The sequence below is a fragment of the Lactuca virosa genome, chromosome 9 (assembly GCF_052849685.1).
Source record: "Lactuca virosa cultivar CGN04683 chromosome 9, Lactuca_virosa_CGN04683_v6, whole genome shotgun sequence".
In the NCBI taxonomy this organism is placed as follows: domain Eukaryota; kingdom Viridiplantae; phylum Streptophyta; class Magnoliopsida; order Asterales; family Asteraceae; genus Lactuca; species Lactuca virosa.
Window position 1 is genome coordinate 277366339 of NC_136434.1, and position 72089 is coordinate 277438427.

The 72089-nt window shown below is 38.8% G+C and overlaps 3 protein-coding genes across 3 annotated transcripts; 2 read left to right on the plus strand and 1 right to left on the minus strand.

The window, feature by feature from the left end:
• The first annotated feature begins 22298 nt into the window (after positions 1-22298).
• LOC145137339 (phospho-2-dehydro-3-deoxyheptonate aldolase 1, chloroplastic-like) lies at positions 22299-25494 on the plus strand. Its single transcript, XM_079071485.1, has 5 exons — positions 22299-22932; positions 23415-23692; positions 23924-24200; positions 24412-24657; positions 25061-25494. The coding sequence occupies exons 1-5, from the start codon at positions 22357-22359 to the stop codon at positions 25307-25309; spliced, it is 1626 nt and encodes a 541-aa protein (XP_078927611.1). The 5' UTR covers positions 22299-22356; the 3' UTR covers positions 25310-25494.
• An 862-nt stretch (positions 25495-26356) lies between these two features.
• Positions 26357-33565, plus strand: LOC145136765 (putative glycosyltransferase). The gene is made up of 16 exons (XM_079070880.1): positions 26357-26752; positions 27137-27247; positions 27322-27380; positions 27463-27605; positions 27695-27892; positions 27976-28175; positions 28624-28723; positions 29884-30387; positions 30472-30594; positions 30679-30759; positions 30868-31199; positions 31915-32160; positions 32228-32312; positions 32806-32977; positions 33049-33205; positions 33291-33565. Exons 1-16 carry the CDS (start codon positions 26598-26600, stop codon positions 33418-33420), a joined length of 2796 nt encoding a protein of 931 aa, XP_078927006.1. The 5' UTR covers positions 26357-26597; the 3' UTR covers positions 33421-33565.
• Positions 33566-39113: 5548 nt separating this feature from the next.
• On the minus strand, positions 39114-40999 carry LOC145137499 (small ribosomal subunit protein eS6-like). Its single transcript, XM_079071627.1, has 6 exons — positions 40885-40999; positions 40733-40797; positions 40126-40183; positions 39927-40035; positions 39569-39841; positions 39114-39486 (listed from the first exon to the last, which is right to left on the minus strand). The coding sequence occupies exons 1-6, from the start codon at positions 40888-40890 to the stop codon at positions 39248-39250; spliced, it is 750 nt and encodes a 249-aa protein (XP_078927753.1). The 5' UTR covers positions 40891-40999; the 3' UTR covers positions 39114-39247.
• Positions 41000-72089: the final 31090 nt, after the last annotated feature.

A 72089-nucleotide genomic window follows, 5' to 3' on the forward strand; every position in this document is an offset into this window, starting at 1 on the left:
TGTAAAACACCTTATTTAAGTGCTATAAGTCCTAAGGATTGCATCTAAGTGTTGTAGGACATTGCTATTGAGTTTAGGGTTCAAGGGGACCCTTTATTGGAGTTTACGGTTTTGTGACCATAACTCATTGAGTTTACGGTCGTAAACCCATGAGTTTACGGCCGTAAACTCATGGTACTTTTACCATGATGACTTTTGAAGCTTTACAAGTCCTAAGAAGCATTTCTACTTGAAGTATAAGCCTTAGGAAGAGATTAGGGCACCATTTCACTCCTTTGTGGAGTTTATGGTCCTTGGACCATTTGTCTTTGGGTTTACGGCCGTAAACCCAAATTATTTATGATCTTTTGATGTTTTCAAGTACTAAGCACATCAAGGAAGGGGTCTAGGCTATTTTCCAAGGCTTGTAAGGGACTAGGGCACACTTTGGCACCCTTTTTAGGGTTTACGGTCCAAGGTGTTCTTGGACCGTAAACACCTTTGATCCTTTGATTCTTGGTGTTTTCTAGATGTTTAAGAAGTATAACAAGCCCTATAACACACTAGGGTAAGAGTACTTACAAGTAGAAGCTTGAAAAGGTGCTAAAAGTCCAAGAACACTAGTGTGTGTTCTTGGTGTTCTTGGTGAAACTTGAAGATCTACACTTTTGGAATGATTTCACGGATGGAATCATGTTAGATCACTAGATTAAGTAATATATCAACTTATTAGGGCTAGAAACACTTACAAAGTTGAAGATCAAGAAGAAATGTTGGATGATACTTGAGAGAGAATTGAGATTTGGATCTTGAAAATGTGAAAAGTGGTAAAATATGACTAAGTGTCATATTTATACCCCCTTTTAGGGTTTACGGCCGTAAACACCTTTGTTTAGGCCGTAAACTCCAAACTCTTGGAGTTTTGGAATAATATTGTTGCACAATAAACCCTACGGCATCCTCTCTCCTGATATCTCCCGAAGTAATAACTTTAAAACACTCAAACTTATTCCAAAAAGCTTGAAAGTTAGCAGAAACTGTTCTGACTTCTATTGAATTGAATGGTTGTACAAAATAGAAATTTTGGGTTGTCACAGCAGGTGATCATTATCACCTCCCAAGGATTTTTGCCGGAGATCCTAGCAAGGATCTAGGGCTTTCCTTGTAAACCACTTGTGCAATTCTGTTCTAATTTCGTTAATCACTTCACCTACAACACCACAGCCTCTCATGCAATTTGGTTGATATCCATTTAGTCGATTTTTGACCAAAATAGTCACCATATTGAAAGGCACGGGGTTTCCTATGCTTGTGGAACTTTTGTTTGTACACCTTATTCACGGCTTCAATCTTCTCACGAACTTGTTGGTGCAGTTTCATCATGGCCTTCAACTAGTCATTAGCATCCTTGTGAACCAATTCATCCTTTTGCAATGGAATCAAATCCAAAGGCATGTAAGGATTCACACCATACACCACTTCAAAAGGAGAATGGATTGTAGCATAAGTAAGAGAACGATTATAGGCAAATTCAGAATGTGCAAGTTTGATGTCCTAATATTTTTGAGTTTTGCTAACTAACCCCCTCAACAAAGTAACCCAAGTTCTATTAGTCACCTCCGTTTGCCCATCCGTTTGTGGATGATGGGATGTACTAAAAAGTAACTTAGTACCAACTTTCCTCCACAAAATGTTCCAAAGGTAACTTAGAAACTTGGAATCCCTATCAAAAACAATGTTTTAGGGATACCAAGCAAACGAACCACCTCTTTAAAGTACAAATCAGCCATATTAGATGCATCATTGGTTTTATGACATGGCACAAAGTGAACCATTTTTGAAAACCTATCCACCGCCACAATAATGGAATCCTTCCCCCTTTGAGTTCTAGGCAAAGCCATAATGAAATCCATGGACACATCTTCCCAAGGACGAATAGGAACCAACAAAGGAGTGTAGACACCATGCTTGAAAGTTGTTTTCGCCATGTGACATGTAACACACTTTCCCACTATGTTGGTTACATCCCCCAACATCTTCGGCCAAAAGAAATGTTCTTTAAGCACCTCCAAAGTTTTGGTAACGCTAAAATGACCAGCCAAACCACTACCATGAGCTTTACGAATCAGCAACTCCCGTATTGCATGTTTTGGAACACAAAGGCGAACGCGTCTGAATAGAAATCCATCTTGAACCACAAATTCACCATTAGGACCACCTGTACATTTCAGAAACATATCTCCAAAGTCCACATCAGATTAATAATGGTCCTTTAGAGTTTCAAACCCCAACAAACGAACGTCCAAAGTAACCAACAATGAGTAACGACTAGAGAGTGCATCAGCCACCACATTGCTTTTGCCATCCTTGTATTTTCATGAAAAATGAAAGGATTACAAGAACTCCACCCACTTTGCATGTCTTGTGCTCAAATTTTTTTGCCCATTGATGTACTTCAAGGATTCATGATCAGAATGCAAAAGAAAATGATTTCCACGCAAATAATGACTCTAATTATCTAAAGCACAAACAATAGCATAAAACTCCTTATCATAAGTGCAATAATTCAAACAAGCACCACCCAAATTTTCAAAAAAATAAGAATAGGATGTTTGGATTGGATCAAAACAACCCCAATACCAACTCCAATTGCATTACACTCCACTTCAAATGGTTGAGCAAAATCTAGAAGAGCCAAAATAGGAGCATCACACAACAATGTCTTGAGTTTCTCAAATGCGTTTTGAGATTCTTCTCCCCATGCAAATACTCCTTTCTTCAAACAACATGTTATGGGACTTGAAATGGTGCTAAAATCACGAACAAATCTTCTATAGAAAGAAGCAAGACCATGAAATGATCCAACTTTAGAAATATTAGTAGGAATAGGCCATGACTTGATTGCTTCAGTTTTGGATGGGTCCACGGACATGCCATCTCTTGAAACCACAAAACCCAAAAATGCTACTTTTTCCACCAAAAACAAACATTTTTCTTTCTTCTCGTAGAGTTTTTGAGCTCTAAGGGTCTCGAAAACCTATTTTAAGTGCACCAAATGATCCTCCAATCTCTTGCTATATACCAAGATATCATCAAGGTATACCACCACAAACCTACCCAAAAAAGATTTTAGCACTTCATTCATTAGTCGCATGAAAGTACTAGGTGCATTAGTTAGACCAAAAGGCATCACTGTCCATTCATACAATCCATGTTTAGTTTTAAAGGTTGTTTTCCATTCATCCCCTTCATGCATACGAATTTAATGGTAACTACTTCTCAAATCATTTTTTGAGAACATAATGGAACCATGCAACTCGTCCAACAAATCATCCACTCTAGGAATAGGAAATCAGTACGTTATGGTGATGTTATTAACACCCCTACTATTAACACATATCCTCCAAGAACCATCTTTTTTTGGAACCAACAACACCAGAACAGCACAAGGACTTAGGATTTCACGAACATAGCCCATTTTCATGAGTTCATCAATTTGTTTTTACAACTCCTTTGTCACCTCCGGATTACATTTATAGGCAGATTTATTAGGCAAAGGAGCACCCAGAATAAGGTCAATTTGGTGTTTGGTACCACGGATTGGAGGCAAACCCGATGGTAATTCACTTGGAAACACATCTTGAAACTCCAAAAGCAAATCAGCAATAGCGTTTTCTCCATAAACCATCTTCTCCACCTTTGCATGCTCTTTGGCCACAAGCATGTAAATCACATCACCTTGGTTAAGAACTTTCTCCACCTCCCTTTCACTAGAACGCATAGAAAGATTAGTTTTTTTTACTTGTTTAGAATTCATGGACCTTATGGCCATTGGGGACATGGGTTTTAACATAATTTTTTTTATTGTGTTTCAACTCAAGGTGAGAACTTGATACCTCAAAAACTTGGCAAATGTGTAACGACGTAAAATTTCAAAACAATTTTTCATTTTCAAACATAACATATCTCATATAAATCCTCTCAACTCAAGTGTATCAAATGTTATCACGGTAAAACATATCCCAGAATCTCAAATACAAAATCCTCTGTCAGTGCGTACAAATCATGTCGGCGCCTTCCGCGATCCTCGCTAGTACCTGAAACATATATCACATAACACGGTAAGCATAAATGCTTAGTGAGTTCCCCAAAATACCACATACAACACATAAGCCACTCGAGGCTATAACTCGGTAAGAGCCTCCGGTCAATGTGTCTCAGCGGGACCCTCTAGTCCCGTAGCTCGTTGGACCCTCCAGTCCGGTCTAGCTCGTTGGACCCTCCAGTCCGGTCTAAATCGTTGGACCCTCCGGTCCGGTCTATATACACATAGCATACATATATCACAATACACATAAACTCAACATACACATAACACATAAGACCCCCCGGTCTGCACATAGATACCACTCTAGGTAATGTATAGTGAGAAGACTCACCTCGTATGATGACTAGTAAACCCTCGTGCTCGATATCCTCTATCTAGCCTCCGCCTATCAAAATGATAATATCTCTAATCAATACTCTCCTCATGTTCTCATCTCTAAGGAATGGGTAGAAGACCATTCCACCCTTCCATGGCCTCTCTCTTGAATCAGTTTAACTAACCCCCAAGGTCAACTAAAGTCAACTCTAGTCAACGGTCCAACTTTGACCAGACTCGTCGAGTGCACTCGGTTGACTTGGCGAGTCTATGCGCATCTTCTGAATCCTTCTAAGGCCTCACTCGGCTCGTCGAGTTAACCTCCCAACCCGACGGGTTACCACTGGTCACGAATCGCGGGGCAACACGATCCGACTCGTCGAGTTCTCTCATGGACTCGGCGAGTTTCCTCCATGGCAATACTCTTTTGACCTTCTGAGGTCAAATCTGTTTCTCTAACTTATAGATCTGACATTCTAACACCCAAAAGTCACGTAAAGGTCTGAACTTGGTGTCAATGCATGGTGTATTTTGCATTATATACCATAGAAACCCCATTATTTCTTCCTAGCTTCAAAACCCTATGATTACTCGACTAAAGCTTCAAACTTTCTGATTCTCTGGACCTAGGAAGGTCCAGATCTATCACACAACTTGAAAGAGGGTTTTGATGCATTCATGACCCCAAAAATGAAGTGGTTCAAGCCCTAACCCCAAAAATGGAATCAACACAATAGGGAAGAAGAGGGGTTCGATTTGGTACCTCAGAATGAAGCCCCTTGCTTGAATATCTCAGAACAACAACCTCCTCTGGTCCTTCTTGCTGGAACTCTTCTCTTCCTTAGCAAAATCACACCAAATAGCTCAAGATAGCTCTTTCCCTCACTCTACACACTCAAGCTCGCTAGGGTTCTCTCTTTTGGAAAGGTAGCCGCAATTGAAGGCCATAAGTGCCTTTAAATAGGGCTCAGGCCCAAAGATTTAGAGTTTCTGTCCACAGCGCGAACTCGTCGAGTCGACTCACCGACTCGTCGAGTCCATTCATTAATCCGAGTCATTAGTCGCGACCTTACTCGACGAGTTTAGTCGTCAAGTCGTCGAGTCCCTCTTCTTAACTCAAGAATAAATACTTAAATTATGATACCTGGAAATCCGGATGTTACAATTCTCCCCCACTAGAATCAGACTTCGCCCTCGAAGTCTTGCTCTGCAAACAACTCTGGATGCTGCTCTCGCATCTCCGACTCCGGCTCCCAAGTCAGCTCGGACCCTCTCCGATGCTGCCACTGGAGCTGAACCAGGGGCACCTCCTTGTTCCTCAGAACCTTGATCTTCTGATCCAAGATCGCAATCGGCCTCTCAATGTAATTCAGGCTCGCATCCACCTGAATATCCTCTAGCGGTACTACTACCGTCTCATCGGCTATACACTTCCTCAACTGGGATACGTGGAAAGTATCATGAATTTGGCTCAACTCCGCAGGTAACTCTAAACGGTATGCTACCTTACCCACTCTCGCGGTCATCCTGAACGGACCGATGTATCAGGGCCCCAGCTTGCCCCTCTTCCTGAATCGGATCACTCCTTTACAAGGAGATACCTTCAGGAGTACGAAATCTCCAACCTGGAACTCGAGCTCGGATCGCCGCCTATCCGCATAACTCTTCTGGCGGCTCTGGGCTGTCAGTAACCTCTATCTGACCTGCTGAATCTGCTCGGTCATCTTCAGCACTATCTCAGTGCTGCCCATAACTCTCTGCCCCACCTCTCCCCAACAGATGGGAGTTCTACACCTCCTCCTGTATAAAAGCTCAAAGAGAGGCATACCTATACTCGAATGGTGGTTGTTGTTGTAAGAAAACTCAGCCAAAGGTAGGTATGTGTCCCAACCTCCCCCGAAGTCCATAACACATGCTCGAATCATGTCCTCGAGCGTCTGAATCGTCCGCTCACTCTGTCCATCCGTCTGTGGGTGGTAAGCAGTACTGAAGTTGCAATCTCGTTCCCAACTCCTCATGGAACTTCTTCCAGAACCTGGAAGTGAAACGTACATCTTGATCTGACACAATCGAGATCGGCACTCCATGCCGTGACACTACCTCCCTCACATATATCTCTGCCAGCCTCTCTGCAGAAGAGCTCTCACTAATAGCAAGGAAATGAGCGCTCTTCGTCAGCCGATCCACAATCACCCAAATTGCATCAACACCTCTCGCGGTCCTCGGCAATTTGGTGATAAAATCCATAGAAATCTGTTCCCACTTCCACTGGGGAACCTCTAATGGCTATAATTTGCCATGCGGACGCTGGTGCTCGGCCTTAACCCGGCGACAGGTCAAGCACCTCTCTACCACCCATGCAACATACCTCTTCATACAAGGCCACCAGTAGTCTCTCTTCAGGTCCAAATACATCTTAGTGGCCCCGGGATGGATCGAGAATCTCGATCTATGCGCCTCCTCCATCAGAGTGCTACGTGCCCCACCCGTATACGGTACCCAAATCCGTCCGCGAAAGGTCATAAGCCCTCGGTTATCCGTCACAAACTCGGATACCTGCCCAATCACCCGCTCTCTTTTGCGGTTCTCCGGTCTCACAGCCTCTGCCTGAGCCTCTCGGATGGTATCCAATACCGGAGTCAATACCGTCATCCTCATGCATATATCTCAAATCGGGGCACTCTCCGCCCTGCGGCTCAGAGCATCGGCTACCACGTTAGCCTTGCTCGGGTGGTACATGATCTCACAGTCGTAATCCTTTACCACATCCAACCATCTCCTCTGGCGCAAATTCAGGTTGGGCTGGTCCATCAGATACTTCAAACTCTTATGGTCCGTGTATATGGTACACCGAATCCCATAAAAATAATGGTGCCATATCTTGAGGGCGAACACCACTTCCCCCAACTCCAAATCGTGGGTGGGATACCTTGTCTCATGAGGCTTCAGCTGCCTTGATGTGTATGCTATCACATGCCCTCTCTGCATAAGCACCGCACCCAACCCCGATATAGACGCATCACAATACACCACAAAATCCTCAATTCCTTCCGGAAGGGCTAACACTGGGGCTTCGCATAATCTCTGGCGAAGACAAACGAGGTCTGCTGCTCGGGACCCCAAGTAAAAGCAACGCCCTTCCGGGTCAATCTGGTGAGGGGAACGACAATCTCAAAGAAATCCTTGATAAATCTCCGATAATAGCCGGTCAACCCCAGAAACTCCTGATCTCGGTGGGGGGTCTCGGCACCTCCCAACTCATAACAGCCTCAATCTTGGCCGGATCGACCAATATCCCATTCTGATTAATGAGGTGTCCCAAGAACTGGACCTCTCGCAACCAGAAATCACACTTGGAGAATTTGGCATAAAGCCTCTTCGATCTCAATACTCCAAGGATCTCTCTCAAATGCTCCTCATCCTGCTCTCTAGATCTCGAATACACTAGAATATCGTCAATGAACACAATCACCGATCGATCCAACATCGGCCTGCACACTCGGTTCATGAGATCCATGAACGCTGCTGGTGCATTGGTGAGCCCAAAAGGCATCACCACAAACTCGTAATGTCCATAACGAGTCCTAAACGCCCTCTTCGGGATATCCTCATCACGCACCCTCATCTGATGATATCCAGACCTCAAGTCTATCTTGGAGAACCAAGATGCACCCTGCAACTGATCGAACAGATCGTCGATCCTCGGTAGTGGATAGCGGTTCTTGACCGTCAACTTGTTCAACTCCCGGTAATCATTGCACATCCGGTGTGAACCATCCTTTTTCTTGACAAAAAGGATCGGCGCTCCCCACGGCAAGCTACTCGGTCGGATGATACCCTTCCCTAGCAGCTCCTGAAGCTGCGAGGATAGCTCCTGCATCTCTGGTGGCGCAAGGCGATAGGGTGCCTTGGCGATAGGCGCCATCCCCGGAACCAAATCAATATGGAACTCCACCTTCCTCTCCGGAGGCACGCCCGACAACTCCTCGGGGAAAACATCTGGGAACTCACGCACTATCGGAACCTCCTCGACGGAACTCGGCCTCTCTGCGGCAACTCATGTATCCATCACATAGGCTACATACCCTCTACAGCCCCGCTGTAGACTCTGTCTCGCCCTGGCAGCCGAGCAAAAAGATGACCCAGATCGGGTACCCTCATCATACACCGTAAGTACTCCCCCACTAGGGCCTCGTATGGTCACCAACTGACGCTCGCAGTCGATAACAGCTCCAAATCGGCTCAACCAGTCCATGCCCACGATGACACAGACATCCCCCATCGCAATCGGTACCAAATCTATCGGGAACTCAACGCCGAAAATCTTGAGTACACATCCTCGAATCACATCAGCAGCAAAAACCGCTCGCTCATCAGCTATGGAAACTCGCAGAGGTCGACTCAACGCCTCTCGCCGGATACTGATGTGCTGACTAAACGCTAAGGACACGAAAGATCGACTCGCACCCGAGTCAAATAACACCAAGGCAGGTACAAAATTTACAAGGAAAGTACCTATGCATACCACAATATAAGCACAATATCTCGAACTCAGAATAAGTAATTAAAAGAATACATACCAGCCACGACATTGGGCGCTGCGCGGACCTCCTCCGCTGTCAACTGAAAGGCTCTCCCGCGAGCCTTTGGTGCCTCGACCTTCGCTGGCCAGATCATCGGTAGCTCTAGCAGCAGGTGCAGATCCCTATGCTGATCCCTAAAGTAACTGTGGGCACTTGGCTTTCCGATGGCCCGTCTGGTTGCAGTGAAAGCAAACCGAAAATCCCTTGGGGCAATCCCTCGCAATATGCCCCTCATTCCCACACTTGAAGCACACACCTGCACTGCACGTCCCATCATGAATCTTGTCGCACTTCCCACAAGTGCAGCCCTTCTGGCCTCCAGACCTCGAATCAGCGGGCCTTGCCCGCTTGGCTGCCGGTTGAGACTGTGCCGGCCGCTTATCCCTCCTCTGAGACTCTGCCTCCTCCCTGGCCTGAGTCTCCAGCTCAATCTCCCTCTTCCGAGCATTTGCCTGGAGCTCAACAAATGTTCGGTATGTCAAGTTCGCCACGAACTCACGAATGTCTCTCCTCAGTATGCTCAGATAACGGCTCATACGTGTCTGCTCAGAAGACACGTGCTCAGGGCAAAACAACGCCCTCTCATGAAACATCCGCGTAATCGTTGTCACAGACTCAGTTCCCTGCTTGAGGGACAAGAACTCCTGGGCTAAACATTCCCTCTCCACCGGGGTAACATACTCATCTCGAAACATAGTGGTGAACCTCTCCCAAGTCACCGCTGTAATCTCTGCAGGAGTGAAATCAGCCGTCACAAACTTCCACCAATCCTTCGCTCCCAAGCGAAGCTGGTTCAGCGTGAACCGTACCCTCAGATGCTCTGGACAAGAACATGTGTAGAAGCACCCCTCGATGTCAGAGATCCACCTCATCGCGGCTATCAGATCCTGAGTCCCATCAAACTCTGGTGGCTTCATGTTGCTGAACTCTCGATACAGCAACGAGTCACCCCCTGTGGCCTGGCAGCGGCGACGGCTGCGGTGGCTGCAGCAACAACAGCCTCGGTAAGAGTGGCATATTGCTCGTCAAATGTCTCAATTAACGTGGTCTTGATAGACCCAAACATCTCTGTAATCTCAGCTCGAATGGCTGCGGCCACTTCCTCGTGAATCAACCTACGAATCTCCTCATCACTGGTACCACTGCCTCCTGGGTTGTGGCGCATACCCACCATGATGTCTCTGAAACACAACACAAAAGAAATCAGAGACTCGCTCGAGTATACTCGCACTCGATCACTCAACCCTACTTGTTCCTTAGTACCCTAAGGATTCTTACTTGGGCTGCCCATTGATCCGGTGTTTCTAGTAGTACAGGCCCTATACTACCTTCCACACCACATCAGTATTCACCCCAAATCCTCCTCCTAGGATCCCAGAGCACAAGTACTCTATATCTCGCTAATCACAGGCTACCCTCAAGTAGACCTCTCATAAGCTCCTCGCTGCTACCTACTCACTCTCGAAGTATCTCATAGCAGTAGTAATCTCCTAGGCTAAGGCATCACAATTCAGGCCACACTAGTCCTAGATATGAATACCTAGCCTGCTCTAGCATGCATAACATATCACATAATATCTCATAACACATAATATAAGGGTATTTTGGGAAATCACCGTTCGGGCGCTGGCCGATCGTAAACACTGTTCCGTTCTGCTTGTCTCAAAATCTTTTACTCTTTTAGAAAAATTGTTTATTTTATGAAGAATTTTCTCAAATCCTCAGTTTGATTTCAGATACGTCCGAAGGTGCATCCGAATCCCTCAAACCAAGGCTCTGATACCAACTTGTAACGACGTAAATTTTCAAAACAATTTTTCATTTTTCAAACATAACATATCTCACATAAATCCTCTCAACTCAAGTGTATCAAATGTTATCACGGTAAAACATATCCCAGAATCTCAAATACAAAATCCTCTGCCAGTGTGTACAAATCATGTCGGCGCCTTCCCGCGATCCTCACTAGTACCTGAAACATATATCACATAACACGGTAAGCATAAATGCTTAGTGAGTTCCCCAAAATACCACATACAACACATAAGCCACTCGAGGCTATAACTCGGTAAGAGCCTCCGGTCAATGTGTCTCAGCGGGACCCTCTAGTCCCGTAGCTCGTTGGACCCTCCAGTCCGGTCTAGCTCGTTGGACCCTCCGGTCCGGTCTAAATCGTTGGACCCTCCGGTCCGGTCTATATACACATAGCATACATATATCACAATGCACATAAACTCAACATACACATAACACATAAGACCCCCCGGTCTGCACATAGATACCACTCTAGGTAATGTATAGTGAGAAGACTCACCTCGTATGATGACTAGTAAACCCTCGTGCTCGATATCCTCTATCTAGCCTCCGCCTATCAAAATGATAATATCTCTAATCAATACTCTCCTCATGTTCTCATCTCTAAGGAATGGGTAGAAAACCATTCCACCCTTCCATGGCCTCTCTCTTGAATCAGTTTAACTAACCCCCAAGGTCAACTGAAGTCAACTCTAGTCAACGGTCCAACTTTGACCAGACTCGTCGAGTGCACTCGGTTGACTTGGCGAGTCCATGCGCATCTTCTGAATCCTTCTAAGGCCTCACTCGGCTCGTCGAGTTAACCTCCCAACCCGACGGGTTACCACTGGTCACGAATCGCGGGGCAACACGATCCGACTCGTCGAGTTCTCTCATGGACTCGGCGAGTTTCCTCCATGACAATACTCTTTTGACCTTCGGAGGTCAAATCTGTTTCTCTAACTTATAGATCTGACATTCTAACACCCAAAAGTCACGTAAAGGTCTGAACTTGGTGTCAATGCATGGTGTATTTTGCATTATATACCATAGAAACCCCATTATTGCTTCCTAGCTTCAAAACCCTATGATTACTCGACTAAAGCTTCAAACTTTCTGATTCTCTGGACCTAGGAAGGTCCAGATCTATCACACAACTTGAAAGAGGGTTTTGATGCATTCAAGACCCCAAAAATGAAGTGGTTCAAGCCCTAACCCCAAAATGGAATCAACACAATAGGAAAGAAGAGGGGTTCGATTTGGTACCTCAGAATGAAGCCCCTTGCTTGAATATCTCAGAACAACAACCTCCTCTGGTCCTTCTTGCTGGAACTCTTCTCTTCCTTAGCAAAATCACACCAAATAGCTCAAGATAGCTCTTTCCCTCACTCTACACACTCAAGCTCGCTAGGGTTCTCTCTTCTGGAAAGGTAGCCGCAATTGAAGGCCATAAGTGCCTTTAAATAGGGCTCAGGCCCAAAGATTTAGGGTTTCTGTCCACAGCGCAGACTCGTCGAGTCGACTCACCGACTCGTCGAGGCCATTCATTAATCCGAGTCATCAGTCGCGACCTTACTCGACGAGTTTAGGCGTCAACTTGTCGAGTCCCTATTCTTAACTCAAGAATAAATACTTAAATTATGATACCTGGAAATCCGGATGTTACAAAATGAGACAGTGTTTCTGGATCCAATACTTCTTCTTCAAGCCAAGCAACTCCTAATTCCTTAGCTCCTTCAACATGCACCAAAATTGAACCTTCAAGGCTCTCCCCAAGCTCACACACTCAACAATGGAAGACAATGCTGGAATTTAGGGTTTGTGGACAGAGGAGGCTGGCAAGGAGGCCAGCCAAGGGACTTAAGGTCTTTAAATAGGGTGCAACACCCTGAAAATTTGGGTTTATTAATCAGCGTCCAACTCGTCTAGTCCCCTTCACCAACTCGCCGAGTTGGTCCATAAAAACGTGCATCCCAGAAGCCTCCAACACGTCGAGTTTCCCACCATCAACTCGCCGTGTTGGTCCCTAGGAAAGGGGATTTATTTCCACAATTAATCTTCTAGATTCCGGGTGTTACAACTTTCACCCACTTAAATTAGATTTCGTCCTCGAAATCAATCCTTACCATTCTTGACACGCTAAACAACCTGAGCAACACGACCACAACCTCGAGCATACCCCGACCTTCCTAAGGCAACCGAAACCATCCCTCGCAAGGCTCCCCAACCTGCAGATGGACAAATCCTTTCACTACCTGAAAATTATCCCTTGAAAAATAACCATATCTACTCAAACTGAGACCTGAAGTCTCGAGATGGTCTGACTCCCTAACAGACCACCCATACTGGACCATTGTTGAATCCATCCCACTTAATTTCCCAACTGACTATTCAACTTCTGATACTTGAGATTCCCATGAGAAACATAATCACAGATCATTAATCCCTGTACAACACTTATACTTGACAAGGGCTCGGATAATCCTTTGAGTAGGAGACTCATCCCTACAACGGTTAGACTCAGACGAGAGCTGCGCAACATGATCAAATCATCAAATCTGAGATTATCCAATCCCAACTGCAAGCGACCTAACATCTCCTTCGAATAACAAGCTACTCCACACATAAGTTCCAAATCAATAGGACTGCCCTGACTTATATGGATGCCCTTCACCAATAAAACCAATCCAAGATACAATCACGAGAGTTGGATCCATCATCAAACTGAATCCATTCATTACCCTTGAACCCTTCGACTGATGCCCTCAGCATATTGATAACCCAACCCTCAATCCACTTACACGAAAATCCAGCACAAAACACTTGCAATACCCGACTCGAGATCTCAACCAAAACCAACCCGATACTCAACTCATAAACCGAGATCCATAGATCTACACTTGCATTTCACCCAATACCTTCTGATAACGACAACCCTTGCTAGACCGAGATATAAAGGTTACCAACCCAACGTTGAGACTACCAGTCTCGCACCTAGTCCAACCACTAGGTTCCCAAGAGTCTAGATAACAAGGCTACCCAACCCAAACATCCTTCTGCACCACATACTAACCACACACTCAATCTTGAAATCCAAGATCCAATACCTTGACCCAACGGTCTCTACTAGGTCCCACCTGCATTGCCATAAACACACGGGCCTCGCCCACGGGTCCCACCCAAACTATATTACGGAGCGGCCTTACCCACAGATCCTACCCATCTAAAGTTACACAGGCCCAACTCCACCTCGGACCCCAATGGTCCTCAATCTAAAACAAGGAAACGTACCTCGACAATCTCGTATGTTGTGCCTACAACGTGAACTGATCCCCTCTAAGCTTGTGACCACCTCATCGATAGGCTACCTCAACTGATGAATGCTATGATCCCATCACAGTCTCACAAAACTTCTAACCAACCATGATTATCACCCCGGGTTTCATCACAACCAAACCTTCTCCACCCCAAATATCCTGAATCGAACCCGCATTCGACTAAAATCAATCAGGTGTTCAAGTCATGCTTCGAACCCCAAAGCCTTCATCAGACTAAAACAAGCAGCGAGGCTCTAACACAACCCTCGACCTGGATCCTTCCACCAACCTGTTATGCAAAACAAGAAGATGTCGACCAGCTGTTGGTAGTTCCCTAAACTCCCACTTACACATCCCCAATCTAAACGGCCACTTGGGTCGTCTCTCTTTCTGACCAGGATGTGAAAATTGCCCTAGTTCCACACCCGATCCAACTCCCGAAAATTATGATTGATTCTCCCCCACTTGGATTCGACGAAGCTCCTTCATCCTATAAGTCTGATGGATTCCCAACCCATCAAACCTCATATAGCATGAATCGCCTATGACCGGTGCTTACCAAAACTAGCATTCCATTACTAGCCAATCTCAACGATTGCCCAACTCCTGGGATCCGGAAGAATACTCTTGAGACCTTAACCAGTCTGATGATCCAAATCACCTCCCATGATACCATACCAATTCATTGAGTTCTTATGCTGGCGACTAAGTACCATAACCCTTGCCATGCTCTGACGAATATCCACTCCAATTTCCATCCTCAAAGAATTACTGAACTCCAACCAACTGCAACCCATGCGGATATAAAACTCCCCTTGCACTTCTGATGACCAATCAACTCATGCATCTGTCATTACCATCTACCTGCTACCACTCCTCTCCTAGAAACGGTAGTGCTTAAACTCACAAGTTCTTTTATAGACAATTGTTGATCTTACCAGAAAAGATGATAAAACCCCTGAACCCTGACTTCACTAGAGAACTAACCCGATAACCCTGACCATAGGTCCTCCAAGAAATACTCCTGAATTGATCCCGACTAAGACCCAGAACAACAACGGGACATGCTGAACCCACTCAACAAGATACGACCCACTTGAAGATTCGTCGAAGACTCGCGGTATGCAGAATGGCATATAACGACCCTCGATAACCCAGAAAATATCATAGAATCAACCCGAGATATAACTTATCCAACCCAAGCATAATCCAAAGCAATACCAACTCCTGATAACAACCCAGAAGAAAAACAGAAGATGACATACCCACAAAACATCTGAAGGAATCCTGACCTCCTCTCGAGTTACCCTGACCATCCTGAGGACATGGTACATAATTCCCCTTCCGATCCCAAATGGCAATAGGTAACAACAAGATCCTCCTTCCTGGAGGATTATAGAGATCCGCACGCTTTGGGCTCCAAATGAGCCCCAACTACCCTGCTATAAACTTGGCCCGAAAGGCCCCGAGATGACCATCCAAGAATTCCAAAATTCCCTTCATTGGCTGAACCAGATATCACCAAGGTCCAATCCGAAACACTGCGAGTAATCTCCCATGAGATGAACTCCCACAATTGTGCATCGATCGGTTCAATACCCACTGATGAGCCGAAACTAGAATCTGAACCCCATTCTTGAGTGGTCCACACCATACCGAAACAACATGCAGGAGATCCGAATATAAATCCTCATCCAAAAGGCTTCTTAGATTCTCCAAGACTCTCCCTGATTCGAGTATAGATCATGTGTTTTCAGTAGTACAGGCCCAATACTACCTTCCATACCTATCCATACCTTCTTCAAGAATCCTCCTGAATCCCCTAAACCACCTTCTCAATGCCATATACCAGCACTTGCTAACCCGCGTAACAAAAACACTGAAGCAATCCCTAGGTTTTCCTAGATTCCCGACCTCACCCTGCCATCAGCTGCTGAAGAACTCTTCATAATGTCAGTTAGCTACATTATGAACACAATCACATGCAACAGATCTTAGATAATCCTTCGAGTAATAGACTCATCCCAACAACGGTTAGACTCAAACGAGAGCTGCACAATAGGGTCAAATTCGTCACTCTGAGATTATCCAACTTTTGCCACATGTGACTTGACATATTCACTCAATAACTAACTCACATCACTTATGAGTTCCACAAAGCACAAAGCAAGCAACATTCGTGCAGTATCACTCCAATCCCACATACTACAACTCATACTAGGAGCTCATACTCTCGCTACTGATTGCCTTACACATAAAAATCACGCTCAATCCAGTATCCAATGCTTCCTATGCTACCAGACATCACATATCAGGCCAACCTATCACTAGCTAATCAGAACTAGCATGCAAGTCTACAAGCTCATACAATAGGTATACAAAGGCATCTCTCCTAGCATTCTAGCATGCAAAAACTAAGAAGATCTTTAGCCCTAACTAGCATGCGATTCCACAGATTCACAGATAAAAGCATAACAAATAACATGTATGGGTATTTTGGGAAAACTTACTTGAGCTCGGCTGATTGCATGCACCACACCCTTTCTTCTTTTAGAAAAATCCCTTTTCTAAAATATATTTCTTTTTGAAAAACTTTATCAAATCCTCAGTTTGAGTTCAGACACACCCGAGAGTGTGCCCGAATCCCTCAAACCAAGGCTCTGATACCATCTTGTAACGTCCCACTGATGAAAACATAAAATTTTCGTTTTTAGATTAATAAATCGTTAATACATATCAGTTACATAAAACCAAGGTAATCAAGATTTAGGAAAACATCATTGAATCAGAGTAAATCACAGAATGCGGAAACATATGGTGTGTGCTTTGCAATCATCCCGAGCTCTTCCATTTGAAAACCAAGGTACCTGAAACAGAAACTGAAAATCGTAAGCGCAAAGCTTAGTGAGTTCCCCAAGATACCTCTTACCATACATATCACATAACGGGCCCCGCCCAAATGAGATACGGGCCCCGCCCACACTCGAATAACGGACCCCACCCAATGAGATACGGGCCCCGCCCACACTCGCATAATGGGGTCCGCCCAAATGAGATACGGGCCCCGCCCACACTCGCATAACAATGAGATACGGGCCCCGCCCACACTCGCATAACGATGAGATACGGGCCCCGCCAAAATGAGATACGTGCCCTACCCACGCTCACATAACAATGAGATACGGGCCCCGCCCACACTCGCATAACGATGAGATACGGGCCCCGCCCACACTTGCATAACGGGCCCCGACCACTAAACATTCAATATAGCATATAATCATATAACATTCAAACACATGTGAAAATCACAAAGATAGTAGCATACCGCACAATCACCGGGCCCCGCCCACATACAAATCAATACATACACATGCAAGAGTCACACAGACAACTGACATCCTAACATAATAACCATGGGTCGGCATTGGTGCCTTCGACCCGCTAAACTCAGTGAGGAGACTCACCTCGCACTACTGAAGCTCACTGAAAAAATTCCCTAGTGTTATTTTGATCTGATAGCTCGGGGGTGTCGTCAGGGAAGCAACTAGGGATTTCTTTCAGTGAACGTCTGTATTCGAGGTGAGTCTTCTCACTATATCCATGGGTCGAAGACACCAATGCCGGCTCATTACGTGTTATGTGGTATGCTAGTTGTCTCTGTGATACTTACATGGAAGACCCAGGCGGATCCCATGGCAATTAGATGTCATACAATAGGGGAAATCCCATGGCATTCCCGGTAAAGACCATGGGGGAGCCCATGACATCATTGATAAAGACCATGGGGGAGCCCATGGCAACTATATGTAGGTGCATGATAATTTGTGGTTGTATGTGGTATGGTATTTCAGGGAACTCACTAAGCTTTGTGCTTACGATTTTTAGTTTATGTTTCAGGTAATCCGGTTTTCAAATGGAAGAGCTCAGGATGATTGTAGGGCACACACCACATGTTTCCGCATTCTGTGAATTACTCTGGTTTAATGATGTTTTTGCTAAATATTGGTTACTTTGGTTTTATGGAAACAATCTGTATTAAGGATTTATTAAACTAAAAACAAAAAAAAAATTATGTCCTTATTTTTGGGATGTTACACTAGATAAGAAAACAAAGACCTTACGCAATAAGGTAATCAGTCTGGTGAAAGTCCAGTGGCATCGCCGGAAAGGATCAGAATGGACCTGGGAGCCGGAAGAAGAGATGAGCAGCAACTACCCAGATTTATTTAGTTAGATTTCAGGGATGAAATACTTGTAAGTAGGGGAGAGTTGTAACACCCCATTTTTACCATTACTTTAGATTGTAATATGAAACGATTATTATAAATTCATTTGGGAGATACATTACTTATTAACCTTATTAATCTAAACTAAAGTCGTAGTAATCGTAAAAGCGATAGCACACCTAGTTAGAACACCCAAATATGACTTTGTATGAGGAGTTATGATTTTTAGAAGCTTCAGCGTACCAGTGTGAAACACAGAAACTTAAATTAAGATCAATTGATTGTTAGGAAAAATAATCTAAACGAGAGTCGTAGATCTCGTCCATACCTATCCGTCAATATAAAGACAGTCACGAATGGATATCGTATGACAGAGTTATGATTTTTACACGGATTTTAACAGTCTAAGCCTGTACAAATATAACTTTAAAAATAAAGTCAAAATTAGCCGACGGAGTCTAAACGAAAGTTGTAGATCTCGTCGATAGCTACGCGTCGATATAAAGCGCGTCGAAAACAGAGCACGAACGGAGCAGTTATGCAATTTTTGAGAAAACATAAATTCATTTGTGAAGACGCGCGCCTCGACAGCTTGCGTCGCGCACCTGGCACACCACCCAGATTTTGACATGTGTCACCACCCGTTGTTTGCCACGTCATCACTTTCGACCAGGTGCACGACACGCACCCGACCATGTGCGCGATGCGCAGTTGCGCACTCTTTCCTATCCTATAAATATTTTCGATTTCCAGCTATTTTCTACACACCCTTTCTCCTTTTCTCTTACGATACTTTCTAGATTTTAGCCCTTTACTCCCTAGTTCCTGGCTACTTTAGTGAGACCCTGCGGCATCGAAGAGACGACGATTAGAAGATCTCGGGTCAGAGTTCTTCCCGCATAATCCCGATTTCACTAGAAACTCTCTGTAAGTTAGGCTACACTTACTATGCTATAAGTGTAACTTGTATTTATATTCATAGTTGTAGTTATGACTATGTAAATAAAGATTTATCAGTAATCCTAGTAATAATACCGATCAATCAACTTACGAGAGAGGTGTCTAGAATGGTAATGTTGGCTTGGTTGTTGGATTTTAAAAAAGCTAAATGCCGAAATGATCATGTCTCCCAACTGTCCTGCATGGCTGATCCTTATTTGATAGAGCTATCGGTATTCATTGGTGATAAGTCTAACCTATATTACCAAATTGCCCTAGGGACTGATAAGCTCTAGTATTATATGTTAACACATGTTAGGCGCGTACTCTCCAGTTGAATCACTCGGTTAGCTGCTAACCATCTGAGAAACCGTCAAGTGAGTTTTTCTCACTAAATTATATACTCCAATATGTATCCTATGTATGTTAGGATATAGCTACCCTGTAGTATGCACTTAGGCAATTAGACTAGGATAGTTAGTTGTCTGTTATATGGACTGTTGTTATATGTTGATATGTATATACAGAGTTGATGGCGGACCAGATTCGTGTTGAAGGCCAATAGCCTTGGGCGGACTATCTTTATATTAAAGGCTAAGGGGAAGCGGACCAGCTACGTGTTGAAGGCTATATAGGGCGGACCAACTATATGCTGAAGGCCAAGGTGTAGACCAGCTATAAGCTAAAGGCCAATATGTGTATGCATTGTATGTATGTGGTATTTTGAGGGAGTTCACTAAGGTGCTATTTGTTTTTTCGAAGCGAAAATTCATGAAGTCTGCGGACCACCTCTGCAATCCTCTGCAGCAGAAGAGGTGGAACAAATGGTTGCAGCCCATAATAAGAAGCATGTTTGTTTTTTAACATCTGCAGACTGCTGCAGTAAACTGAAATTTAAATAAACTAATTTTATAAACTTAAAATAGTTCTCAACACCGAAATTTTAATAATTCTAGTCTTAAAACATTGAAAGAGTACTAAAAATAACATGTAAAAAAACAAAAATATAAAACTTTTTTAAAAAAAAAAACTTACAAAAATATAAAAGAAGCTAACAGCTTTATTCTAGAAAAAAAACTAATTTTAAAAAACATAAAAAAGAAAATAATAAAAAAATTAAGAAAGTATTGCAAACGATGTGTACAAAGTTCGTAAAAAATTACACACGTTAAAAAAGATGAAACTGAAACTGAAACTGAAAATATTATTAACGGAAACGGTAAAAAAATTAAAAAAATCAAAGCTTTTTTTTTTTAAATTAAGTTAAAAAAATTTGTGGAAACTATAATAAGAAATTGTATCAAATCCGTAAATAAAAGCTTTTTTTTTTAAATGTTTAAAAAAAAAAAGTTATACCAAAATTCTAAAAAAAACTTCAAAAAATTGAAAGCTGAAGAGGTTTGAAGAGGCAAGTCAAGTGCTGCGCCACGCAGCACACGCGCAAAGGTTTTGCAGTCTGAAGTCTTCCAAAAAACAAACTGCTGCGAGAGGGAAAGTGATGCGCGTGTGCTGCGCCGCGCAGCAGAAAGTGGTTTGAAGAGGTTTTTCTAAAAAACAAACAGCACCTAAGCCTCGACTTACAGTTGTTGAATAACTGTTTTACAGGTTGTTCTTGGATCAAGGAAAGGCTCTCGCATGACTGTACTTGCATCGAAAACAATAAATAATATTTAAGACTTCCGCTAAGACTCACTTTTATAATTAAATGTGTAATATAAAGTGTGTAAGACTTATAATTTGGATAAATAAAATTAAAAATTTGTCTTTGAAAATCAGGACGTTATATTGGGGTTAAAACAGAACAAGTTTGTATATATAATGGATTTTATGGAATAAACTCTTTTCATCTTCATCGAATTTTGGGTCTTTTAGTGGCACAAAACAAAACCATAATCTCTAATCTTCCATCAATACAAATTGCGAAATCGGATCGATATTTCTTTTAGTGGCAGAAAAAAATTTATAATATCATAATAAAACTTTTTTGGTGGTATTTAATAAATTGTATAACACAAAATAAATATTTTAAATGACATTTTTATATTATTGTGCCACTAATAAATATGAATATTAGTGACATAAATTGTTAAATGCCACTAAAGGTGTTAATTTTTATAGCGGTACATAAGATATGCCACTAAAAATATGATATAATGGCATAAACAAAATATGTCACTAAATATGTATGCTACTAAATGACGTTTTGTTTGTAGTGGCAACACGGTTAAGGGCTGACCACGACACGGTGGTCAAGAGGGTCAGGTCTGGTTTTGACCATGGCAAGGTCAACGTTTGTTACGACGCGTTGACCGTTGACTTTTTGACCGGTTGACTTTTGATCAAAGTTTACTGAAAGTGTATTTTAGACCATTGGGTAAGGGAAAAATGGTATTTTGCCCTAGTTAAGGATTAGGAAAAGAAAGACTCGTTTAGAGATGAAAGTTAAGAAGTATACCTTAATTGCTAAATTATAGTTAATTCATGTGTAGTGTTTCGAGGCGGTATTAATTCCATCTAGCTTGTTGTGTTGATTAGCTGAGGTCTCACGGACTTCCTTATTATATGAAATGCGTGATTATGTTATGCACGACCACGAACAACCACTTGCAGGGAAGTGTGGTCATTTTCGGGTTCATGGTTAGATTTGAGTTCATATATCTTCCATAACTCACCTACAGTTAAAATAAAAAACACATCAGCTAATAATTTACAATTTAGTGATTTAAACATACACAAAACCAGTTTACAATTTAGTGATTTAAACATGCTCCAAACCAGTGATGAACATGGACAGATAAACATATACATCACCAATTTCTAGTTATATATTTCGACCGACCGTTTTTCAAATATCCATACTTTTGCAAAAAAACAAAAAATAAATAAATAATCTCGTTTTTTTGTTCTTTCACGAAAACCATATGATTTAAATTTTACAATTTTACCGGAATACCCTTACCTACCTAACCCCCCTCGACTCGTCGAGAGCTTCCACCAAACCTGCCACCAATTCCCTCCTCCCTATTAATTGCCCCCATTCAGTCCCTCCACTCCACCTACAAACACAAACCAAGAACGCATACATTTTCATCAAAATGGCTCTTGCTAGTAACTCTAACCTCCTCACAAAATCTTTCCAAATCCATTCTCTCCCACCACAACTGAAATCTGTCTCCTCCACCACCACCACCTCCGCCGCACCCACCGCCACCGCCAGATCCATCCAACCAATCTTCGCCGTCCATTCTCCCGACCCATCGAAGACCCCCATTGACAAATCATCATCAAAACCTGCTTCCCCAGCCACCGCCGCTACCGCCACCACCACCACCCCAACAACCGCCCCAAATACAAAAAAACCCAAACAATGGACCATCGAAAGCTGGAGAACCAAAAAGGCCCTACAACTTCCGGAATACCCGGATCAAATCGAGCTCGAATCGGTGCTCCAAACCCTGGATTCCTTCCCGCCGATCGTATTTGCCGGGGAGGCACGTAACCTTGAGGAGGGGCTGGGTGAGGCTGCTATGGGAAATGCGTTTCTTTTACAAGGTGGTGATTGTGCTGAGAGTTTCAAGGAGTTTAATGCAAACAACATTCGTGATACGTTCAGAGTCATTCTTCAAATGGGTGCTGTTTTGATGTTCGGTGGTCAAATGCCCGTTATCAAGGTCACATTTTTTTTTAATTTTTAAATTCCATTATTCATTTTACCTCTTTTTCGTATGTGATTTTAAGCTTACACATCGAAACTTTTAAATACTCTTGGCTATCACATGAAATCTGAATCATGAAAACATTCCAACATATCTGAATTTTTTAATTTTTAAAGCTATGATCTTTGTGGAGTGTAGTAAATGGAGTGTAGTAAAGCCTTTTGATTGATTTAATATAACATAAGTATGAACACATGCGAATATCTGTGGAACTAAATTATGCGACTTGCTTTCATTTTCATAGTGTGAATATCGCATGAATATATCTTGGTATGCCACGTAGTTCTTTTTCAAAGTTAAAACAGTTAGATAATTCATCATAATCTATAAAAGATGATCTTTATGGATGGTGTTAAAGCTTTTTGAAAGATTTAGTTAATCTAAATTATGAATTACACTGAAATTGATTTTGGATTGTGGGAATTTGAGGAAACCAGGTAGGAAGAATGGCTGGACAATTTGCAAAGCCTAGATCGGATCCTTTTGAGGAAAAAGATGGAGTGAAATTACCAAGTTATCGAGGGGATAATGTTAATGGTGATGCATTTGATTTGAAGTCCCGAACACCCGATCCTCAAAGATTGATTAGAGCATACACCCAATCTGCAGCTACTCTTAATCTTTTGAGGGCTTTTGCTACGGGAGGTTATGCAGCTATGCAAAGGGTTAATCAATGGAATCTTGATTTTTCGGAACATAGCGAACAAGGTGACAGGTATGTTGAATTTACTTAATTGCCCCTTTATGATTAGGATATGTTTTCATATCGTATATGTGCATGGGCGTTGTGTTTAGTTATTTGCATGAAAATTGCCCCTAAACCTTTTACAACTTTGTCCACTTATATCTTTCTTCTTTTGATTTTCCCAAGTGTGCAATCATTTTCTCAATTACTTTTTTAAAATTATATAATTATGATGTGGTTTTTTGAATTGTTGCATGGTAGATACCGAGAGCTGGCTAGCAGAGTTGATGAGGCACTCGGGTTCATGTCTGCAGCCGGTTTGACCGTTGACCATCCAATCATGACCACCACCGATTTCTGGACATCACACGAGTGCTTGCACTTGCCATATGAGCAATCTCTTACTCGTTTGGATTCAACTTCTGGCTTGTACTATGATTGCTCTGCTCATTTCCTTTGGGCTGGGGAACGAACTCGTCAGTTGGATGGTGCCCATGTCGAGTTTCTAAGAGGAATCGCAAATCCCCTTGGAATTAAGGTATTGATCTTCACATACATTTTGCCTGATACAGCATTGTATCAGGCACAATGTACTAACAGTTGTATCAGACACATGGTACATGTGTTTGATACAACTGTTAACACAGTTGTATCAGGCACAAGGTACATGTGTCTGATACGGAATGGAAACATCCATTCCGTATCAGACACATTGTGATTATAGAGAGCTAACATGTGTTTTTGAAAAGGTGAGTGACAAGATGGATCCAAGTGAGTTGGTGAAGCTCATCGATATTTTGAATCCCGAGAACAAAGCGGGAAGGATTACAATAATAACAAGAATGGGAGCGGAGAACATGAGAGTGAAACTTCCCCATCTTATTAGAGCGGTTAGAAGAGCGGGTCAAATCGTGACATGGGTCTCGGATCCTATGCATGGCAACACCATCAAGGCTCCGTGTGGTCTCAAGACTCGACCCTTCGATGCTATTAGGGTAACACTCTCATCCTGCTACTTGTATATTTACTTTCTTTATTAACATTGCAATTTATAATTTGTCCCCCCCGGATAAATGATGTTTAAAAAAAAGATAAATTGTGGTATATAGCAACATACTTTACTCTTGCTACCAATATAGGCAATGTATTTTTTTTTCGCTTATTAGCAACGTGCTTAATTACTTTTGTTTGTAGTGGCAACATACATAAATTCATATATAAAACTTGTAAAATGCTTAAATTTTTTTGATTCTACATAATTGTTATTATCGGTAAAGAAATTTAAGTATGTTACTATTATTGGTAAGTAATTGTAAGTAAATTGCTATTACGGGTTTATATATTGCTATTATAAAGTCTTATAATAATAAATCATACATGGAATCTTGTTTGTACTAGGCGGAAGTGAAAGCATTTTTTGATGTGCATGAGCAAGAAGGAAGCCACCCGGGAGGAGTTCATCTTGAAATGACGGGACAAAATGTGACAGAGTGCATTGGTGGATCTGGATCCACAACAGTGACCTTTGATGACCTTGGATCGCGATACCACACACACTGTGACCCAAGGCTTAATGCCTCTCAAGCACTAGAGCTATCCTTTATAATCGCAGAGCGCTTAAGAAAGAGGAGAATGAAGCAATGTTAAGAACCAATTAGTTAGTTTCTTTTAAAACATTTATGTTGTTGTAGACTTTTTGTAGTTCATAAGTTATGGTAATAACAAGAGCCAATGAGTTAGTTTCTTTTAAAACGTTTATGTTGTTGTAGATTTTTTGTAGTTCATAAGTTATGATAATAACAAGAGCCAATGAGTTAGTTTCTTTTAAAACATTTATGTTGTTGTAGACATTTTTGTAGTTCATAAGTTATGGTAATAACGCGTTGTGTTATTAAGAAATTTTTAATGATATGAGCAATGGGTTATATCCTGACAAGCTTTTTGATGTGGTTATCTCAATTATAATCATTTTTATAATTACAATATGTCATATAATCCTTAATGGAATGAGAAAAATACCACTATCCTAGTGAATGTCAATCAAGTGATCAACTAGGGGAAGATTGTTCCATTTCATTCCTTTGTTGCTTTTTACTATATTGATAAGAACTAAATTCTCTGAATATATTGATAGAAGTTGAGAGGTTAACATCCATATTTGATTGAAACTGACTGATGTTCTTAGATTGAAACCTACATTGATTTGGTTAATAACACAAGGGGGAAAAAACACACTTCATCACACAAAAAAGAACCCAAAGAAATAAATGTTGTAGATTGCATCCATATCTCTATACAATATCTTACGGATTACGAAAATAACAAGCACACCAAACACAAACCTACAAAAAGAAAGAAAATCACATAAAGAAATGCCTAAGATTGCAGCCCATAAAACCTACAGATAAATATTGTAAAATTTATTTTATACAAATATGATGTAACTTCTATCATGGCATTGGTTTATAAATATGTTTCCTTACATTTTAAATGAATATTTGTTTTGTTGAATAAAAAATATAGTTTTAATTATAAAATAAAATACATACCCATATTGGTAGCTAGATAAATTTCTATAACTATTTCTCATAGTTTGTCCTTCTTTCTTATATCCAATGTGAAGATTAAACTTTGTCAAAACTCCGATCGTAGTGTAAAATATAGAACTTGAAGGTCCGAATTGCAATAATCAACAACTTTCTAGCTCCGTGTTTGTCACTTCCGAGTTACGTCAACGGGAATCTGATCCTCAGCCGCACGCGGCGAATCCTCGGTTAAGGAAAATAGAAAAATCAGCCTACGCGCCACCGCACAATTGCCTAAACATTAAGCAGGAATCGCGCCCTTTTCCATTACAATATAGATACGAGTTGAGAAAGTAGTTATAGAGAGAAATTAAAACCCCTATTGAGTTTTGAGATTAAGGAAGCAATCAATGGAGGTGGACGCGAATTCGCAAGCTCAAGTCGTTCCGAGAGATCGGAGACCTGATGCTCTTGGAGGTTTCCATGTCCTTCCGGATGAAATCGTTTGTTCGATACTGACTTTGCTCTCACCTCGTGATGTCGCTCGTCTTGCTTGTGCTAGCAGGTTGTTAAATTTCTCGTACTTTGTTTTCTTCCAAATTCGAAATTCCGGTGTATATTATGTTTATAGAAGTAAGAAAAGGTTACTAATTTGGGAGAGTTCCGAGGATGATCATACTTATGGGCTTGATTAGGATTAGAATGAATGAATGCTTATTGTGATCTTCAAACTATAGGCAATTCGCTAGTGTGATTTACGTATTCCTTTCAAGTTTTCCATACGTTGACAAAAACTGAAATTAGATCTATCAAAGATCTTACTGCATACTTTTTAAAGTTTTATAGCAATGTTTACAAAGTGGTTCTCTTGTCACAATCTTGCTAAGTTCATAGAGTAAGAATTAATTGAATGAGATTAAATCTGTTTAACTGGGGTTATGATTTGCAGTGTGATGTATATCCTCTGCAATGAAGAACCTTTGTGGATGAACTTATGCCTTAATAATGAAAATCGTGAGCTTCAGTACAAAGGATCCTGGAAGAGGACAACACTGCATAGGTATGCTTTCAGAATTTCCTTTTGCTTTAATTCAATTTATATGATATTAATAACACGCCTGATATGAACTGCAGACTGCAAGTTCTGAGTAAATGTGATGATGACCCTTACAGAAAACCACTACACTTTGATGGTATTCAATTCTATCACATATCATAGTTTTCAATTCTACACTTTGGTTGCTTTACTAAATGTTACATCACTTCTATTTACAGGATTTAACTCTTTATTCCTGTATAAGCGATTATATCGTTGCTATACTCAGTTAAATGGGTTTGCTTTTGATCAAGGAAATGTTGAAAGAAAGACAGACATTCAACTAGATGAGTTCCTTCAACAATATGATGCACATAAACCTGTAAGTCATTCATTTAATTCAAAAAGTTATCTGAACTTGTATTTTTATATTATTTGATTCAGAAAGTTATGTTATCTTGCTCCATGTAGGTTCTAATTTCTGGATTGGCTGATACTTGGGCTGCAAGAAAAACCTGGACTCCTGAACAGCTACTACTCAAATATGGAACTACACCTTTCAGAATTTCTCAAAGAAGTGCTAAAAAACTATCCATGAAGTTTGAGGATTATGTGTCCTACATGCAAGAACAACATGATGAGGATCCCCTATACATTTTTGATGACAATGTACATTTTCTTACTCTCATTTCTTTCTCCACCTCCCCATTTTCTATTGATAGTTTATAAGAAATATGACTTTGTAATTGCAGTTTGGAGAAGTTGCACCAGATTTATTAAAAGATTACAATGTGCCAAATCTATTCCCAGATGACTATTTTGATGTATTAGCTAATGATCAGAGACCACCTTTTAGATGGCTTATCATTGGACCAGAGAGATCTGGTGCATCTTGGCATGTTGATCCTGCTCTTACCAGTGCTTGGAATACTCTTTTGTGTGGGCGTAAAAGGTAATTTTTATAAAATTTCAAGAAAATTGTATTCTTTTATCATGCTTTGATTTATTCCTTTATTTAGTATGCTTATTTTGGTTCTTAGATTCTTAGTATACTTCAATAACATAATGTTAAATGAATATTAAAAGTTGAAGAAAATTGTAAAAGGTAGATTTTTATAAAGTTTGAAGAAAATTGTATTATTTTATCACGCTTTGGTATATTCCTTTGTTTAGTATGCTTATAAGTTGTTTTGGTGCTTAGATTCATAGTATACTTCAATAACATAATGTTAAATGAATATTAAAATTAGCTTTGGACTACTTTTTGTGAAAGAGTAATGCTAAAACAACATGTGAAGGACTTCTTGTTTTTGCCATGAAGTATTTTTCAATACTTCTTATGCACTAAATTTTGTACATTACTAGAAATTTTGAAGTATATGTTACCTTTATTTGAATAGGTGGGCCCTGTATCCTCCTGGAAGAGTACCTTTAGGTGTAACAGTACATGTAAATGATGAAGATGGTGATGTTGACATTGAAACTCCATCATCATTGCAGGTAATATTGTGTATAAAATATAAATGATAAAGAATGTTGATGTTAACTTTGAAAAACCTACCCAAATATAGTACTCATACTTCTACTTTTTTGAAAAATCTACCCAATCATAGCAGTGTAAATTGCTTTGTATTTGGATGACATTGCTATAATTAGGCAGATTCTTGGGTTAATCTCATAAAAGAAGTTATATTTTTTCATTTACTCCGAAAAAACACTCAACTTTGCCTTTTTATTCCAAAAAAACCCCTCTACCTTCTAAATGTTTCCAAATAAATCCTCAACGTTTTGAGTAAATTACTGAAATCGTCCGTATGGTTTGGTCAAAATTGCACGTTTGGTCCCTAACTTTTTTTTTACACTTGGATCGTCCCTGTGGTTTCATTTTGTTGCGTTTTTCATCCCTTGCATATATAAAGTTAGGGACCAAACGTGCAATTTTGACCAAACCATAGGGACGAAAAACGCAACAAAATCAAACCACAGGGACAATCCAAGTGTAAAAAAAAAGTTAGGGACCAAACGTGTAATTTTGACCAAACCATAGGGACGATTTCAGTAACTTACTCCAACTTTTTTAGTTTTTCATAAAAAAAACCCTCACATTTTACAACTTTTTTTGCGAAATCTCCAACAAAGTCCCAATACTTTGGGTCAGTTTATAGTTTAATCCCAACATTTATTTTTTAAACAGAAAAATCCCGATTATCAAATTTTACACGATAATCTGTCATTTTCTATTGCAAAAAAAAAAATAACGACTGTTTTGTTAACATAAGCAAAATATAAAATAATCAGGACTTTTCTGTTCAAAAAATAAATGTTGGGATTAAACCGTAAACTAAACCAAAATATTAGGACTTTATCGGAAATTTCCCACTTCTTTTTGAAAAAAAATGACTAAAAGGACCAGATCAGAAAAACTGAAAAAACACAAGGTCTTTTTCATTAAAAAAAAAACAAAATATAAGGTCTTTTATGAGATTAACCCTAGATTTTTCAAAGTACAATGTTGTAGTAGGAAGAAATGAAAGTATATATATATATATATATATATATATATATATATATATATATATATATTATATAATTAACAAACCAACAAAAGTATGTTGGCATTTTCTTATGACATGTCATCTTTTATTTATTTTTTTTCTCAGTGGTGGTTGGACTTCTACCCACTTCTTGCTGATGAAGATAAGCCAATAGAATGTACACAACTACCTGGTGAAACTATTTATGTTCCAACTGGGTGGTGGCATTGTGTTCTAAACCTTGAAACCACAATTGCTGTGACACAAAATTATGTAAACTCAAAAAATTTTGAATTTGTATGTCTGGATATGGCCCCTGGGTATCAACATAAAGGTGTTTGTCGTGCTGGATTGCTCGCCCTTACTGAAGGGCATAATGGGGAATTCTCATCCATGGATGACAATGACAGTGAAAATGAAGTTTCTAGAAAGGAAAAAAGAGTGAAAATTGATGACCACATGGAGGAGTTTTGTTATGATATAAATTTTCTTACCATGTTTTTGGATAAAGATAGAGACCATTATAATTCGTTATGGAGTACAAGTAATTGTATTGGACAAAGGGAATTGAGAGATTGGTTATGGAAGCTTTGGATTGGGAAACCTGGATTAAGAGACTTAATATGGAAGGTAGTTACTTTTTTTTTTCTTACCCTTTTTTGTTTACTTAATCCTTTTTTTTTTTTTAATTTACATGATGTGGTTGAATTTTAGGGAGCTTGTATTGCGTTACATGCTAATAAATGGTCAAATTGCATGGAAGAATTATGTGCCTTTCATAATATTTCTTTGCCTGTAGATGAAGAGAAGTTTCCAGTTGGCACTGGTAGCAATCCTGTAAGTTCATTTTCCAATAATTAAAAATCTTGTAAGTGATTATAATATGAAATTTTAAAGTGATACAATTTGTATTTCCAATAGGTTTATCTTGTAGGAGACAATGTTGTCAAGATTTTTGTGGAGGATGGTTTAGAAGCTAGTCTTCATGCATTAGGAACAGAGGTATTATTATTATTATTAATTATTATTAAATCACTAATCTCTTATCTCTTTACCTTTATATACTAACTGAAACAATTCTTATGTAATTTGTTTTGCATCTCTATGCAGCTTGAGTTCTACAGTATAATGCAGAGATCGGATTCCACTTTGAAACATCATGTTCCTAATATTTTAGCAAGTGGGATAGTTTTTATTGAGGATGGAAAATATAAAATTGTGCCATGGGATGGAAAAGGTGTACCTGATGTAATTACTAAAAATAGTACAATTCAAGAAATATTTTCTGATGTTGAGTACCCTTTTGGCATCTGGAGCAAAAAGCTATTTGAGTATAGGAAAGCTGATATGACTTTGGACGAATTGGTCATTTCTGGTGGACAAACAAACATTTGGCCCTACATTATTACTAAACGATGCAAAGGGAAAATATTTGCTGACTTGTAAGTACCCTTTTGCTCCATTAATGACAGATTAGATAATCGGGACTTTTCTGTTCAAAAAAATAAAGAGTAAATTACACGAATGGTCCCTATGGTTTGGGGTAATTTGCATGTTTGGTCCCTAACTTATTTTTTTAACTCGGAAGGTCCCTACAGTTTGTTTTTGTTGCACGCTTGGTCTGTCTTACCTAAAAAGACTATTTTGCCCTTGATTTTTTAATTTATTTAAATAAGGTGGGATAGGTAAGTTAAGGTAATGTGAGGTGGAAGTGTGGTTGGGGTGTTTATTTAAATAAATTAAAAAATCAAGGGCAAAATAGTCTTTTTATGTAAGACAGGGACCAAGCACGCAACAAAAACAAACAGTAGGGACCTTCCGAGTTAAAAAAATAAGTTAGAGACCAAACGTGCAAATTACCCCAAACCATAGGGACCATTCGTGTAATTTACTCAAAAATAAATGTGGGATTAAACCGGAAACTGGCCCAAAAAATATTGGGACTTTATTGGAGATTTCCTTTTTTTTTATAAGAATGTAAGGCTAAAATGGAGATTTAGATTGTTTATTTAGTCTAGGAACTCGTTCATAATCTCACATTTGTGCAAAAGACATAAATACCCTCCTCATCCACATTATCGAAAATAGTTTAGGTTTTTATTCATTTGAATGGATAGATTCAAAATTGTTGATTAATATACTTTTCTAATTTTTCAGAAGAGATACACTCTCATATAAGGAGGTTTCAAATCTAGCTTCCTTTTTAGGGAGGCAATTGCATCATCTCCATGTTTTACCTGTTACTCCTCTGAATGTTTCAGCATATTTACAAATGGGAAAGGAATTAGGGTTCAACCATGAGAATGATTTTAATGAAAAAATAAATCTCCCAAAATCATCAAAGGTTTTCTTCACAATTCTCAATAGGAAAAAAAAAGACGTATCAAGTCGTTTGACTAAGTGGTAAGTTGCTTCAACTTATATCATTCATTTGTTTATATCATTTCATTTCTTGCATATAATAATACAGGGGTTATCCAATTCCAAGTGCACTAATTGAGAAAGTTAATGAATATCTCCCAAATGACTTTGTAGAGTTGCATAGTTTGTTCAAGGTTAGTAGTGTAGTGTCCAACTAGCTTCATTGTTCATATTGTTAATGTGAATATACTTTTTTCTTAGAGTAAATTACACGAATGGTCCCTATGGTTTGGGTAATTTGCACGTTTGGTCCCTAACTTATTTTTTTAACTCGGAAAGTCCCTACTGTTTGTTTTTGTTACGCGCTTGGTCCCTACTGTTTGTTTTTGTTACGCGTTTGGTCCCTGTCTTACCTAAAAAGACTAGTATTTAAATAGGGAAAAATTGTGGGGTAGGTAAGGTAAGGTGAGGGGGTGGGGTTGGAGGTGTGTTTATTTAAATAAATTAAAAAATCAAGGGTAAAATAGTTTTTTTTAGGTAAGACAGGGACCAAGCGCGTAAAAAAAACAAACAGTGGGACCTTCCGAGTTAAAAAAATAAGTTATGGACCAAAAGCGCAAATTACCCTAAACCATAAGGACCATTCATGTAATTTACTCTTTTTCTTATTAAGAGTTTGTGTTTTAGGATAAAAATGGTTTGTTTCAAGTGAGGAATTCTTGCTCTTGGATACACACGGATATAATGGATGACAATATTCACTTGGAGTGTTGTGGTGTTGTGAATGGGTCAAATAATGACAAGGAAATATCATCATGGCTTCCAAGCTATATTTATGATTTCAGCAATATGTCTCTAGGTAACAAGGGCATTCTCGTCTTTTTTACATAAACATAAACGGGTTTCAAATTTACTTTTTTTTTTTTTCAGGTGATCCAATATTGGATTTGATCCCGATTCACTTAGATATATTTCGTGGAGATTTACAGCTCCTGAATTTGCTTCTTGAAAGCTATGGACTTCCTTTTGGGAAAAGAAATTCATGGGATAATGGAAGTGTAGTCAGAAGAATATCGTACCTAACAATGTAAGTCATTATAATTATATATAATATTTGATTATTGAATATATATATAAATAAATTGTTGAAAATGGTGTTAATTTTTGCACAGGTGCTATTGTATAATACATGAGGAGAATATATTAGGGGCGATTTTTGGTATGTGTAAAGAATTGAGGAGCGCAAAATCATGGGAGGAAGTTGAGGAAACTGTGTGGGGTGCTTTGAATAACTACTTTTAGCTATAACATATTTTATTTTTGTATTATTTTTGTAACATTTTTGAAATAAAGTAATTTACCAAAATTACAATATTTTTATTCGGTTTGCTATATTTTATACCTGGATAGTTTTGATGAAATAACAGTATGTTTTGCTTTGATTGAATGGATCATTTATAGTAATGTGATTTCCTTTATTTGCTTTTATTTTTATTTTATCCGGTGTAGTTTCTTTGAAAGAGCAAAAAAATTGTAATATAACCGATTCTTAATTATGTAATTCTTAATGTTTGATTTTTTATTTTTTTTTTATTTTAAATTTAATGTTTTTATTATTATTATAAAATTATTTTAGTTTTGATAAACTTTATAATAGTTAGTTTTCATTAGTTCTATACCAAAAATTCTTTAATTATAACTATATATTCTTATTTCCATATAATATAATAAGATGTTACATGCAAGAAATAGACAATTTATTTTAACATCCAACTTTATCTTTTTTCAGTTATAACAACCTACTTTCAATTTTATTTTATTTTTGCAAAAATATATTGCACAAGTAAAATTTGTCCATATGCCCATGAATGACAAAATTTGGGTATGCAAAGTAGAATGACAAATTATAAAGAACTGAAAGTAGGGTGCTATAAAGTGAGGCTTTTCAAACCAAAACATATGGCTGAAAATCAAAGCTCTTACTATTTAGAGTAAATTACGCGAATGGTCCCTGTGGTTTAGTATAAATTGCACGCTTAGTCCCTAACTTATTTTTCTAACTCGGACTGTCCTCAAGTTTTTATTATGTAACGCGCCTAGTCCCTATTCTAACAATCCGTCAATTGTTTCCGTTAGACACCCCACGTGCCTTGCACGTTGGGGGTATAATAGTCATTTAACATTTCCAACATTCTACCGCCAAGAAATAAAAGACGTATCGCTTATCAGCGTGAATCAGACACAAGCCTTCACAGACAAAACCTTTGAAAACCCTTGAAAACCCTTGATCGAAAGAACCCTACATTTGAGGACGACGATGACGCCTTGGAGGATACGTGCTACCATGGACGAGATTGACGTTGCTCGTAGATATGGTAAGTGTTTACTCCCTCGATCAGTTAGTAACTTAAACAGAAAAATGTGACTAATGTATCTTCCCCTGAATCTACAGCCGGACATCCAACGATATTCTCTGTCCGATTACACCATGGCGGACAGTTTACACAGTTCCCTGGAAGAAAGTACATCAAAGGCAAGCAAAATTATGTTGATTTACTAGACATTGACACCTTTTCCATTCACGACATTGACGAGATGATGGAGGAACTTGGGCATATTGATTCAGACCAGACACTGCTCTACTATCATTTCCTGAGACCATTTGGCGATTTGGATTTTGGGTTATTTGCTTTGGGTTCTGATCAGGATGTTCACCATCTGGGTACGTATGTTGCTAACCATAAGCTAATAGACATATATATTGAGCATGGGAAAACAAATTTACATACTTATTCTATGTCCCCCAACCCTAGTAAGGTTAAAATTGTTGAAATTAAAGAGCCACCAACTTGCTCCAAAAGGTTGTTCTTGGAGTGGCATGACTCTCCAATTGAGCATGAGTGTTCCAGACCTAACAGAAGTTGAGAATGATAGTCACTTGGACAAAGAACCTTCTGTGGTCGACCATATTGATTTTGAAATGAATTTAGAGAATGAGGATGATGATGATGGTAGTGGACACAACAATGGCAGTGGAAGTGATGAGTTTGATGATGATAGTGAGAGTCAAGATAGTGATTTTTTTATTGATGAGGACAATCTCATACACGATGTTGATGTGGATATGAAAGATTTCCATATGAACATTGACAAGGATGTAGAATGGGTTGGAGGTTCTTCTGAAAGTAATGTACCTGAAGATACACAGCAAGGTGACTTGGAAGTGATCAACACAGAGGTTTTGTTGTCTGGGTCTTCATCAGATGAGGAAAATGATGGTAAGCGAAGGAAAACTATTAGGGCCATACAGAGGGCTTATGAAAATGATGCAGCTTTGGTTAGTGAGCCCTTCTACATTTTTCAAACTTTCAGTTCATCTAAGGCCTTTAAGACACAAGTGAAACTACATTCCATAAGGACAAGAAGGGAAATACAATTAGAGAAAAATGATAAGAATAGGGTTAGGTTTGTGTGTAAGGGCACTATACCAAATCTTGCTACTAATGAAGAAGAGAAGTGCCCATGGGTTATCTATTGTAGTAAGTGGAAGCGTGACATAGATTGGATGGTTAAGACATACACGAAAGAGCATCGATGTCTACAAACAAGGAAAGTCAAAGCATGTGACTATAAGTTCCTTTCAGAGCATATAGTACAAATTATTGAGACAAACCCAAAGATTCCTATTAGGGCTTTACGAGAGCAACTCCAGCGTGAGTACCAGATGGACATTTCGCATATGAAAGCTTTTAGGGCAAAGCAGGAAGCTTTAAAGCATGTTCAAGGAGATTATGCCAGCCAATACAGGTTGTTGAGGGATTATGTTTTAGAGGTACATGCACGTAACCCAGATACTACGGTTAAAATTGATGTTGAAAGTGAAGTGAATCCAACTGTTGAGACAAGAACATTCAGACGTATCTATGTTTGCATTGGAGCTTTGAAGCGAGGTTTTGCAGCGGGAAGAAGGGACTTTCTTGGACTTGATGGAGCCTTCGTGAAAGGTCCATATCCAGGCCAAGTCTTGTCTGCTGTGGTAAGATCTTCTTATTTCTTTTTGTATTATATGTTCTTTATTGAAAGTAGTGTTAACTAACCAATGTTTTCTGGTAATGTATGTTTCTTATCAAAGGCATTGGATGGTAATAATGGGATATATCCTTTAGCCTACGCTATGGTTGAATCAGAAACATTGAATTCTTGGACTTAGTTTTTAAGTAATTTGGGTGATGACTTAGGTTTGGGAACAAATTCCAATTTCACGTTTATGAGTGATAGGCAAAAGGTATTCGAACCTATCCAAACTAGGTTTTATAGTTTTATAATATTGATGCAGTTTTACTAACATACAAACATGTTACTATTGCTAGGGTTTGTTGCCTGCGATTGCAACACTATTTCCATGTGCAGAGCATCGCTATTGTCTTCGTCACATACACGACAACATGAAAAAGAACTGGAGGGGACAGGAGTTCAAGGATCTTCTTTGGGAATGTGCCACGACCTCTAATGTACAACAGTTTCATCTAGCAATGGAAAAATTGAAGAAGCTTAACAATGATGCTTACGAGTGGTTGAAACAAATACCTCCTCAAAGTTGGGCTCGCTCCCACTTTACTGGTATAATGACCTTCGATCTCTACTTAATAATTTTAAAAGAAGGTATATTGAATAATGACATAGAACTTGTTTATGTTCAGGGAGAGCACATTGTGATGCTCTGACTAATAACCTGTGTGAAGCATTTAACAGCAAGATAGAAGAAGGTCGTGATGCACCAATCATTAACTGCATTGAGTTCATTAGAGAGTACATTATGAAGAAGATAGTCAAAGTTGACAAGGAAATTCAGAAAGTTGTAGGTCCTTTGACTCCTACAACTACAACAATATTGGATAAGATAAAGAGTAAGGCAGAACAGTATATTGCAACATTTTGTGGTGCTGGAAAATATCAAGTTGCTGGACCATGGCAAGATCAGTGTATTGTGGATGTAGGTCAACAAAGTTGCACGTGCAAAAGGTGGGAATTAACAGGAATTCCGTACAAACATGGTGTGGCTGCTATTTGGGACATGGGGAGGAATAACAAAGATGTGGGAATCCCGGAATCATTTGTGCATCCATGTTACTGGTTATCAAGCTGGAAAGAAATGTATTCTTTTAAGGTTAGTCCAATCAATGGAAGGTCCATGTGGGAGAAGTCAGTTATACCAACAACTCTGTTGCCTCCAAAACATCGTGTTCCCATAGGAAGACCAAAGAAGAAGAGAACAATATCAATTGTGGAAAAGGAGGACTTTGTTAGAGGAAACACAGCATCGAGGGCCCATAGATCAGTAACATGTACGAAGTGTAACAATGTTGGTCACAATGTAAGAACCTGCAAAGGGCAAAGACCAATTGTTGGTGGGGGTGGTGGACAGTCACAAGTCAAAGGAAAAGGGAAAGGGAAGGCAACCACTTCATGGTTTGTAATAGGGCTAGTGTTTTGTTACTTTAAATATGAATGTATTGTGTTATGTTGCTACTTGTAATAGGGCTAATATTTTGGTACATTATTTATGAATAGTTTGTAATAGGGCTAGTATTTTGCTACTTGTTTTAGCCAATATGTTGGCACTTTTGAATGAACTAGTTTGTGACAGCTAATCCTCATTGCCCTGTAAACTAATGTAATAGTTTGGTACTAATTAATGGAATGTTTTCTTTTTATGATGCACCATTGCTACTTGTTTTGGTCAATATGCTGCTTATACATCACTTTAAAACATAATCAATACAGCACAATACCATTTTCATTGATCTTAAAAATCTTAACCATTTGCATTACAATACTTAGATAACTTAACCATTACAGAAGAGGATACCATCACATTCACTACTACAACCTAACCATTACAGAAGACTCATCCCCACCTTACAACTTGTAAATAAGTATCACCAAGAACAATACCAACTAATAAATAAACATATTTTCAAGAATAGATTTTCATTTTTCAACTTCTTGTTCAACCTCACAAGCCAGGAGATTGTCACTCTGTCACCATGATCCTTTTCATCATCATCTACCCAAGCAATAAATCCTTTACGTGGTTCTTGTCAAATTCAAAAGCCACGATTACAATACCCACAATCGCATACAGTGATATCCCCATCTAGGGTTATGATTACAAAATTCTCAACTATAACATACCTTAATTGGACATGCGTAAAAGGGTCTTCCTGGATTATTGCTAGTAGTTGAAGTTTGAATTACAGCAGCACGCCCACAATCGCATTTAACCATCCCTGATTTGAAGGAGAGAAGGTGTAACCGCTTCAACGGTGGAGAAATTGAAAGAAACTCAAAATTAGGGTCGATCCTGATGAAAAAGCGAGTATTTGAAGATCGTTGGAAATGTTAAATGACTATTATACCCCCAACGTGCAAGGCACGTGGGGTGTCTAACGGAAACAATTGACGGATTGTTAGAATAGGGACTAGGCGCGTTACATAATTAAAACTTGAGGACAGTCCGAGTTAGAAAAATAAGTTAGGGACCAAGCGTGCAATTTATACTAAACCACAGGGACCATTCGTGTAATTTACTCTACTATTTATTTACAGGAACCAAAACATATGCCCATGAATGCTACTACTTTTATAAACCTTTAGTTTTGTTTTGTTTATAAAATTCTCCAAATTTAACATCATTTTGGACTGAAAAATATATTATAATGATATTCTATTAATATTTTTAGTGAACATCAAGAGCGACCTAGTTACACACCCTGGAAAACGCCATTTAAACTTTAAACTGAAAATTAAGCTTTAGTAATCACTAATTATCATCAAATAACAAGTTTTTTATTATTTAATATTGGGCTTTTTAGTAGACAACAAGAAATCGGTGCTGAGATATCTCACTGACTTTACATGTACTATTACGTGTTAGGTTTAAATTTTATTTAATTTGAGCATTGCAAAATCAAAATCCCAAAAGCAAAAACATATAGTCCAAACAGCCTCACTTAACAATAATAACATCCAACAATAAAGTAGAGTTGAACATCAAAACAAAAATCCAAAAAACATCTGATCAAAATTATGACAAAAACATGTGATGAATCCAAAACAAGATAAAAACCTAAGCTGCAATAGATGGCTTAGATGCAGTAGAAAGCCTGGATCTCTTCTTAGCTAAACTCTCACTTCGCTTCTCCCTCTGCTCCTTCAATCGGCTTGCAAGAAGCTTCTGATACTCAGCAGCCTCCGACTTTGCCTTCGCAATTCTCTTCTTCTTATCAGCAATTCTCGCCCTCTTCCTTTGCAAAGTCAATGGAGTTACCAACCTTTGAATCTTTGGTGCTTTACTCACCTCCTTACCTATGTTCACATAATAATCCAATCAGTTCTTATAATACAAGCACTCTTTATTTTTTACTTTAATACAGAATAAACAACTTACCAGCTTTGTTGGTGAATGTTCTTCGGTATGTATTGACATACTTCCTAACATCATCCTCTTTTGAAAGGTTGAAAAGCTTGCGAATCTTTGACGCCCTTTTTGGACCTCTCATTCTTGGTTTCTCCACATCAGTCAAACCAGGAAGATCATTGTCACCCTTCTTCACAATCACCAAATTCAAAACCGAAAGGTCTTGGCTTACAATGCAACCACGCACTGACTTCCTCCTCCTCTCTCCATTTCTTCTTCCATAACCTCGGAAACATGGTGTGCCTAATACAAATAACATACTTTCATCCATTTGTTTTTTTATAAGTTTTGAAAACTTATTCTCGATTGAATAGGTAAGCTTACTTACCTCTGACCAATAGAAGGCGAACACGCCCTGGAGTCAAAACTCCTTGTTTCATTGGGAAACCTTGCTTGTCACAACCTCCCATGATTTTGAAGACGTACCCTTTGAATTCCTATTATATGTTTTAAATTTAAATCGAAAATGGATAAATAAATATAATGCATGTGAAGAAAGGTGGAAACAATGTAATTGTACTATGTACCTCTCCAAGGGCATCTCCATTAACTTCCTGTGAGATCCTCTTGTCATAGAATGCTCGACTAAACAATAGGAAAAAGAAAATTGAAATGTTTGAGAACTTTAAGGAAGAAATTGCTAACTCACTTCCTCATTTATTCATGTTTAGGTGTTTATCTTGTTCCTATATTATTGGACATAATAGTTTTGGTTTTATACATTTGGATCCTAAAATAATAAATATTACCAAAAATAACCACTAAGAAGTATCATGATTTAAGTTTAACAACTCATAATCAATAAACATGAAATCACCAAAATCCTCAAGGTTGATCAAAATGTGTATATCATGCTTTGAACAAAATCAGGTAAACAAGCAGCATAAATCTATTTGCATTTCAAAGTATTTTGAATTTGCGTCAAAATGTTATCACTGATTAAATAGACCAAAAACCTTAAAAAAAACATATTTAAACAAAATCATGCTTTTAATTCACAGAACGACTGATAAAAACTAGTAATGCCCTGATTTCTACGAAACCCTAATGTTATTCCAAGAAATCGCCATTAACAATTACCTCAGCTATAAATCCAGAACACGAAAACGTACATGAAACAACAATTAAACTTACAGTTTCTGATCATCGTCAATCTCGAGCTTCTTCTGGCACCCAGTGGTGGGATTGGCAATGTTGAACTACGAAAACGCAGATATAATTTCAGAATGTTTAAACTACCGGACACACAAATAAATTTCATTGTAAATTTTGAATAGAATTCAAACCTTCATCTTCAGTCAGATCCTTGAATCTGCGGCGGCGTTTAAACAGCAGCTAGGGTTTCCGCTCAGCAGTTCAAGGGGTTGTGGTTTTGTTACGTTTATATACAATGTTTTGGTGCTATTTTTACAAGTCGACCCCTTGTACTTTACAACAAGTTAAAGTCTTGATACCAATGTTCTACAAAACATAAGAGGCCCATTTGGTTTCACTTTTTTATGTTCTACCCCAGTTTTGAAAAAAAATAAATATTGTATGAAATGAAAACATCTCTTGTATGGAAGGATCCTACTTAAAAACACTCCATTTTCAAATTTCACCATGAACACAATCAAACCATCCTCGATTTTTAAATTCAAGCAAAATTATCCGAATAACAAATGACTAACATAAAATTGTAATAAAACAAAAACATAATAAATGTATCAAGCTATCTCGCTATATATATATTCCTTTATGATAATGATAATATTTCGATAAGTGGTTTTATAGGATCAAAGTATATATTTTTTTTAAATACAATATGACATCTTTAAATTCAGCTAAATATTGAAACGTCGTTTATACTTTTAAAACATATTTTTGCAATGAAAAGTCATATATATACTCAATCAAGCATCAAGCATTAATTGGCAAAGCACTAGCATAAGTCAAAACCCCAAAATCATCAAATAATATATATTTTATCAAAATTTGATAAACTAATTTTATAACCAAATTAGTAAGTGTGGTGTGGTGTTTAAGATAGATATGTAAAACTAAAGTACTTATGATCTTGAAATGTGTCGAAAATCTTGGTCGTGCCCAAGATCCTGGAAAGAAAATAAGGATATTCATAAAACTGTTTTATAATGTGTTTTATTTCGTAATGTAAATAAGTATATTTGAATTTTTGTGACAAAAATAGTGTTAAAATTGTCAAACAAGTGAATTTGTATAATAAATATCAAAATACTCAAAAAGGTGTAACGTCTTAAAAATAAGACCTAAAAATTTCATTTTTGATTTAATAAGAACATCTATTCAAACATTGTCATACAACCCCCAAAAGATCAAAGTATGTCATTACATCCAAAACATATCAGAGTAATCTCAAAATGCGGAAAAAAGGTGGTGTGTATTCTGCAATCATCTCGGGCCCTTCCCTTTCGATCCGGAAGTGTCTAAAACATAAAGTGAAAACCGTAAGCTCAAAGCTTAGTGAGTTCCCCAAACTACCTCATACCATACATAATAAATACATGTTGGGGCCTCGCCCGACATCGAGTCCAACTCGGCCTCAGGTCCCGCCCGACATCGAGCCCCGCTCGTATTACAGATTTGTCATTCATTAGGCCCCGCCTGACATCGAGCCCCGTCCGGTACACATAACAAACATATAAACATATAATCATGCTAACACATGCCATAACCACAACCAATATCATACAATACAGTCATCTGGTCTCGCCCGGCATCGAGCCTCGCTCGGTATACATACCAGCACAAAACACATGCAAGAGTCATGCAGACATCTAGCATCCTATCATAAATAATCATTGGCCAACATTGGTGCCTTCGACCCGCTAAGTACAGTGAGGAAACTCACCTCACACTGCCGAATCTCACAAATAAATCTTTGGCTGCTGACTCGTTAAAAATCCCCGCGCTATCAATCACAAAATAATCATCCCATCATTAATCGAATCCCGACCCACACTAAGAGTCCAAACTAGGGTAAAAGACCTTTTTACCCTTTCCCTAACTTGGCCCAATTCAATAGTCCAAAGGCCCAATTTCCATAATAATCACTCAAGGCCCAATATGGCCCAATTTTCCAAAGGCCCAAAATCCATAATAATCAGCTTGTACGCTAAGCGTACTCGCTTTAGGGGTTGTACGCGCGGCATACCAGCTTGTACGTCCAACGTACTCCCCCTCTTTGGCCAACTTTCTTATTCGGCTCTTAAACGGGTAAGACTTCACTCAAACACTAAGATCTGACTTCCTTAAGGTGGTTTATCACGTAAAGTTGCCAACTTTACGTGCATGCATGGCTTAATGAGGCTCTTGAAACTCAAAAGGACTTAATAAATGACTTAATGCATGCATGAGACCACCAATACCATAAAATTTGCATTTTTATGCCTAAGGAACCCTCAAAACGTCCAGATCTACAAGGTTTAGCTTCTAAAACGGCCTTAACTCATCAAGACCAACCAAAAGGAACCAAAAAGGACCATAACAAGTTAAAGAGTAGATCAAAGCAAAGAGTAGACAAGGTATGGACTTTATACCTCAAAAGTCACCAAAAGATAGAGCTAATTATGGATCTCTAAGCTCCCCTCCAAGGAATGAGTTAACTTCTTCTTCTATAACTTTAAAGAGCACAAAACCCACCAAAGATCAAAACCAAGGCTCAAGAGCACCACACAAAGCAAATGGATGAATTAGGGTTTTCAAGCGTAAGGAAGCTGAGTAAACATGTCCAAAAGAGGCTATCACATAGATTATATAGGGTGCAACACCCTAAAATTAGGGTTTCACTTAAACGCACGTACGCCCCGCGTACATAAGCTGTAACATCCATAAAAATCATGATAAATTTAAACTTTTAAAAACAACCAAAATTCATATATTGTTTACAAAATAAGTTTCAAAACGTTATCAACATCAGAGTCTCCCAAAATCACAAGTCAAAAACATGAGAATGTGTACGATCACGCCTTCACCTTCCCGCGGTCATCTGAAGTAGCTGAAACATGACCCAAAACTATAAGCGAATGCTTAGTGAGTTCCCCCAAAGTACCAATACACAAACAAATAACATATACAATAACAACATGTCGGGTCCACTCAAACATCGGGTTGGAATACCCCACGCCCCCCAACCATTGGGTTGGAATGTCGATACACTATGGGTCCAGTCAACCATCGGGTTGGAATGTCAATACACAACGGGTTTTGTCATCCTCGGGATGGAATACCCTCAGTCCCACTCAACCATCGGGTTGGAATTCCCCCGGTCTATTGGCTCACGCATAAAGCAGTAGAGCCTCAACCACCAACCAAATATGTACACATATACATAACATATAAACATATAATCAGTCAACAGACAATCAGACAGATCTTATAGATCACTAAGCATAACATCATCCTATATACCAAGATACAAATCTAACAGATCCCTACAACATACCAACATACGATAAACCAGGGTAACAATCCAATGGGTCGGCCTTGGTGCCTTCGACCCGAAAGCACAGTGAGGAAAACTCACCTCACAAACTGAATAGAAGCTGATGAGGTTCCGACTCCGAATCTCAGCTCTCTAACCGGCACTTATTCCCACCAATGACCAATTTCTATCAAAATCCCAAAATACCCAAAATATCCTCAAGGTCAAACTTGGTCAAAACAACTAGGTCAACCAAGTCAACTCAACCGAGTCAACTCGATCGAGTTAACTTAAGGTGCGTACGCGGGGAGTACTTCGAAGGTACGCTGTGCGTACACGCAACCTTGCAGTTGACCACCATCAGGGTTGTTGACCTCGTACGCAGGGCGTACTCCGAGTATGCGGGGCGTACTCCGAGTACGCGGGGCGTACCCTTGCAAGTCCAAAAATTCCATTAAGAGCTTAATGGCTTAAGCTCTTACGTCCAAACTTCAGATCCATGGCTAAAATACTCTTAGGAGTCATAAAATCTCCAACTTTATGACCTAGCATGTCCAATAAGTGCTGAACAGAAGGTCTTATTCCATTAAGACCTTCTAAATGATGCATGAAGCAAACCTAACCATTTGGAACCTATTTTTATAACTTAAGACCCCTCATGGGGCCTGAAAGGACAACTCAAAGATCAAGAACATGCCATATTCAAGATCTTTTGGTACCAAAAAGCTCCATAAAGACAACCAAAACTAGTATATGAGCTAGAGGGATAAAGTTGCAAAATGGTTGCAAAAGATGTAGAAATCCCAGATCCAAGTGTTCCACTCCTTCAAGATAAGCTTGGTTTCCTTCCTTCTTCTTCTTCTAAGGAACCAAAATACACACTCTAAGCTCCAAAATGATCCTTAAGGTGAAACTAGGGTTGCAAGGACGTATGAGAGGGATGAAGGCAGTTAGGGTGAAAGAAATGAAAACATAAGAGTGCTTAAATATGAGTCACACCCTAAAAATTAGGGTTTCCTTAACTGGAAAGTACGCCCAGCATACACTGATGTATGCCCAGTGTACACCACATACGCATGGCGTACTCCGAAGGCCTATAATTGCAACAATGCCATTAGGGCTCCTTTTGCACACTTTCTTGAACTTAAGGACCAAAATGCAACATAATAAAATTATAGGTTTAAAATTTGAAGTGCCTTTATCATCGGGATGTTACACAAGCGTACGCCCCACGTACGTGTCCGAAGGCGTGATCAAGCATCGGGCTAGTACGCTAAGCGTACCACCCTATACATGTCACACCCCCAAACCAGAACAGCGGAAACGTTCGGGGGCGGAGGACGTCATGTACAGTATCATAACAATGCACAATAGTAAAACAAGCAACAACATCCATTGCATTAATATAATAGTTAATACATGTGTGTTCTGTGTATAGTTGCAAGACACCAAAAATATATCAAAATAAAAGACGAGTCTTGAACATGCTCCGTCTTCTCAGACCTGGTCCAGTGTACCTGTCTACTGGTTCCCTGAGAATACAAGTTATTTTGAAAGAGAGTATCAACATTTAAGTTTGTGAGTTCATAAGTATTTAATGTCAAATGTTTGTGCTTGTTTAGTAAAACATTTGTATACTTCCCAAAAAATCCTATAGTTTCTTCTAAAAATGAAATGTAGTCTTCTACCCAAGACCCGACTGTCTAGTATGTTTGTTCTCTTGAAAAAAGTATGTTTGTACTTGAACTATTATAAAGTGTAAGTTTTTCCATATTTGTAAGGCCATCTTCACTAGAAAAATAGTATGCATTTCTTATGTGAGAATATCACTGTATGAATGTAATCGAAAATGAAGGTTTACAGTAGTATTTTGTAAAATAACCTACTGATGCATTAACTACCCTGTAACCAAATTGGTTAATTTAGGTTAAATGTGATTAGGTTATAACCATGCTTGATTGACTTAGTATAAAACACGACGTTCTTTAGGCGTCGATAATGATATGACATTCGTCACCCGTAGACCTGCAAGTCCCACTGTAGCTAGCAGCAAGGTGTGGGATAGTCAATCCCGTATAGATCTATACACAAACTCACGCTCTCCCTCCAGGAGACTGTGGTTACAAAACGTGACACAACAAGAATATTGCTATGCCAAGAAGTAGTATCTCACATTTTAGTTATCTTGTTCTTGTTATAGAAAGTAAGTTCCTTTTTGTTCTCGTAAATGAATAGTAATAATATGTATGTACTGACTCATGTATGTTTCTCTGATCTAGAAATAGTATGTAGTGATCCTCTAAACTATACCTATTATAGTTTACTAGTATGCTTGTTTGAACTGTTACTGATTTGCAGAAAAGACTCAATTGATCAACATAAGTAACTGAGTTAAGTATGTTCCTTAAAATGGCGTTTAATATTCATGTATGTATTCAATAAGTGTAACTATGATTTAGCTGACAGTCGGACTAGTGATCCTACCTGTGACAACCCGTAAATTTCTATCTTGTAAGTCAATCCAATCAACCAAAAGTCAGACTGGTTTCTATTGTCTTTTTGCCTTGTTAAGGGTCATTCTAAAGACTTCTAAGCCTACTACACTTAAGGATTGAGTGTTTTGAAGTATTAGCTCGAGATCAGAAGGTTGCACCCGAACCAGAAAATCCAACACATGAGGTTCACGGCCGTAAACCCTGTTCACGGCTATGAACACTCTTCTGGCCGTGAACCACCCTCCATAAATAAGAGATTGCTTCATTTTCTCTTCATTTCTCCAAGCTCCAGCCGTGAACTATCCATTCTCTCTCAAGTATCATCAAGTGAAGGCTCACTTTTCACTCCAAAATGTAAGCATCTCGTCCCTATTCTTGTTCAAGCTTAGAAACCCCTTTGTTCTAGCCTTGATTCACCACCTTTCATCATCATCTTCAAGATCTTCAAGGGTTTACGGCCGTAAACCCTTCATAAGGGCTGTAAACCCTTCAAGATCTTCAAGATCTCCATTGAGAGTGTTTCCTAGTTCCTAAGGTTGTTTCCTTACAAGTTAGTGGATTATAAACACTAATTACATGCCTATATATGCCATTATATGTCATTTAGGACTCGTTTGTGTCTCGGGAATTCATTCGTGGAACTTCTCATCCTTGCACGAATCTTCAATCGAATCACCCACATAAGGTGAGTTCATACCCCTATAATCAATCTTTTAAATGTTTTAAATGCTTTTAAGGGGGGGGGGATACAAGTTGAACACAATGTTATTGTGTTAATGTTTAACTGTGATAACCATCACATTAAAGGATCTCTTATGCTTTTGTAAGTGATCAAAACAATTCAAAAAATCTTTTTAAAAGATATTAGTTTGTTATTTGTAAAACTTCATTCTTAAAGTACATGCTTAACTCAGTAGGTAATTGAGTCTCTTCTATAGGCCAGTAACAGTACAAAACAAGCATACTAGTAAACTATAATGGGTATAGTTTAGGGGTTCAGAACATACTATACACTAGAACAGAAGGAACATACTATAACTAGAACAGAAGGAACATACTATACACTAGAACAGGAAGGAACATACATACTATAACTATATACAAGATAACATTAATGTGAGCCACTACTTCATGGCATGACAATATACTGTTGTGTCACGTTTTGTAACCAGAGTCTCCTGGAGGGAGAGCGTGAGTTTGTGTATAGATCTATACGGGATCAACCATCCTACACCTTGTTGCTAGCTACAGTGGGACCTGCAGGTCTATGGGTGACAAATGTCATACCATTTCGACGTCTTTTGATCGTCGTGTTTTATACTAGTCAATCGAGTATGGTTATAAGCTCATCACATTTTACCTTAATTAAACTTAATGGTTTTAAGGTAGTCAGTACATCAGTAGTTACGTTATATAATACTACTATACATCTTCATTTTCCATTACACTCATTCAGTGATATTCTCACAACGAGTAAACTAAACTATTTTCTAGTAAAGATAGTTATAAACTAGGGAAAACACGCATTCTTACGAGAGAACAAACAAACAAAACAGTTGGGTCTTAGTACATTCAGTTAGAAGGGGGGCTATAATGCTAGCTTTATGATTCCTTGATGGATACTTTAGGGGTATATATCAATCAGATCCGACAAGCAGTAGGATGTGTACTTTCTGCTTCATTTCCTGTTCCTTGTTTGGTTGTAGGCTTAGAGAAGATACACACAGTCTACTATCTATTCGATCTTGATGTATATATATCATGTATACACCAAGTAATCATAGGGAGTAACGGGTATGGGTCAGGTCATAGCATACAAATTCAGTATACCGCTTTCTAGTACAAAAACACACTTTTCAGATAGAACATTAAGTAGATAAAACTAGAAACTTATCTGTAAAAGGTTTGATACGCATTATTAAACCAGTATAACTTAAAGGACCTTAAATGGTTAATTCTATAATACATTAGCTTATACATCGGGGTTATATGTAATTAATATCCGATATGCAGTGGAATGGGTGCTTTCCGCCTTATTTCCTGTTCCTTGTTTGGTTGTGGGCTTAGGGCAGATTCACACATTCAACTGTCCGTTCGATATTAGATTACATATAGCTAGTATAAACTAAGTGATTATAGAAGGAATTGTTGTGGTTACCATTTTTACTAAAGGAAATATATGATTTTCTTAAAGAATGTTTTCATCAAATATAAAGGAACTATTACAGTTAACTCTGTGAGTACCAAATGAATACTCCAGGGTTATATACAATGAAGATCTAACAAACAATTGGATGTGTGACTTCCGCCTCATTTCTTGTTCCTTGTTTGGTTGTGGGCTTAGGGCAGATTCACACAATCGATTGTCTGTTTACTCTGGGTTTTATATAACTTGTATCCATTCAGTACTCATAGAAGGGATTGTAGAGTCATTTTTACTTAGCTTTCAAACACATCAGAAAATATAGGATTTTCTGGAGGAACAGGCAAACTTTTCAAAAAGAACTTACAGCTTACTTTTCATCACTAAAATACTTATGAACTCACCAACGTAAATGTTGATCTACGCTTTCAAAATAACTTGTATTCTCAGGAAACTAGTAGACAGGTACACGCGCTGGGATTCAGAAGATGGAGCATATAGCTTCATGTCTTGTTTTGTTATTTACTTTGGAGTCAATCTTTTGTGAATCTACTACTTTGTAAACACTTTAATATTAATGCAATGGTTGCTTGTTACTTTGATTACTATGATACATGTGTTGTGATACTAAACATGACGTCCTCCGCCCCCGAACGTTTCCGTCGTTCCGGTTTGGGGGTGTGACACTACCCTAAGCCCACAACCAAACAAGGAACATGAGTTACAATATTTAGCAATAGTCCTAAGTCCGTTAAAGCATACTTATACCTAAATAGATACACGAATATGATTTTGATAAAAAAACAGAAATCTAAGAATAGTTTTAAAATGGTTTTTAACAAGCGTTTGAGTATAAGAAATCTTTTTGTTTGACGTTTTCATATGTAAGTGGTTAACACAATTATATTGTGTTCTACTTGTATTCTCCCCCTAAAAAGCATTTAAAAATGTAATTTGTAGGGGTATGAACTCACCTTATGTGGGTGATTCAATTGGAGATTTGATATAGGAAGATAAGTTTCACGGGTGAAGTCCCGAAGCACAAACGAGTCCTATTTAGCATATTAAGATATATATATATATATATATATATATATATATATATATATATATATATATACATTTAGTGATCATAATCATAAATATAGCAAGGAAATGGATTAAGTTACGAGCTTAACTTACAAAAGAGGGTGCTAGAGTCGAAAAGGGGAGGCTGGAAGGGGGTCACGACCCACACTCTAGTGTGTGTTCTTGGTGAAATGATGATGATGCAAGTTTTCACGGCCCAAGAACAAGTTGATGTTCTTGATTTTATGGCCCAAGGATCTTGAAGAATGAAGAACACTTGAAGATCCTTAGTAATATCTTAAGAAGATTCAAAGGAAACGGATGATAGTTGAGAGGAATGAGGGTTTTCGGTCTAAGATCTTGAGAGAAAAAGTTGGAGTTCACGGCTAGAATTGTAGAAGTGAGTCAAAAATCAGTCAACACTAATATATATAGGGGAGGAGTTCACGGCCACAAACCGAGGGTTTACGGTCTGAAGGATTGTTCACGGCCCGAAGGCTTGTTCATGGCCCGACGGCTCATTCACGGCCCGAAGCTAGGTTTACGGTCCTCGGTTCCAAAGGTTATCCCTCCAAAACACACAACACCTAAGAATGCTAGGTTTATACACCTATAAATTCATTACCCTAACTATATTAAGATAATAAAAGGAATAAGTTTGACCTTTGATTGATATGTTTGACTTTTGTTGACTTTTACAAGACCGAAATTACAGGTTGTCACATCATCCCCCCGTTAAAGGGAATTTCATTCCGAAATTAAGACTAAGAAATACACATGGACTAAGGAAAAAGATGAGGATACTTATGTTTCATTTGATCCTCCTGCTCCCAAGTGAATTCGGGTCCCCGCTTTGCATTCTAGCGAACCTTCACTATCGGAATACGGCTTGGCTTGGTTTGTTTGACTTCCCTATCCATGATTTCTATGGGTTCTTCCACGAAGTTGAGGCTCTCATTGATTTCGATTTCATCGAGTGGGATAACAAGAGTCTCATCAGATAGGAACTTCTTTAGGTTCGAAACGTGGAAGGTAGGGTGTACGTTGCTAAGTTCTTGAGGTAGTTTGAGTTTGTAAGCTATAGGGCCGATTCTAGCGAGAATCTTGAAAGGCCCAATGTACCTTGGATTTAGCTTACCACGCTTTCTGAAGTGTATCAAGCGCTTCCAGGGTGAGACCTTCAATAGTACGAGGTCACCAACCTGAAATTCCAAAGGTTTTCGTCTTCTGTCAGCGTAGCTTTTCTGTCGGTCTCTAGAGGCTTTCAATCATTCACGAATCTGAACAATCTTCTTTGTCGTTTCCCGGATGATTTCCGGACCAGTGAGAGTGCTGTCAGGAACTTGTCCTCTAGCTAGTTGTGTGTCACCCACCTCAGCCCAACACAGAGGGGATCTACACTTCCAGCCATAGAGGGCTTCGAATGGAGCAACTTTGATACTAGAATGGTAGCTGTTGTTGTATGAAAACTCGACCAATGGTAAGTGGGTATCCCACGCTTTACCAAAGTCAATCACACAAGCTCTCAGCATGTCTTCCAACGTTTATATAGTCCTCTCACTCTGTCCATCAGTTTGTGGGTGGTAGGTTGTACTCATGTCAAACCTAGTTCCCAAGGATTTTTGTAGCGACTGCCAAAATCTTGAGGTGAATCTACTATCTCGATCGGAGATAATAAAGATGGGCACACCATGCAGTCGTACGATCTCCCTAATGTACGTTCTCGTCAGTTTCTCCATCTTGTTGGTCTCTTTGATTGGCAGGAAGTGTGCGGACTTGGTTAATCTGTCGACGATTACCCAAATGGTATCAAGTCCACCCATTGTCTTGGGTAACTTGGTTATGAAATCCATTTTAATCTGCTCCCACTTCCACTCAGGTATCTCCGGTTATTGTAGTAAACCTGAGGGCTTTTGATATTCTACTTTAACTTTGGCGCAAGTTAGACACTTGCCTACAAAGGTAGCAATATCAACTTTCATGTTAGGCCACCAATATAACTTTTTGAGATCCAGATACATCTTATCTGAACCTGGATGAACGGAGTATCGAGTATTGTGCACTTCGTTCATGACAACGTCCATGAAGCCACCGAACTTCGGTGTCCAGATCCGATCCATGAGGTATAAGACTCCGTCACCCTTGACTACTAAGTTTTTATCCATCCCTCTGAGGGTTTCACCTGCCACATTTTCCGGTTTCAAGGCTTCCTGTTGAGCCTCCTGAATTTGTGTGGACAGATGTGAATGGATTGTCATAGTCAATGCCTTGACCTTACGACTAGAGTATTCTTTCCGACTTAGGGCGTCAACTACTACATTGGCTTTACCGGGATGATAAATAATTTCGCATTCGTAGTCATTTAGTAGCTCGACCCAACGTCGTTGTCTTATGTTGAGCTCCTTCTGGTCGAATATGTGTTGAAGACTTTTATGATCTGTAAAGATAGTGCTTTTCGTACCATACAGGTAGTGTCTCCAGATCTTCAGAGCAAATACCACTGCTCCTAACTCAAGATCATGTGTGTGTAGTTGACTTCGTGCGTCTTAAGCTGTCTTGAGGCATAGGCGATGACCTTTCCTCGTTGCATAAGAACACAGCCAAGCCCTTGGTTGGATGCATCACAGTATACCACAATATCCTCTATCCCTTCTGGGAGGGATAATATCGGTGCGCTGCATAAGGTTTGCTTAAGCGTTTGGAACGCCTTTTCTAGTTTCTCTTCCCAGTCAAAGGTCACACCTTTTTGGGTCAAAGCGGTAAGTGGTTTCGCAATATTTGAAAAGTTCTAAATAAATCTGCGATAGTAGCCAGCGAGGCCTAGAAATTGAAGAATTTCCGTAGGCATCCTTGGTGCTGATCAGTTCTCAATTGCCTTAATTTTGGAAGGGTCCACGTGAATTCCTTCCTGGATAACCACGTGAACTAAAAACTCGACTCTTCGAATCCAAAATTCGCACTTGGAGAACTTCGCATAAAGTTTCTCTGCTCGTAGTGTTTCCAAGATCTGCCGCAAGTGTCGACTATGTTCATCCTTACTGCGTGAGTAGATGAGTATGTCGTCAATGAATACGATCATGAATTTATCTAAGTAAGGACGGCACACCCGATTCATTAAGTCCATGAACACTGCGGGCGCATTGGTTAATCCGAAAGGCATCACTACAAACTCGTAGTGACCATAACGAGTTCGGAAGGCTGTCTTGGGAACATCTTCCTCTAAAACTCATAACTGGTGATACCCGGATCTTAATTCGATCTTTGAAAAGTAGCTTGCGCCTTGAAGTTGGTCGAACAAGTCGTCTATCCGTGGTAGGGGGTATCGGTTCTTAATGGTAAGTTTGTTTAGCTCGCGATAGTCGATACACATACGGAATGATTCATCCTTCTTCTTCACGAACAAGACCGGTGCTCCCTAGAGTGAGAAGCTTGGTCTAATGAATTTGTTGCTTATCAGTTCGTTTAGTTGACTGGATAGTTCCTGCATCTCAGCTGGTGCTAGTCGATAAGGCGATTTGGCTATTGGGGTAGCTCCTGGGATTAAGTCGATTATGAACTCGACTTGACGTTGTGGTGGTAATCCTGGAAGATCTTCGGGAAAGATGTCGGGGAATTCGCGAACTTCTGGGATGTTCTCTATGTCTTTCAACTCTTGGCTCATATCAACCACGTGAGCAAGGAATGCACGATATTCCTTTCGTAAGTACTTCTGGGCTTGAATACTCGAGATGATTCGAAGGTTCGTGCATGGTTTGTCGCCATAGATAACTAGCGTTTCGCTACTCGGTAGATTAAGACGAACGACTTTCTCAAAACACGTGATGTCAGCACGATGAAGACTCAACCAATCCATGCCGATAATGACGTCGAAACTTTTAATTGAGACAGGCATGAGGTCGATTTGAAATGAATGGATATCTAGAGTTAGGGGGCATCCTATGTATATTTCATTAGCGCTCTCAGTCTTTCCGTTAGTCATTTCTACGATGAATGTTTCTTTTAGTGTTTGTGGTGGTTGATTAAGTAAGTGTTTGAATTTTTGATTTACGAAACTCCTCTCCGCTCCACTATCAAACAATATGCATGCATAAGAGTTATCGAGGAGAAACGTACCCGTGACCACTGTAGGGTCTGCCACGGCTTCATCGTGACCAATAGTGAGTACTCTCGCTACCCCACCAGTATTCCCTGCTTTTGGGCAGTTCCTCTTGTAGTGACCTGTTGGGTTTTTGAGCATTCTAACACTCCTATGGTGTACATGCAACCCTATAAACCTTGGATCTATGTTTTCTCTATTATACATGCAAATATTAACTATTCCAAGGTTTCATCCTAACTAGCATATTATGAAGCACCTATACTACAAAGTTCTAGTTAGATGACATACCTTTTGATGTAGCTTGATGTCTTCAAGCTTTAAGAGCTTAGCCCCAATAGTGTGGAAGCCTCAAATGGAATCACAAATCACCAAAACACCTTGGAAGAACTTGAGAGAATATGTATGCACACTAAAATCGGCCCACTCTTATTTTCACACACTTGTGCCAATTTTGTGAGCCAAGGACCGCTTTATATATTATGGAGGATTAGGGTTACATCCATGTAAACCCTAATACCCATGACCTTTCATTTACATAGGATCCATGGGTTAAAAGCTCCATGGACCATCCATGAAAGCTTAGCCCAACCTAAATGAACTTGGCCCATTCCATATATATAAGAGTCCATATTTAATTAGTTCTTTTTGATCACTTAATTAATTCTAAATTAATTCTTGATCAATAATAATTAAATAATATGATTCCATATTAATATATTAGAACTTATAATATATTAATATAAATCATAAATATACTATTCTCAAAAGACTATCCATATAAATTGTGTCGGTGAAGTGCAACCCAAATGGACCATGCCGGGTCGGGTCAAGTACATACCAAATATAGTTATGGACTTAGACATTAATCCAACAGTCTCCCACTTGGATAAGTCTAAAACTATTATTGAGTATGACTTCAAAACCTAACTGGCAATCATAGCTCTTAAAGCCGCTGTCGAACTCTGACCTTGTCAATGACTTGTCCATTAGATAAGGGATCATATATTCCTCCATTCTAGATATCATATGGACTGAGACATGGATTATAATCATTCTCTCTGTCCATTTGTTGTTTCCCGATTTTCGATTTATGATGACTGACTGATTGAACAAATCAAATCAGCCCTGGCTTGGCCAAGCACTCACATGTGTCATCGCTAAATCATCGAGGGGCCCACATATATCGCTTTTATCCCGAAGGTAAAAGGAATGGATAAACTTCGACTCATATGGCTTGTTCTACTACTTGTTGAATCATACACAAAAGCACGTTTTATAACATCGAGTTACCAATGCGTTTTCGTGCAATCAATGTATAACCAACTCATAGTAACAACTCATATCTCTAGGTTTTAAGAATATAAGATATTATCGTCTCATGATCACTCGTGATAAAATCCATGAAGTGATTCAAATGAGCGTGGGTTGAATCCAATACTCAGAACTTATGAGCACTCATGAGTGTTGTAGCAGCACTTTGTCCACCAACTTGGACCTCTACAAACCAACCCATGACAGTCTTGATTAATATCTACTTCCAACATATGACCGACTGTGGATGGTTTGAATAACTTAATCATTCAGGAAGAGCGACTTAGTTATTCTGGAAGTCAAAACATGCAAAGTGAAACACAAGACTAAATGAATCAAATATGGTATCAAACCCTCTGAATATAAATAAACACTTTTATTTATCACCATACTGATTACTCATTATTCATTGTTTCGGTTTTATCAACTTTATACTTGAATTAAAAACACTAGTTGTCCCATGCTCCAAGCATGTACACTATGTTTTTCTTAAACAATAGCTTTGCCATACACCAAGTATGCACTCTATGTTTGTCTATGATCCTTACTTTGTGAAATAAACCAATTGAACATAATTTCAATGATTCTAATTTCACACTCCCAAATCCTTATCGAAAAATGTGAGAATTTCAAATTCCTATCATTTATCGAAATCTGTTTAGATTTTAAACTTATATGCACTGACCCTCATGTAATGAATATGTACAAAGTCACAAAGACTTGTCAACAGTCATTATAAGGTATTCCAATGGAGATCAACTCCATGGAAACTAAGTCTTATATTCAAAGTACATTGCTTTGGACATGCTTCTTGCATTAAGTTTTCTAATCTTACACAGATAACTTCCACCTATGGAGACAAATCCATATTCTCATTTTGACTATCACTTCTGAATAAGGGATGACTCTTTTCAGAATATGTCAATATGGTCCTTCCAAAATTAGCACTATACTTCCAACTTTCCCTGAGCAACCAATCTTTGGTAAACCTCAGATTGTCCTCGAAAATTGCTTAATCATTTTAGTCATATCCAATTCTAGACCTTTTCCCTTCTTAATGCCTCTGGGCATTTGGAAAAATTTAGAAATGACAAATATTATAGCACATGCAATCGATCCTGTTTCCAAAGCAAATGGTACACGATTCATGATGTCTCACATAAAGACATGATTCTAGACCAGTCTTTTGCTACAATATTTTTATTTGCCATGTTTTCAAAATTTGACTATGAAGAGGGATGCCGTAATCATAATCGAATTTTGAGAACGCAATATATAGAATTTCCTTAAGTTGAACGCAATATATATATTCTTGACTAAAGATGATTAAGGTCTCAATCTAAGCCTTTAGAACTGAAATGAAGTATATCCTCTCCCTTAATTATAGCAAAACAACTTTTTCAATCCCTGCAGCCTCACGAATTGAAACTTTTGTTTTCTATAATTAACATTGCTAACTTGCAACACTAACAATAATTATCATGCTCCCACTAACATGATGATTATTAGCATAACACTTATGCTCCCACTAGCTTTGACATGTACTCAGAAATCAGCTGGACTTCTAGAAATCAATACTTTATTGACTTTCTTACCAAAGTTCAGATTTCTGATACGAGATGCTTTGATAAAACTTTATCAAAATCATACACCTTTCCTTAGATAGCATGCATGTGAGTCTAAACAATTTCAGAACTATGAAAAGGGATGCCGTAATCATAGTCTCAATTGTTTAGACCTTTTGCCATCTGCTTCAAATCTACTTGGTGGAAGTGTTTCCTCACCATCATTTTCATGAATCGGAGAGAAACCTTATGACCCTTAGATTTTATGGTGTATATGTTCTTATCCATGTGAATCGTCAAAACCATAGTCACAAGACAAGGATAATGACAAATCCAAACTCATATGGACTGAACTTATGCAATCTTAACTTCTTGCCACCTGGCAGTACAGGGCCTGCCATTGCTTCCAAGTTGTTATGCAACCAATTGAGAACTTTCAGAACTCCTATGCAAAGCCAACTTTAACTGGAATGGGCACAGAATATGTCAACACGATAGGTTATAAACCTCAAGTCGTGTGCTAGTGAAGAACCTCAGGTTTTATTCTTGATTAGTTCTTGAAATTGTTTTTAGGATCTTTAAGACTCCCACTATCCTCTTGACATATAAGACTATCTTGCCAAATATTCAAGAGATAGTGCAGATTCTTTATCAAGACAAACACTTCACACAATTGGCCTTAGTTGGTCTTTGTTTTATCCAAAACACCACAACTTACCAATTTCAAATGTACAAGAGTAGGACACTTTTACTCTTACATTTGACAAGTGTTTTAAACCTTTCTTTAAGATATGTCACTCAAGTTACAGTCTTGGAGTATGACTCTAAGAATTGTTTTGGAACGAAGTAGGACTCATCTTCCTGATCTAACCATTTCAACAATTCATGACTCCTCTTCTTAGTCATAAGAATGCACTAAGATGACCTTTAGAGGACTAATTGTGATATGATTTCTAAATCATTAAGATGATCACAAACATGATACTAAAGAACTCTCCCATCTTTTCAGATTTGAGAAACTTTTATCTTTCTGCCTAATTTGATTCTTCCCACTCGTTCTGCCATACATTGAGACTTTTCCAATGTTTCAGAATTATACTTAAACTTGTAAGTATAACCATATTTACTAAACTTTAGTAAATCAAATAGTCTTATTGAGCTTTGTGGTGGACATGACCAGTGCACAAGAATGTGTACTCGATCCCTTTAGTCCTTCACTTGACTCACACATCCATGTGAACAAGTAATTAGTCTTGATTTTCCAATGCTTGAAAGTTCTCATTCATCATACTATTCAACTTGCATGATTCCAAGTTTCGGTCCAATTGAAACTTGGGCGATGAGGAACTTTCCTGATTTGGTAAATTTAGACACTTCCACAAATGAAAGAATCAAATCCATTTTCCAATATTGCTGTCAGTGGAATCATATAAGCAACAATTTTCCACACATGCCATTGTAAGGATACTTCAAATAAATAAAATCAAAAATTTCCTTCTATTTTAAAAACTTTGCGGAAAAACTTATCCTTACAATCCACATGGAAAATTGTTGTTATCTATTCCTTAGCAATATATCATAACTTCTTAAGCAACTACTCAAAATTCTGATGCGATCGAAATCCACCTTCACGATCAGAATCAGCATATACTTCCTTTAAGATTTCTCTCTATTCTTTGATTCTTAAAACATCAACATGTGACCCAGTCACATCATGTAATGAGGATCTCAGAATAGAACTTAACAGAGTTAGATAATGGGCTCTACCTGATGTAGAGTCAAACTTATTGACTTTAACATCCTTAGGTAAATTTGGCAGCTTTGCAATCAACGCCCCTTCCTTTGGCAAAATAAACATATGGACCCTTTGGTAATGGGACTATGTCAGACTTAGCCTTTCTCTTTACCATTTGGTCAACCGGTTTGACTATGGCCAATCCCTTTCCATTGGGAAGAGAATGCTTTTTCTGGATTTCCAGTGTCACCATTGTCACTGTCCATAAAGTTTTTGGGAAGTTGATCTTCTAATCAAATTTGCTTTACTATCGTTCCAAATCATTGCTGATTCAGCAGCACCGAGCAAATAGATATGATCATTAAGGTTCATGTCATAGTCTGTTTCATAGTAGTCCCAAAGGAACTCACTATGTGACTTAGAAAGTGATTGAACATCCAACTTTCTCAAGACTTTGACACCCAACTCTCCCGGCTTGTCAATATGTGACTTCATCTCTAAGATGTGATCACACATAGACCTTGCTGTCCATTAGGGCTTGAGTGGCCTTGAACTTGTGGGTTAGGGAGAATAATTGGAGGAGGTGGAGGAAGAGAAGTATGACTTCCATGAGCCAAACTCGGGAAGTCATATTCATTAGGAAAGCTTGGTTTGGGAAGATCATTGTTGTCTAAACTAGACATCAACAATGGGAGAAATTCACGTAAAGTTGATTTAAGTCCTTAATATAACACCCAATATGATATATTAAGGCTAGGACCCAACAAACTATTTTATAACTTGGAAGAGGGATGCCGTAATCCAAGCTATAAAATATTTGAAGGTAGGTGAATGACGATTCACCAATTTCCACCAAGATAAACGAAATGTATTATTTGGTTTTAATTGGTTTTGAAACTCCTAGATTCTTTTGAGATTCATTGAACTTTTCAATGGCATGTTTCAATCTCGAGTGTGCCCTTCAGGTTTTGTGACTGGGATGCTGAGGATCACAAAACAAGGTGTGAAGTAACCATGCAAATATACTTGGTACCCTTAATATTTACCCCTCAATCGATGTGCCGGTTAATCACACACGCTCCAACGATACTATGATAAACATTAAGTTTCCCTTTGCCTACCTTGTTAAGTCCAGGTTAGTGTGCCGGTTAACCACACACGCTCCACTAACAGCTTAAACAAAGTGCAAAGTGTAATTTCATGGATTAGCACCTTATTCACATTTTCCTAAGTAACTAAGATTGAGAATTTATAAATGTTTAGTTACTTAGTATTTGTCATTAATACTTTTAATGAAGGGAGAATTATAGTCCTTGTCCTACCCGTTCGGCTAACGACCCTCCACCGGTCAAGGAAGCGGTGGGTGAGAGTGGACACCCATTAAACTGCCATTTTATAGGCAGTAACCTTATACCCCCCTTTTAGACCGGCTTCGTGAATGAGGCCTACTAATGGTAAGACGACTTGCTCTTATACATATATATAAATATTATTAACTTATAATATTATAAAGTATAAGGGTTGAATTTTAACTTTTAAAATTCTAAGGGCTTAACTTGGAATTAAAGTATTCATGGGAAAACTTTACAAATTCCAAAACTTGAGGACAAGTTTTTGAAACTATTAAAAAATTTTCATTTCATAACTTATGAGTTTAATGGTTCATTAAAATGAAGACTCTTTATTTTTTATGTAACCTCTTATTCTTTAATAACACTTTTAAAGAAGTGACTCTTAAACATCCATAACTTGAGGACAAGTTATGGAGTCATAATACTATTTAATGAAAAAGACTCTTCATTTTTTTATGTAACCTATGACACTTTTATGAGTTTTAAGATTCATAAATGTGACCTTTTATGTAACTTGAGGACAAGTTACAAAAACACATTTTATGAACTACCTCTAGATTAATTAGGATTGAAAACAACTAAAACACAAATTTTTTTCATTAATCTAAACTAACTCATAAATCAAGGAAACACGGAAAAAAAAATAACTTTTGGATTCCATAACTTATGGAGTTTAATGTTTTGTTTTATGATGAAACTTTTCATGTTCCATAACTTAAGAACAAGTTATGAAATTCTTTAAAACATTAAGACCAAGTTTTGTAACTCCATAAAAAATTTTGAATCAATTTTTTTTAAACCTTTTCATATCCATAATTAATGGAGGTTTCAAAAAACTCTTTAGATCAAACTTTTAAAACTAATAAAATAATCATATCATTTTATCTTTTACTAAATTTGACCTAATTCAACTCATATAGCAAATGATTCAAATTTTACAAATAATTAGTTTTTCACAAAAACAAGTAATTATCTTAAAATTTGACAAACGTCATGTTTTCTTTTTCCTTTGTTTTCAACTTTGAAAATAAAACATTTGCATCAATATAACAGAAAACAACCCATGGCTCTGATACCACTGTTGGGTTTTTGAGCATTCTAACACTCATATGGTGTACATGCAACCCTATAAACCTTGGATCTATGTTTTCTCTATTATACATGCAAATATTAACTATTCAAAGGTTTCATCCTAACTAGCATATTATGAAGCACTTATACTACAAAGTTCTAGTTAGATGACATACCTTTTGATGTAGCTTGATGTTTTCAAGCTTTAAGAGCTTAGCCCCAATAGTGTGGAAGCCTCAAATGGAATCACAAATCACCAAAACACCTTGGAAGAACTTGAGAGAATATGTATGCACACTAAAATCGGCCCATTCTTATTTTCACACACTTGTGCCAATTTTGTGAGCCAATGACCCCTTTATATATTATGGAGGATTAGGGTTACATCCATGTAAACCCTAATACCCATGACCTTTCATTTACATAGGATCCATGGGTTAAAAGCTCCATGGACCATCCATGAAAGCTTAGCCCAACCTAAATGAACTTGGCCCATTCCATATATATAAGAGTCCATATTTAATTAGTTCTTTTTGATCACTTAATTAATTTTAAATTAATTCTTGATCAATACTAATTAAATAATATGATTCCATATTAATATATTAGAACTTATAATATATTAATATAAATCATAAATATACTATTCTCAAAAGACTATCCATATAAATTGTGCCGGTGAAGTGCAACCCAAATGGACCATGCCGGGTCGGGTCAAGTACATACCAAATATAGTTATGGACTTAGACATTAATCCAACATAGCCCACTTCACCGCACCCGTAGCAGGCCTGGCCTACTCCCACACCAGGGACCTGGGTGATTGGCCTTGCCAGAGCTTTACAGAAACAGGCTGTGTGCCCTTTCCTGTTGCAGTTAGAACACTGCATCTCCCGGCAGGGGCTGTTGTGGTGGAAGTTGCACTTGTTGCACTTTGGAAAACTCCCAGCGTACTGCTTGGCCGGCACAGCGGCAACAGGGGTTGTTGCGGCATGGACAGCCACCATGTGCTGTTTCTTGGCGGAGTTCTACGCCGATTTGTTCTTCTTTCCGTCCCAAAACTTCCTCTTGTTGTCGTTTGTTTTGGCCGGTTCTGGGACAGTAGGGGTTGTTGCTGGCGTGCGGACTCCATGGTCGATGAGTCGCTGTGCTAATCGTTTGGCACTGTCGAATGTAGCAAGGTTTGAAGACAATACATTCCTCTAAAATAGAGGTACCAGTCCCCAAATGTACCTCTCAATCTTCTTGCTCTCTGTAGGGACCATCCTCGGACGTAGAGCCACTAGATCACTAAACCTACCCGTGTAGGCTACTATGTTAGAGCCTTTCATGGTCAGGCTCCAATGTTCCAGTTCGAGCTTCTGAACTTCGCCCCTCGGGCAGTATTCTTCTGTCATTAGTATCTTTAGATTTTCCCGTCCCAATGAGTTAGCCACTACCAAAGTAAGTGACTTGACATGGCCATTCCACCATGTAAGGGCCCTGTCTGAGAAGGTGCAGGCAGCAAATTTTACTTTGCTTCCGTCTGGGCAGGAGCGTATCTCGAAGATAGACTCCTTTTTCTCAAACCATTGCGATAGCGCAATGATTCCACCGCTGTCGTTAAAGGCTTTGGGTTTGCAGTTGGTGAAGTCTTTGTATGAACACAATCTAGGGTACCCGTGACTTTCACCTTGGGTGGAGTTAGTACCCGTTCCACCTCCGCTAGTACCGCTAGCGTTGACCTGAGCTAAGGCTGCCGTTACAGCCGCGGTCACTGCAGCTTGAAAAACTACAGGATCAAATTGTGGAGGAGGTGGTTGAGTTGGAGTTATTGGTGGATTACGTCTGTTTGATCTACGAGGAGGCATCTTTCAAATATACGTTTACAAAGATGAAGATAATTGAAAGTATTCAACAGTGACAATAATGTGTGTGTTCTTTGAACTAAATCGCCAAAGTTCAACATGTAAATGTTTGAGTGTTTTTAATAAAGAGAAACCACAAGAAAGATGAAAGACTTTGGATAAAATTTTCCAAGAGTATTGGATGTCTGTCAATATCATTGGTATAATAGATGTATGAAGTTCAGGAAAATTTGACCTTGTAATAGGTCTACATATACCAATACAGAGAAAAACCTTGACAACATTACGACCTAACGTACTGAAAGTTCGAGGTCTAGATACAAACAGGAAAATAATACTAGAGTCTAAAAGTAGACCTAATCTATATCCAAAAGAGTGAGTAGAGTATGCTTTACTCGCGAGGAGTGTTGTTCTGGTTGGTACTAGATTCTGCCCTGGACTCGGCCAACTGTTGTTCTGTTTCTCTCATACGCCTTCCCAATGCAACTTGACCCTGTCGAAGTTCTCTAACTTCAGATCGACTGGCATTCAATTCCATTTGTAGCGCGTCAGTGCGAGTTCTTGTTAACTCCTGGTCATCGGTCAGATGGCGGAGACGAACTGTGTTGATTGTGGAGTTAGCCCTGATTTCCATGACTTGATCGATGGTTGTTCTTCCTTGTTCCACATTGCGAGCAACGCGACGAACCAAGATAGGAAGTACTCTGTCACCTGAGCCTCCCTCGTGCAGATTGTAGAAGCTTCGGTCTCCATTATAAGGAGGTGGTTGTCCCTGTTTATGGCTCCACCTTCCCAAGTTCACTACCCACAGAGGCATTGGGCCTTGAAAATCCTGTCGAGGGTTATGATTTTGGGCAACTTGAGGTGGATTATAGATCTCGGGTTCTGAGTCAGAGTCTTCTTAGACTTCCTCTTCGTTCTTTTCCTCAGAACTATCTTCGGGGTCTTCCTCTACTGGGACCACCGGGTTCTCTTATTCAGGTTCAGCATCCAGCCATCCACCGTTCCCTTGACCGGGAAAGTACGGATCACCATGTAGATGGAATCCAGCCATGTTATCTAAGCGAGAAAAGGGATGTAAGAGACATATAAATAGATGTATCACTATAGATAATTATAGGATGATCCTCACCAGTTACTTCAATACTTGCGTAGTGCATACCAGTTATATATCACCAAGATAGAATAGACTTTCGAATAAGTGATCCAACTCTAAGACGACAACCAAACAAGGAACAGAAAGTAAAGCGAAGATCACAGATTCTAAGTCTATAACATCTTAGTCACATATAACCTTAGCACATCCACTCAGCAACTATTGACCTACTAGTAAAGACCTTTTTAGTTTTCACATAAGTAATTATAGTATAACAAAATGCTCCTATAGTATTTTAAGTTTATGTTATGTTCTAGCATTTCATTGTAGTATGGTTGGTAAGTTTTTAGACTTGTTGCAACACCACAACCATTCCTAGGCGCATGCTAATCACTTCTCGGATAGATATGGTTGATCCGGCTATATCAATCCCAGACTTGATTATATGTCCCCAAGCCTACTTGTGCTACTCAACAACCGCAATACTTTTGTTATGTTCTAGTATGACACTGTTCCTAGTATGAATGCATGTATGTATACTTTAGTAAAATATTTTATTATTTAAAAAGTATAACTCTTGGTCGGACTGTTTTAATCCCGTTGTGTTTATAGTTGTATATATTTTATGGGTTGATATACTCAGTCCACTATAAACAAAGTTCTGATACCAATTTGTCACACCCCCAAACCAGAACGGCGGAAACGTTCAGGGGCGGAGGACGTCATGTGCAATATCATAACAATGAACAATATTAAAACAAGCAACAACATCCATTGCATTAATAGAATAGTTAATACATGTGTGTTCTGTGTATAGTTGCAAGACACCAAAAATATATCAAAATAAAAGACGAGTCTTGAACATGCTCTGTCTTCTCAGACCTGGTCCAGTGTACCTGTCTACTGGTTCCCTGAGAATACAAGTTATTTTGAAAGAGAGTATCAACATTTAAGTTGGTGAGTTCATAAGTATTTAATGTCAAATATTTGTGTTTGTAAAACGTTTGTATACTTCCCTAAAAATCCTATATTTTCTTCTAAAAATGAAATGTAGTCTTCTACCCAAGACCCGACTGTCTAGTATGTTTGTTCTATTGTAAAAAGTATGTTTGTACTTGAACTAGTATAAAGTGTAAGTTTTTCCATATTTGTAAGACCATCTTTACTAGAAAAATAGTATGCATTTCTTATGTGAGAATATCACTGTATGAATGTAATGGAAAATGAAGGTTTACAGTAGTATTTTGTAAAATAACCTACTGATGCATTAACTACCCTGTAACCAAATTGGTTAATTTAGGTTAAATGTGATTAGGTTATAACCATGTTTGATTGACTTAGTATAAAACACGACATTCTTCAGGCATCGATAATGATATGACATTTGTCACCCGTAGACCTGCAAGTCCCACTGTAGCTAGCAGCAAGGTGTGGGATAGTCAATCCCGTATAGATCTATACACAAACTCATGCTCTCCCTCCAGGAGACTCTAGTTACAAAACGTGACACAACAAGAATATTGCTATGCCAATAAGTAGTATCTCACATTTTAGTTATCTTGTTCTTGTTATAGAAAGTAAGTTCCTTTTTGTTCTCGTAAATGAATAGCATACTTTATAATGAATAGTAATAGTATGTATGTAGTGACTCATGTATGTTTCTCTGATCTAGAAATAGTATGTAGTGATCCTCTAAACTATACCTATTATAGTTTACTAGTATGCTTGTTTGAATTGTTACTGATTTGCAGAAAAGACTTAATTAATCAACATAAGTAACTGAGTTAAGTATGTTCCTTAAAATGGGGTTTAATATTCATGTATGTATTCAATAAGTGTAACTATGATTTAGCCGACAGTCGGACTAGTGATCCTACCATAAGCCCACAACCAAACAAGGCACAGGAGTTACGGTATTTAGCAGTAGTCCTAAGTCCGTTAAAGCATACTTATACCTAAATAGATACACGTATATGATTTTGATAAAAACAGAAATCTAAGAATAGTTTTAAAATGACTTTTAATAAGCGTTTGAGTATAAGAAATCCTTTTGTTTGACATTTTCATATGTAAGTGGTTAACACAATTATATTGTGTTCTACTTGTATTATCCCCCTAAAAAGCATTTAAAATCATTTAAAATTGTAATTTGTAGGGGTATGAACTCACCTTATGTGGGTGATTCAATTGGAGATTTGATATAGGATGTTAAGTTTCACGGGTGATGTCCCGAAGCACAAACGAGTCCTATTTAGCATATTAAGACATATATATATATATATATATATATATATATATATATATATATGTATACATTTAGTGATCATAATCATAAATATAGCAAGGAAACGGATTGAGTTGCAAGCTTAACTTACAAAAGTGGGTGTTAGAGTCGAAAAGGGGAGGCTGGAAGGGGTTCACGGCCCACACTCTAGTGTGTGTTCTTGGTGAAATGATGATGATGCAAGTGTTCACGGCCCAAGAACAACTTGATGTTCTTGAGTTTACAGGCCAAGGATCTTGAAGAATGAAGAACACTTGAAGATCCTTAGCAATATCTTAAGAAGATTCAAAGGAAAAGGAAGATAGTTGAGAGGAATGAGGGTTTTTGGTCTAAGATCTTGAGCGCAAAAGTTGGAGTTCACGGCTAGAAGTGTAGAAGCGAGTCAAAAATCTGTCAACACTAATATATATAGGGGAGGAGTTCACGACCACAAACCGAGGGTTCACGGTCCGAAGGCTTGTTCACGGCCCGAAAGCTCGTTCACGGCCCGAAGGCTCGTTCACGGCTCGAAGCTAGGTTTGCGGTCCTCGGTTCCAAAGGCTATCCCTCCAAAACACACAACACCTAAGAATGCTAGGTTTATACACCTATAAATTCATTACCCTAACTATATTAAGATAATTAAAGAAATAAGTTTGACCTTTGATTGATATGTTTGACTTTTGTTGACTTTTACAAGACCGAAATTACAGGTTGTCACAGTATACCCCGCGTACTAGCCTTAAGGACCATTTTGCAAACTTTTTCTATTAGGGATAATATATGAAACTTACCAATTTCCAAGCGTTACAATTATCCACCACTTGAATCAGACTTCGTCCTCAAAGTCCGTTGCACTGAATAACTCCGGATAATGCTCCCTCATCTCATCCTTCGACTCCCAAGTCCACTCCAAACCCTTGCGCTACTGCCATTGCACCTTTAACAATTCCACGACCTTGTTCCTCAAGGTTTTCATCTTCCGATCAAGAATCGTCATCGGTCTCTCAATATAATTCAGGCGATCATCCACCTGAATGTCCTCCAACGGTACCACTGCGGAATCATCCACTAAGCACTTCCGCAACTGAGAGACATGGAACGTGCTATGAATCTGACTGAGCTCATCTGGAACATCCAAGCGATATGCAACCCGACCCACCCGGGCCAAAACCCTGAAAAGACCAATATACCTGGGACCCAGCTTACCCCGCTTCCTGAATCGGATGACACCCTTCCAAGGTGAAGCCTTCAGGAAAACCATATCCCCCACTTGGAACTCTAAGTCTGACCGATGTCTGTTGGCATAACTCTTTTGCCGAATCTGAGTTGTCTGGAGCCTACTTCGAACTTGCTAAATCAGCTAAGTGGTCTTAAGTGCCACCTCGGTACTCCCAATAATCCGCTGACCGACCTCGCCCCAACAAATCGGGGTCTTGCATTTCCTCCCGTAGAGCATCTCGAAAGGAAGTCGATCAATGCTGGCGTGATAACTGTTCTTATATGAAAATTACACTAATGGAAGATACGTATCCCAACTCCCACCGAAGTCCAAAACACATGCCCGCAACATATCCTCTAGGGTCTGAATAGTCCGCTCGCTCTGACCATCGGTCTGTGGATGGAATGTTGTGCTGAAATAGAGACGAGTGCCCAACTCGTCATGAAACCTCTTCCAAAACCTAGAAGTAAACCGAACATCTCTGTCAGAAGCCACCGAACCCGGCACCCCATGACGTGCCACAACCTCCCTGATATAAACCTTAGTCAATTTCTCTGCAGAAATACTCTCCTAAATCGGGATGAAATACGCGCTCTTGGTCAACCGATCCACGATGACCTCAATCGAATCTACTCTGCACGCAATCCGAGGTAACTTTGTGATGAAATCTGTGACAACCCGAAAAATTTTATTGGTTTAGCTCAAACACATCAACTTAAGGTCAAACTTATAGGCTTCTAGACCGAGTATACGTAAGGGTTGCGTATTAGAAAGCGAACCACGTAAGAACCAAGAGCCTAGAACAACATTTGTGCCTTAAAACCTCAACAAGTGAGGTTCACGTCCAAGGACCATGTTCACGGCCGTGAACCCCTCATGGGCCGTGAACTCATGGTATATAGATGAATGTTAGCCACTTTTCCTTCACTTCTTCTTTTCTTGGCCGCAAACCCTCCATTTCTCTCTCAAGTATCATCCACAAACACTTCAATCTTTCACTCTTAAAACACCCCTTTCATTAGATACTCCATAGAAGCAACTTAGGATCTTTAAACACTTGCCAAAACACCTAGATCTTCAAGTGTTCATTAACTTGGGCCGTGAACCCTTCAAGATTGGGCCGTGAACACCAAGTGGGCCGTGAACCACTCATCAAGTTGGGCCGTGAACCAACTTGGGACGTGAACGATTCATCCATTTGGGCCGTGAACTCCATTGGGTCGTGAACTATCTTTCATTTGGGCCATGAACACCCAATCAACCTCCTATCTTGTTTCCAACACTTCTTTGGAGAGTTATCCTTGCATCCTAGGTTGTTTCCTAATCACCTTTGTAGTTAGATTTGCTAATTACATGCCTATATGTATCAATATATGTCATTTAGGACTCGTTTGTGTCTCAGGACTTCATTCGTGGAACTTCTCATCCTTACGCAAATCTTCAATTGAATCACCCACATAAGGTGAGTTCATACCCATATAATCAATCTTTTAAATGTTTTAAATGCTTTTAAGGGGGGGGGGGGATACAAGTTGAACACAATGATAATTGTGTAAATGTTATCTGTGATAAACATTATTTTAAAGGATTGCTTATGTGTTTATAAGTGATCAAATCATTTCAAAAACTCTTTTAAGTTATGTTACATTCTTGTTTATAAAACTCAGTTTTTAAAGTACACTCGTAACTCAGTAGATAATCGAGTCTTTTCTACAAAACAGAGACAGTTCAAAACAAACATACTAGTAAACTATAATAGGTATAGTTTAGGGGTTCAGAACATACAATAACAAGAACAGAAAGGAACATACAATAACAAGAACAAGATAACATTAATGTGAGACTACTTCACGACTTATCAATATACTTGTTAGGTCGCGTTTTGTAACCAGAGTCTCCTGGAGGGAGAGCATGAATTTGTGTATAGATCTATACGGGATTGACACCCCACACCTTGCTGCTAGCTACAGTGGGACTTACAGGTGTACAGGTGACAAATGTCACATCAGTTTCGACGCCAGAAGGTCGTCGTGTTAAACAACTGTCGATTAGTATGGTTACTGTTGGGTTTTAGTATACTACAACATCCTATGGTGCACATACAACCCTAAATACCTTGGATCTATGTTTTCTCTATTATACATGCAAATATGAAGTTTCCAAGATATTACCCTATACTAACATACAAATATCATATACTTGGGTAATAAAATAGATAGAATACATACCTTTTTTTTGATGTAACTTGTCTTCATGAAGCTTGAGTGCCTAGTGCCCCAAGTGTGACACCTCAAATGGTTCACACAACACCATGAACACTTGGAATAACCTTGAGAATAAGGATACTTTGGTTCTCTCTAGTGAAATCGGCCTTGCCCTTTTGTGTACACACACTAGTACCCATTTCACCAACCAAGGACATCTTTATATAGTGTGGAGATTAGGGTTAAACCCTAATACCCATGACCTTTCATTTCATATGATCCATGGGTTAAACACTCCATGGACTATCCATGAAAGCTTAGCCCAACCTAAATGAACTTGGCCCATCACACACATATATCTTAGAGTCCATATTTAATTAGTTCCTTTTGATCACTTAATTAATTATAAATTAATTCTTAATCAATAGTAATTAAATAATATGATTATATATATTAATATATTAGAACTTATAATATATTAATATAAATCACTAGTATCCTTTTTCCTCATCTTGTCTATCCAATTGTCCCGATACCATGCAACCCAAATGGACCATGCCGGGTCGGGTCAAGTCTTACCAATTATAGTTATGGACTTAGACATTAATCCAACAGTTACAACCACATCACATAATTTTAAACCTTAATTAACAAACTATTTTTAAGGTAGTCAGTACTTCGGTAGTTATTTTATACAATACTACTGTATACTTTCATTTTCCCATTATATTCATATAGTGATATTCTCACATAAAAGGTAATGCAAACTATTTTCTAGTAAAGATAGTTATAAACTAGGGAAACTTACATCATTAAAAACGACAAATAGAACAGTCGAGTCTTAGTACATTCAGTTAGAAGGGGGGGGGGGCTATAATGCTAACTTTATGATTCCTTGATGGATGCATGAAGGATATATATTAATTGGATCCGACAGGCAGTAGGATGTGTGCTTTCCGCTTCATTTCCTGTTCCTTGTTTGGTTGTGGGCTTAGAGCAGATTCACACAATCTACTATCTATTCGATCATAGCTAGATATATATCCTGTATACACCAAGTAATCATAAGGAGTAACAGGTATGGGTCAGGTCATAGCATACCAATTTAGTAAACTGTTTTCTAGTACAAAACATACTTTTCAAATAGAACATTTGGTAGAAAAAACTAGAAACTTATCCGTAAAAGGGTTTAATCCATTTTATTAAACCAGTATAACTTAAAGGACCTTTAGTGGTTAATTCTATAATACCTTAGTTTATACATTAGGGTTATATATAATTAATATCCGATAGATAGTTTGATGTGTGCTTTCCGCCTTACTTCCTGTTCCTTGTTTGGTTGTGGGCTTAGGGCAGATGCACCAAGTTAACTGTCCGTTTGATATTAGATTATATATAGCTAGTATAAACTAAGTGATTATAGAAGGAACCATTGTGGTTACCATTTTTACTAAAGAAAATAAGGGGTTTTCTTAAAGAATTTCTTCATCAAATATAAAGGAACTATTACAGTTAACTCCGTGAGTACCAAATGAATACGCCAAGGTTATATACAACGAAGATCTAACGAACAATGGGATGTGTGACTTCCGCCTCATTTCCTGTTCCTTGTTTGGTTGTGGTCTTAGGGTAGATTCACATAATCGATTGTCTGTTTACTCTGGGTTTTATATAACTTGTATCCATTTAGTACTCATAGAAGGGATTGTAGAGCCATTTTTACTTATCTTTCATCATATCAGAAAATATAGGAATTTCTAGAGGAACAGGCGAACTTTTCTAAAAGAACTTGCAACTTACTTTACGTCACTAAAATACTTATGAACTCACCAGCTTAAATGCTGATCTACTATTTCAAAATAACTTGTATTCTCAGGAAATTAGTAGACAGGTACGCGCTCTGGGATTCAGAAGATGGAGCATAGTAGCTTCATGTCTTGTTTTGTTATTTACTTTTGGAGTCTATCTTATGTGAACCACATACTTTGTAAACACTTTCATATAAATGCAATGGTTGTTTGTTACTTTGATTACTATGATGCATGTCTTGTGATACTAAGCATGACGTCCTCTGCCCCCGAACGTTTCCGCCGTTCCGTTTTGGGGGTGTGACAAAATCCATGGTAATATCCTCCCATTTCCATACGAGAATCTCCAACGGCAACATCTTGTTGTGAGGTCGCTGATGCTCGGCCTTGACTTTCTTGCAAGTCAAGCACCGCTCCACATACCAAGCTACATCCCCGTTTATGTAGGGCCACCAATAATCAGGACGAAGATCCCTATACATCTTCGTCGCCCCAGAATGAATGGAGAACCTAGAATTGTGCGCCTCCTCCATCAGAACCTGACACAAACCACACCAATACGAAACCCAAACCCTCCAATGAAGAGTCAAAAATCCACGACTATCATAATCGAAGGAAGCCACCTAACCCACAATACGCTCGCTCTTCCGGTGCTGTTCCTTCATAGCCTCGATTTGAGCCTCACGAATCCGCTCCAAAAGTGGAGTAATCACGGTCATCCTCAAACATATGTCTCTTATTGGAGTCGCGAACGCCTTGCGGCTGAGAGCAT

Coding starts and splice junctions, on each gene's coding strand:
- LOC145137339 (XM_079071485.1), top strand. CDS start 22,357: ATGGCTCTTGCTAGTAACTCTAACCTCCTCACAAAATCTTTCCAAATC. Junction 22,933..23,414: donor GTCAAATGCCCGTTATCAAG/GTCACATTTTTT, acceptor TGAGGAAACCAG/GTAGGAAGAATGGCTGGACA. Junction 24,658..25,060: donor GACCCTTCGATGCTATTAGG/GTAACACTCTCA, acceptor TGTTTGTACTAG/GCGGAAGTGAAAGCATTTTT.
- LOC145136765 (XM_079070880.1), top strand. CDS start 26,598: ATGGAGGTGGACGCGAATTCGCAAGCTCAAGTCGTTCCGAGAGATCGG. Junction 27,606..27,694: donor AATATGATGCACATAAACCT/GTAAGTCATTCA, acceptor TGCTCCATGTAG/GTTCTAATTTCTGGATTGGC. Junction 32,161..32,227: donor TCAAGTCGTTTGACTAAGTG/GTAAGTTGCTTC, acceptor ATAATAATACAG/GGGTTATCCAATTCCAAGTG.
- LOC145137499 (XM_079071627.1), bottom strand. Junction 40,036..40,125: donor ATGGAGATGCCCTTGGAGAG/GTACATAGTACA, acceptor AACATATAATAG/GAATTCAAAGGGTACGTCTT. Junction 39,842..39,926: donor TCGCCTTCTATTGGTCAGAG/GTAAGTAAGCTT, acceptor TATTTGTATTAG/GCACACCATGTTTCCGAGGT.